Consider the following 57,536-nt stretch of genomic DNA (forward strand, 5'->3'; position numbering starts at 1 on the left):
AACTATCTAATAAGCAAATTTAGATTATGGAAAAAAGTTACATAAAATGTCTTAAGACTGGCTGAATTAAGACTTAGGTATACTGAGCAAAAATGAATACAGAAGAGATCATTCAAGGAGAAGAAGAAAACAGTAATTCAGCTAGTACAATAAAAACAAACTAACACAGATTTCTTACACCTGGAAAAAAAGTGAAAACACTTCAGATAAAAATTAGAAGTTTCTAAGGCATTTTCACCCTTTTGGGGGAAAACTATCACAATCCCACAAATTTCACTTGGTCAGGTTTGTCTTGTTCACAAAACAAAAAGTGACTCTTAGGCATGAAAAAACAAAGTGCAACCCTCAGGCTTCCTTGGTTTGCATGTTGTTATATAAATCAACCAATAGAGATAAAAAAAAAAGAACAGACAAGATATGATATTAAAGTAATGAAATAAAATAAAATAAATGTATGATCACAAGTGTTAACTTATGGAAGTAAGAGCTGAGTTTTGTTCCCTTGAAGAAAATTTGGGACAGGAGTGGATAATCATTAGAAAAATATGTAGGATGCTGTTATCTATAGTCCCAGCTACTCAGGAGGCTGAAGAAGGAAGGATTGCTTGAGCTGGGAAGTTTGAGAGTACAGTGTGCTATGACCATGCCAATGAATAGCCACAGTACTCCAGCCTAGACAACATAGCAAGACCCCATCTCTGAAAAAAAAGAAAGAAAACGAAAAATATGTGGAAACAAGCAGGAGTATTAGCAAAATGTCCAGAGGTAGCAAGCCTAAAATGTACACTGCACTTAGGATCGGTAAAGTATTTAACATGTTTTCCAATAAGCATATTGCTAGTTTTGTTTTACTTCTACAGAGAATATAACAATGGATTTGTGAATTTTTTATAAGTTAGGTTATGACAAATAGAATTGGAAAGTGATGTGAAACACAGATGGTAGCGTGGACTGCAGTGGTGAGTTCATTGTGCATACCAAGCCACAAAATGGGAGCATCTGTGGTATTTAATTTAGAAAAGAGGAATAAGATGCTGCAGTTGTTAAATTATCAGAATGGGAATCTTGGTTAGTTCTTCAGGCAGAGCCTCATAGGGTTGGGTCAAAGAGATCCGAAGTCTAAAACTCATCTATGCTCCTTAAACTCAGAGAATGGCTGTTCTGATCATCTTCACTAATTGCTGACATATTAATTTCAATAAGTAGAACTTTCAAGTTAGCCAGATACTTGGAGGAGACTGAACAGTTTCATATCAAAAATTGACAATGAGCAGCAAAGTGAATATCTGAAAGTTTGCTGTTTAAGGAGTTGGGTGATTTCAATGGTTAATGCCTAAAGTGATTATAATTCTGATACTGGCTGGGTGGTGGCACACTTAAGTCGACATTACAGGACATAACAGGACAAAGCTGTTATTTCTCTATTTTATTTTTTAAATTTTCTTTTTTCCTCAGCCTACCTTGACTAAGATATATCTCTATTTTAAAAATTTATTTATGACAGCAATAAATGAAAGTCTACTGTTAACAGTCTAGTTTTCTAAAAGGTATTCAATTTACCTTACCTTTACCTCTTCAATAAAATCTAGAAAGGTAGTTCTTTCTAGGTAGTGGATTGGTAATATATTGATAGCATGAAGCTTTACTCCAAGCTTATTGACCATACCATCTTTTACTTTGCTAAACGATCACAGTTTTATCAGTATTACTTATAAGCATGTTCACTTCCACTGTTATGTTACTATTGATATTATGTCCTTTATTAGTGGAAAAAGTCACAAAATACCACAAAGAGTCCTAACACTTAGGGTGTGGAGATCAAGCCTTGGGAAAAGATCTTATGAATATCTGCTAAAGAGTAATTTGACATCCTTGGGGTGGAAGTTTATTGAATCACTCCCTAACTTGAACCATCAAGTGCCAAGGGTCAGCAAATATCACTCTTAACTTCCAGTTGGAAATCTAGATACTTGAAGGACTTATAATTTGATTCTTTGAGTGTGTTACTATGATTAGGTGCTTAATAATTTCTGATTAATGAATGAGAGGGGTGATATACTCCTCTCTTAAGGGGTTGAAATAGCTAAAAGGCTTGGTCAAAAATTAAATATAATTTCTATTTTATGATAGGTATCATAAAGATTTTTTAAAACCTTTTTTCACATATTATAAAGTTAACACAGATGCTCAGTGAGTGCAACAAATATTTAGTGTTCTTTTTGGTGTTTAGAGACTATGAAATCTTTGCACTATTATTGCCTTTCTCCACCCCTTCTCCCCACTTCTGCTATTTAACTTCTGGAGTTCCTTGATCTGCATAAACCTTTTATCAATTTAATCCAAGGCACTTTTCAATTCTATGGTATTCTGGTAACAGTTATCTTTTTCTGAAAACTTTTAGACACAAACACATAAATACGTGAATAAGATTGCCAGTGTACTATTAATTTGAAGTGAAGGGGATCTGAGACCTGCCTGTCCATTATTCAGATTGTAGTAACCCTTGGATGAATTACTTATTTCTGAACTTCGTTGCTTTATTTATATAATGCAATAATTTACACCACTGAGTTGTAGAAAAGTTTACAGGATTAAAGAGATGATACATAATTCTATGGTTAGTACAGTACTCTGCACACTTAATAAATACCCCTACCCTCCTTTCTTGGAAGCCAGGTAAGCCATCAGAAGTTGATTTAGGCACAAAGTAAAAAACGGTGAGACCCCTGAATGATAATTCGTGTCTGCTCTGGCAAAGCCTCAATTGTTGGTCCCTCAAACCTTTTTGCTTAAGTTTATTCCTAGCAGCTAGATCAGGTATCTTTCTCTCGTGGTCCTGCTGAATAAATAGCTCTGTTGTCGCGCCTTTCTCTAAACTCTTTATGTCGGAAGAGACAGGCAGACCACGTATCTCTTCAGACATGTTTACACATAGCTTTATTTACTAACGTCCAGTCCTGGGCGGCCACCTGCTCTTTCTGCACTCATTTCTCGAACATCCGCGGCCTTGCCTGGACAGATCCTCCTAGTTGAGATTCATCTCCTCCAAACGAAAACTGTCCCACTGTGGCCCTTCATCTGTCCACCAGGGCTGTTGTCGGCTGCCAGTCGCAGTCTGTGTACTGCAGGCTGTGTCTCAGCTGTCCTTATAGTTCGGGGCTCCCAACTGGAGCCCAGCAAAACTTGTACCTCAGCTTTCCAGGCTTGTACAGCCCCCAAGAAAATAGTGCACAGAAAAGCCTTGCACTCCTTCGTGGATTAGACCAATCAGGAAGAATCGCTGGCCTAGAAAAGTTTTATGTTTGGCTTGGTCAAATAACCGTCCGGCAAAACGAGGACTTTTCGCGCCCCATAGCCTAGCGGCCCATGTGGCGGAGCCGGTCTAGTTGGCTGCCCAGTGCCAGGCGACTGCGACCGCGACGGCTGCGGCGGATCTGGGCCCGCCCGGAAGTGCCCGGCGCTGGAGGGAGGGAGAGGCTGGCGAGCCGCCGCGGCGCGCACGCGCCCTCGCGCGCTGGGCTGGGGCTGGAGCCGTAACTCGGAAGCCGGAGCCCGGACGGGCCTGGGGCGGGGGGGTGGGGGGCTGCGCGGGGGCGGGCGTGGTGGAGGTGGCCGCCCCTGGCGGCAGGTTTGTTTATCCCGGGGAAGAAGTTTAGGAGCCGGAGACAGGGAAGGAGGGCGGCCGGGGAGGAGGGATGCGGTTCGGCGGAGGCGGCCGCCACAGACTCGCCGCCATCAGCCCCACCGCCACAGCCTTGGGCTCCCGGGGCCGCTGCCTCAGCCTCCCAGGAGCCGCCGCCCGACTGCCCGCTGCCGCCCCGGACGTCCGGGTAGGTGTTCCTTCCCCTCCGGGGGTCCCAGTTGCAGTCCTGGTCGGTCGGAATTCACCCATCCGGCTCACCAGGGCCTGGCGGCCTCGTCCTTCCCCTGTCACGCGCCCTCTCCCCTCCCAGTCCCGGCTCCTGCGGCGCGCGTTCGGCCTGCTCGGGCTGCTTCCCCGCCCCCCGGACTCCCCGGCCCGCGCACGGCGTCTTTGCTTTCCTTGGAGATGCCCCCCGTTCCTCCGTAATTTCCCAGCCGCCGCCTGCCCGGATCCCGCTTAGTTTGCTCCACAGGCCTCTCGCTGTTGCTGGGCTCCCCCTATTTATAACCGTGCGCCTTCTCGCCTCCCTATCTCCTCATCCCCAATACATTCCAAACTGCCGTCTCGGTCAGACCATTTAGGGTGAGTTCTCCGTCCCCTAGACCCCCCAGGGCCTGCGGAGGCCACAGTGGGCATGCCCTCGGCCTCCCGCTCTCCGGCTCACACTTGGCTTGTCAGACGTCCTAGCTCCAACTTAACCCGCGTACCTCAAGCTAAGCTTGCGGTGCAGGATCCAAGTCTTGAAAGATCTCTTTTCCACGCTCTGCTCCTATCCTTTTTCCTAATCTGCCTCTTCTTGACTATGTGTATTTGTGTTCTCACACAAAGGAAAAATAATGGTAGGATTTTGTCTTTCACGGCAATCATAGAGCCCAGTACAAGTAAAATTTACCTTCTGTTTATCCTAACTTTGCGCCTCTTTATCGTCCATGACTGAATACTGGCCTTTAGCCATCCTTTCCAGGCTTCTGATGTTTTGTCTATATTTGAATAATCCTGGGTCTACTTTAGCCCATTATATCGCTTGTCTTCCTACCTCTTTCGTAATTGAATCCACTCTTCCTTGGACTGGAAGTTGAAGTAGTAAAAGGTTCATACCTTGGAAAATTACATCTCTCCTGACGTAATGGAAGTGGTGGAATATTTCAGAATAGTCCATCATTCTTGAGAAAAATGTTGCCTAGTGGTTAAGAGCTTATGCTAGTGGAACTGCCAAACCTTTGCCCTACCACCTACCAGGTCTACCTTTGGACAAGTTATTTAACCTCTGGGCCCCAGTATGGGGCAGCTCTGACAGCTGCAAAATGAGGATAATGATAAACTTTAAAGAATGGTGGTGATGATTACACAAGTACTCAGAACAGGGGCACATACATGATTTTGTCTTTCTCATTACTTCTTTGCTTGACTTCTTTTGGCTATTGATAAAGGTTAATTTAGAGAGAGAGAAAAGTGGGAATGGAAAACTGCCTCTTCCTCTTCTTTATGTAACATCCGTTTGATGTCATAGTTTTTGTATTTTGTTATTGTACAAATTAATTCCATCTAATTTGAAAAAAAGGTTTTTAACTATTTTTAAGTATATTACCAAGCTACAGATAGGTCAGTCAGTATTTCACATATTGATTTAAAATTCCTAAAAATGTTACCTTTGTTTTGAGAATAAGTGAATTTGAAGTATTATATGTATAGTTTTATCATAGTGGAAAATGAGACTTGAGAATTTTAGTAGTGCAAGTTAAATACTCAAAACTGTTGATATTCTTTATACTCATCAAACTACTGAAGATTGGGCTTTGGCTTCATTCAGAAGACTGGTAGCTTTTCCTCTTGACCTGTTATGCTCATTCGTATTCACATGCCTTTGCTTGGTCAATTTTTGCCTTTGCCAAAATTTGCTCACTTTCTAAAACCATGATAGTTTTTGCCATATTTGCTTACCTCTTATGTACTACTGTTTACTCAATACATTTTTATTTTTTTCATAGACATTGCATCTTTTGAAATAATACATTTTTAAATGGCTTGTTTTAAGAAACCTAAATAGGTATTACCTTACTGTTGTTATAAATAGTATAAATTTGAAATCATTATTTGCTGGCCTAATTACAGCTAAGAATACATACATGTAGATACATAACAACCAAAATAAAAATATTTTCCCCAGGCGGCACCTGTGGCTCAGTGAGTAGGGCGCCAGCCCCGTATAGCAAGGGTGGCAGGTTCAAACCTGGCCCTGCCAAACTGCAGCAAAAAAATAGCCAGGCCTGGTAGTGGGCACCTGTAGTCTCAGCTACTCAAGAGGCTGAGGCAAGAGAATTGCCTGGAGGTTGCTGTGAACTGTGATGCCACAGCACCTACTGAGACTGTCTCTAAAAAAAAGAAAGAAAAATAAATATTTTCCCATCTCTAGTCAAAAATTATTCTTCATGTCCCCGGTGTAGCATATTACATACAGTGGGTGCCACTGCCTTTGCTAATGCTGTTTACTGACCTAGAATAACCTTTGCTCTTTCTCACCTGTAATACTTCCACAAAGTTCATTCCAACATTGGTTTCTTTGTTTCTTGGCTTTCTTAAGTGTCGTAATTCTGCATTTTTGGCCTTGAATAGTATAGGCAGTGAGGGTTGAAGAGAAATGACTCCTCCAGAATCAGACTTTTAAAGCTTGTAAACACTTTGAAGAGGGTGGGATAAAATTGGCATTTAGTGTCTATTCTGTATGTGGCAGTATTCTTTTGGTTTTGTAAATATGGATTATTTCCAAAAATATTTAATTAGCACCTGTCACATGCCAGGCATTGGGGGATACATATGTGAAAATGTCCCTTCTCAAACATAGTTGCAGTGAAAATCAAGCTCTAATGCTAAGGCATCTAAGATATGCCATGAATTACCTCATCTGTGCACTTAAAGTGGTACTAGTTAGAAACCATTCTTGAAGGAACTAAGAAGTAGTTGCTTAAATCAGTTTTCTTAGGGCTTAATTCCTGCAGAGCCCTACTTAAGGAAAGCTATATTGGAATAATAATAATGCAGTATCTGCTTTCTTATAATTTATATTCTAGTTTGGCACTGACAATTTAGATATATTAACTGACTTAAATTCCATAATAATTCTAAAAAGGCTTTATTTTCTTCATTTTACAAATGAGGAACCTGAGAAACAGACTAAACTTCCATAAAATTCCACAGTTACAAGTTTTGCAGCCAGACAATGTAGTCTTTTTGTTATTATCTGAGACTACACTTTCTTGCTGATAAGGTAGGATTCTTCATCTTTCTAAAAGTGTTATTTATTTATTTTAAAAAATTTAGGCTCAGCAGTGGAGTTTCCCTGTCTTTTTAGGTTGTGTAGTAGAATAACTTGGGAGACTTAAGTTTTACAAAGCACTTGGTCTACAGTCTTATGTCAAGCCTTATATATGACCTGATATTGAAGGCATTTGCATTTGATGGTATTGTTCACTGTTCTGTTTCCTGACTTGGATTTGCTCACTTAGCAGAAATTTATTGAGTAATTCATCTGAACTAGGCACTAGGCTCTGGTGACATATTTAGGGAAAAGGGTGCTTGTATTCATGGAGGCAAAAGTCTGGGGAATAAAGAAATGAAAAAGAATTATAAAAATAATAGTTATGATAACTGCTACAAAGGAAAATTATTGTAAATGGTGAAAGCCCACTAATGAAGAAATGTCCCGAAACCTAAAAGATGAACTGTACTTACCTAGCTGCTGTTGGCAGTTTCAACTTTTCTAGAATTGTAAGATCCAGCTCTTATTGGACCTTAACACATGAGGTTGGTTGATGGGAAATAGACTGGAGCAGATCACTGTGGCCAAAATTCATGCTAAACATTTTATACTTAATCTTAAAAGCAATAGAAAGCCACCAGAGAATGTTAAACTGCTGAATAAATTACTCAGATTTTTGCTTTAAAAATATCTCCTGGTTGTTCTGTCCAGGACAGTTTGGAGAGAGGCACCTGTAAATACAGGGAGAGCAGCTAGGCCAGTGCTTCTTAATCTTATCTGTGGTGAAGGACCAATGTTTTAGTTTGTTTTAAATTTTCAATTCATACTACTACTCTAGTAATTCACAATAAAATGGATATATTGTGGCAGTGTCAAGTTGCTATAAAAGTTTGTAAATGCTTCCTCTCAGTTTTTATATTTACTTCATCTCGGACCAGTAACAAAAGATTGTGGACCAATATTAGTTCACAGATCATGATTGAGTAGAATAAGTTAGGCTACTGAAGTAATTTAGGCAGAAGATTGTAGAAGCTTGATTCAGAGTGATAGAAATATAGATAAAGTAGCCTGATTTGACAGGTAAAATTGGTAGAATTTGGGGATGGGTAGGATTTGGGAGCCTAGGAAGAGAAGAAGGCTGATTTCCAGGCTAATAGTTCTTAAGCCTATCTTAGGGAATATTGGGAAAGGAACAGTTTTTTGTTTGGTAGTTCCAGGGAAGGGAAAGTATTAATCATAATTCAGCTTGAGACTTATGCTTGAAAGGGAGATACGTGGGTCATTATGAAAGTTTTGAGATAGACAAAGATCAAGAATTGTAAAATCCACATGGATGGAAAGAAATGAAGCCTGTCCAGCAACAACAATAACGTGAGCAAATTGAAACTTGGAAAGGTGAATCAGAAAGGATGCTGTCAACTGTGTTTCTTGGAAGTAAAGTAATGGAGCATAAGAATAGTTGCCCCAAAACTTTTAGTGACCTCTGTATACAAGTGAAGATGTCTCATAGGAATTAGATATATAGGTCTGAAGCTCAGCAAATAGGTTTGGTCTGAAGATAAATTTGGAAATAGCATAGAGTTTATATGTGTAATTGATGTCTTGGGGTAGAGGCTGAGTTTGCCTAAGGAGAGTGTATAGAAAGAAGATAGGGGTTTAGGACTAAGTCCCATGAATCTTTAGCATTTAAACATAGGGAAAAATAAAGGGAGCAAGACAGTCTAAGAAGGGGTATCTAGAAGTTGGAGGAAATTTTCATTAGTATCACTAAAGCCTAGGAAATTATCTCTTTGAAAAAGTGGGGAGTGGTCAGTTGACAGTTTTGAATGCAGAAATCAATTAAGTGGAAAACTAAAAAGTACACATTGGGTTTAGCAACATATAGAAAATTTAATACTATTTCTTAGTAGTCAGTGCACCCAAAAACTATTTGATGATGAATTTTGTTTTAATCTGGCAAAGCTACAATCCTATATTTAGAATAAAATTATTGTATCTAGAGTATGAACCATATCTTCCTTCCTGAGCTCAGATCCATATCTCTATTTAGTACCATCTGGCTGTTCTATAAGTATCTTAAACTTTTTTCTTTTCATAGATCATTAATTCAGAATATAAGTGTCAAATACTATTTATTAGACTCTGAATACTACTGACTTTAAGGTATGTGATTAGAACTTAGAGACTAGGCAGGGGTCCTCAAACTACAGCCGATGGGCCACATGCAGCTTGCCTAGGACATTTATCTGGCCCGCCAGGTGTTTTTGCTGCAGCTGCCCGTCCTGCTTAGCTGACTCATCCAGGGGCCCACAGTCCGGCCCTCTGACGGTCTGAGGGACAGTGAACTGGCGCCCTGTTTAAAAAGTTTGAGGACCCCTGGACTAGAGAATGAACAATAACATAAATATTTATTCTAGTCTGGTTAGTACTGTCAAAGCAGTTTATTTAGGTTGCTTTGGAAGCATAGAGAAGGGGCATCAGGGAAGTCTTTCTAAGGAAAATGACACTTGGACAGAGTGTTTCTGAAAGGCAAGTTAAACATATGTGGAGGTGGTTGGGAGGAGAGTGTAAAGAATGATATTTTAAGTATTTTAAAAACCTCCAAAGGCAGGGATGGTGGCTAGAGGATATGGGTGGCAGATTATAGAGATGTTGGCTGTGTTTTGACATTGCATCTTTTTTTTTTGTAGTTTTGATTAATATCTTTACCATCCATGTAGTCACCAAATGTAGAGGTATCTTTTTAATATCTTCAAAAATGAAAAATTACCTTTGTTTTAGTATTTGTTATCCAAGATGATGTTCTCTTTTTATTGGCTAGTTGCATATTTTGGATATTAAGCCTGTATTTATGGAATCATATAATAACTGATAAGCATTAGTTATATATTTCATTATACTATAGTGATTTACTATGGGAAAACATTATACAAATATAATTTTTTCTCAAATTTAGGGAGTAGAGAATGAAAGCTTTGCTAAGGATTTACTACTAAACCTTAGTTTTATGGTCAGGCATGGTGTTTACTTAAGTATCTAGTCATGATTATTTAGATATGGTGCTAAGGATTTTATGCACTCTTTGTTTTAATCCGTATAACTACCCTGCTCCTGTCAGTCAGCTCAGTTGTCTCTGAGATAAATGGTATAAATGTCTCTGTGAGATAAATGGTAGAGAAAAGTGGATTCTCAGAGAATAAAAAGGAGGTGAAGATCAGAGTGTGTTCAGGGTGGTGGTAAAGGGGAAGAGCTTAGTTATTAAAATTGTTTTCAACTTAGTGCTTTCTTTTAAAAAGGATTTGACTTTTGCATTCTGTTATCTCAATATAGCCTTATTTTAATATAAAAATACTTGAAATTAGCATGGGGGAACATTTGAAAAAGTGTCCATTATAAACTTCAAGGCCTCTTGTGTATTTATTAAATATTCCTTTGCATTTTTATTTTAAGTAAACTTTTGAAGTATACATTAAAGGCGTGCACATATCATTATACAGCACTTGTAGTCTTGTGTCTGGCTTCTTACTGCAAATGTACATATTTATGTGAGCCAACCACGTGTATAGCAATAGTTTATTCATTTCCATTGCTTTATAGTATTCCATCATATGGCAATATTTATTGTAATTTGTCTATTTTACTATTGATGGACATCTAGATTGTTTCTAGTTTGGGGCCATAATGAATAGGGTCCCTATGGAATATTTTTGTATTCCTCTACATGTCTTTTGGTGTACATGCATATGTTTCTCTAGGGAATTTACCTTGTAGTATAACTATTGGGTCATATGTGTGCTTTTGTTCAGTTTCCAAGGTGGTTCAATAGTTCGTAATCTCATGGGTAGTGAATGAGAGTTTTAGTTGTCTCACATACTCTGCAACATTTGCTTGATATTGTCTTTCATTTAGTTAGCCATTCTGGTGGGTGTAAAGTGGTATTAAGTTGTAGGTAGATTTTTTTCCCAAAATAAACATGATTCCTTTCCTAACTCCTACCCATAGACCTCTTCTTTATGCACATCAAGGGAAAGTGGAATAGAGAGACCTGTGTATTTTCATAAAATCCCATCAGATAATTCTGGGTGCGTAGCCACTTGGCAAGATGTAGAATATGAAACAAATTTAAGTATAATTTATGGAAAATGAGACCATCATGAAAATTATAGATTCATAGTGTAGTTTACTGACTTTCTAACAAATGGTGCATTTCTAACTTGCTAAATGAGGGAAAACTTTTAAGATTTTGCAAGCTGGTAAAAAAGTTTTGTAGGCTTTTTATTTTATGAAGTGAGTCTGCAACATTGATCCAAAGCTCTAATTACATAATGCTGGAATGCACTTGTTCTTACTTGACTATCTACCCAGATTGTGGATTGTGTTCATTCAATATTTTGTGAGGTTTTGCTGCTTTTTAAAGAAAGGAAACACTATGTATGAGAGCTTGCTCAGTTTTCAGAACTTGAAAATATCATTGAGAAGATCAATTTTACTATGTGCCTATAGCATGCTATGTTCTATATTTAATTTCTTGTTATTTGTTGAAATTTTAAAAATAAATTCCATAGAAAAAAAGTGTTGCTAATCTTTATTTTTCATTATTGAATTGTGTGGTAAAAACTAAGGATGGAAAAAAGATTTCTGTCCATGTATCCTTTTTAGTGTTAGGATTGTAGTTAGTCTCCTCTTATGTCTTCATGAATGCAGATTATGTTAGAATCATCCTACGCCTTTTGAATATAATGATTAGTTGTTGACTTCTATTAAAACATGTGTAGACTCTTAACTTTAGATAAACCCACAGTTTTCCGTTTCTAACATTTCATATGCCTAAATTTTTATAGCTAGTATTTTTATGTCTGACTTCATTTCTTATTGCTGCAAAGTACTGATCCAAGGTATCAAGCATCTGTTTGATAAATGCTTGTGCTCTACATATTCATAAGTAGTTACTGAATATTACTAGTCAGAGGAATCTTGGAATTATTATCTCATCTTTAGAGGAACTGAGATGGCATTTATGTTCTTAAAGTGTTCCTATGCAACTTATTTTGTAAAGAATTTCCTTGTGAAGGAGATAATGCTAAGTGAATGGCATTAACCTCCTTTCATTAAGTCTAGTTTGGCCATATGTTACATTTTGGAAGAAAGTGGGTTAAAATCTAGGGGTATCCTAACATATTCCTCTTTAGGGATCATTTTTGTTTCATTTCTTTCCCTCTTTGTCTTCCTTTCAATTTCTTTCCTTCTCTCACCTCTCTCACCTCTCTCCCCTCTCTCCTCTCTCTCCTCTCTCTTCTCTCTCTTCTCTTTTCTGTAGACGAAGCAGCTACAATTCAGTGGTTCTCAACCTTCCTAATGCCATGCCCTTTGATACAGTTCCTGTGGGTCGTGAACCACAGGTTGAGAACCACTGAACTACATGGTAGAATGTTTTTCTTTAAGGAGAATTAAGCCTTTTTAATGGTTATGGACATGCAAAGTGTAATGGTAATCGAAGGATCTCTACTGCCCTTTACCCTAAGTCATGCTGTTTTGTTACTTCTTTTTCTAAAACTTTTACAAGTTATAGTTCAAAAACATATTTCTTCTTATCTTTCTTAGGGATGATAGTATATCCTACTTTTGCCTAGGACCAGTGCCAGTTTATGTCTTTTGCCTTAGCATCCTGTCCTATTTAGTATTTGTGTTAGGTATTTATTTATTTATTTTTTATTGTTGGGGATTCGTTGAAGGTACAGAGAACCAGGTTACACTGGTTGCATTTGTTAGGTAAAGTCCATCTTATAGTTATGTCCTGCCTCTAAGAGGTGACAGTTACATTAAAAGAAGTGTGAATAGGTTTGGTAGATTTTTTTACTCCTAGCTTTTGTCATGGGTTCGGTAGATTATTTTACTCTTAGCTTTTATCATGGTCAGATGTAGTAACATGACATATACTTGTACAGTGATAAAAAGTTCTGTTTCCGTAACTCTTCCCAGATGCAAGGTAAATAATAGCTTACTTCAATGGCAATACTGGGGGAGACGGGAACCTCAGTGATTGGAAGTGGGCTAGGATGCAAATGATTAGGGATATCTACCTCCTTTCTGTCCTGGGTGAGGATAAGAGACTTTTGATGCTGCTGCCCTTATTGACATTTTGGATACATGAACTTAGAACATGTCAATTGCTGCAGCCTGCGAGGTTCATGAAGTCATCAAGGATGGCAGTAGGTGGGGTTGGTGGGAAATTGCAGGTTATGTGAACTGAAATAGTGGCTAAGCAATTCTGTCATGGAACACGTAGAGTAGCACTATTTAGTAAAGCGTTGTGCTTTGATACATTTGGGCTTTGGGTTTGATAAGGAAGGAAGTGAAGCCATAATAGGGATAGTGACTTAAGAAAAATGGGTAAGAGTTAAGGAAGTTTTAGAAATGAGAGATGTTGGGGAATTAAAGTGATGACAGAACAGGAATAAGGTCTTTTATAAAAAGACACACTGAGGTTTATTTTCAGAGTTGGTCAAGCTGTTCTAAGTATAAGTGCATTTGGAAAAGACTCCTAAAATGTCAGGTGGGTGAGATAATTCAGGAAGGGTCAAAGAACTTTGATGCTGGTAGGTTGAAAGTCCAGAGGCATGAAATCGTCCGAGGTGGTAGTAGGAATAGTGAAGAAGGCTGTCAAGGGAGACAAGTACTGAAGTCCTCAATAAGGAGCCCAACTGGAAGATGAGTACATGATAGCAAGGGAAAAAAGGGTATAACATTTGTCTTATGCAGTTGCCAAAAAGGAAGATGAAGTGGTCTGGAAATAACCCTGGGGAGTTGGAAGATCTCTATCTGCCTCCAACGCCTTTTTCTAGACCCTTCACAGGTATAAGAAAGACATATTATTTTAGTGTTTCAAGTTTATCTGCTTTAAGTATATATTTACCTCTCTGACTTTATCTTTGTAATCTTTGTTTCACCAGTGCCTGACCTACTTAGGTATTTAATAAATATTTGTTCAGTAAATGCTAGATAAATGTGTATCCTGGAATTCTAGAACAAAGAGCATTGCTTAGATACTTTTAAAAGTGACTTGAATATAATTCCAGCTACTTGGGAGGCTAAGGTAGGAGGATGGCTTGAGCCAAGAGTTCAAAACCAGCCTGGGGAACATAGTTAGACGTCCCCACAAAAATAAAAATGGAAAACGAAAAGTGATTTGAAAAACTTTAACACAGGTTTTCAAAGTATGGAATTACTCTTAACTATAAAGACGCAGGTTTGTGTCTAATACAGGAAATAAATTAAGTACATTTTTACACAAATTGGTGGATGGCAGATTTTGGATGAGTTATTAAGGGGAGTTGGGGGGATACTTGATTTTTAGAGATTGGCAGGAGGATACTGTAAAATAGATGTATATCTTTGAGAACTTACAACAATTACTACAACTCTAATTCCTCTTATTGTTTTTCTGTGTTTCAGTTTTCCTACCTGTAAAATAGAAGTAACTACCTTAGAGTATTATTAGGATCAAGTGAAATAATAAATGTAAGGGTGAAGTTTTAATATGGGAAGCAAAATCTTATCGATTATTTTACTATTGACTGCAATAAATTTAATTAGTTCTTTGTGGGAGGAATTTTTTATGAATGTGCTCAGGTTGCTGAGAAAAGTGATACAGAGACCAAATGGTGGTTAGAAAAAGTTTTACGGAAGAGGTGACATTTAAGGTGGGCAGATTAAAGTACAATGTTGATGCTTAAAGAAAAGATGAGGTTAAATTTATTGATCACTTTTTAATTGAAATGACTCCCCTATGAGGTAGATAAAGGAAATATGTTATTGTAAGTTATAAATAGAGCTTGAATTAAATTGACTTAAAAAAATTTAAATTTTATAACAGATGTTTATAATATATTCTGTTATGTTTTACAAAAAACTGATTATGTATAGGTAATTTCCAGTTCTGTCTTTTAAGAGTTTTAAGCCATTACTGAAATTAGTAAAATTTTATAGCCCAAGTAAGTTCACTGTACTGTTTAGATATTATTACAAGTTAAAATTTTACCTCATGAGGTTTAATAACTGTAGCTATAAACTCTGGTGGTAATTAAAATAAAGCTGATTTTTATAAATCCTAATACTGTCTTTGTAAGATTTCTGGAAATAACTTAAAAGTGAAATATTTACTCCACATATTTTAAAGGGATATGCCTATTAGCATAGGTACAATGGGCTTAGAATTTTCTTTTTATACCTTGTGTATACCTTATTACACAATTTATAAGAAAACAGTTGAACTTGAAGCAACTAGCAGACTGACAAATGTAGCTGTTTACAAATGATGATTTAAAAAAATAGTTTCCAAACATCCAGAATATCTTCAATGTGTTTATGCTATAGGAAAATCAATTATGTTTTGGAATGACCTGTAGTTGATTTTTTAGAAGATAATTTCAGTTTGAGGAAATTACTGTGTGATGTTGAGTAAATTTTTGTTTACAGTTTGAGAAATTTTGCATATGAACTTTCAGTAGAACTGGTCAGGTCTTAGTGATTGTCTCTGATTTAATTCTTTGAATAGCTAAAAGATCAGTGATGTTTTCAAAGGGTATGTAACGTGAAACATAAATGGCTAGAAATAGAATTCAGGTATCTCAACACATAGACCCCAGGGCTTTTTTTCCATTTTTATCATTTAATGGAAAATAACATTATGACTATATTTTAAAATGTTAAATGATTTCTTTCTTCTCTTTAAAAATACATAAAAGCAACAGGATTGCATTGCTTTTTGTGAGGTTGTACTGTAGTACACAGAAGCTCACTTTTCATTTATAATTTTTGTTTTGATTTTAAAAAGGAGAGCTTGGTATTAAAGGACAGGCAGCAGTATTCAGAGAAGCTCTAAATCTCTGCTTGTATAGCAACCTGTGTTAATAGCTTTTAGCAATTAACAAATAGAAAAAGAGTTATTCTAAAAATACCTAGAGTCTTTTGCCTACCCTTATAAAGTGTTCACGTATATTTTATATTATGTAATTAAAACTTCTTCCTTACTTTGAGTAGTAGAGGATGTTGTGATTTCAAAAGAGATTCCATAACATTGGAATGAGACTCTGGAAAAAGGTAGTTGCATATAGCCCACAGTACCCAAATAAAATAGGAGGCTTAGTTAGAGGTGGAAGATGAATGAAGAACATCTGGGGTAGTGATGATAAGATTTTTGTATCAGTGATATTAATAGCTCTCAGTACCAGCCATTGGACCACATGGTGGTTCTCAGTGGGAGATCTCTGTCTCAGCCATATCAAGACCAGCTGAAACATAGTTAAATATACAGATTTGAACCTGGGACTGGTGGCTCACACCTGTTAATCTTAGCACTCTGGGAAGCTGAGGTGGGAGGATCTTTTGAGCTCAGGAGTTCAGAGACCAGCCTGAGTAATGCAAGACCCTGTCTCTACTAAACAGAAAAATTAGCCGGATGTGCCTGTAGTTTCAGGTGGGGAGGCTAGAGGTAGAAGGATTGCTTCAGCCCAGGAGTTTGAGGTTGCAGTGAGCTAGGCTGAGGCCATAGCCTGAGCAAAGGAAAACTCTGTCTCTTCAAAAAAAGAAAGGGCAAATTTAGTAGCCTGATCTAGACCTACCCAACGAATTCAACTCTGAAGTTGGACCTCAGCATTTTGCAGTTTTCTTTGGAGGAGGGGAGGCGCGCTGGGGCTGAGTTTGAACCCGCCACCTCCGGCATATGGGGCCTTTGAGCCACAGGCATGCCCAGGACCTCAGCATTTTGATTTAGCAAGCCCTCCAGGTAATTCTGATGCACACTTTGAGAATGACTGCCTTAGAGAAATATAAAGCAGTAAATCTAACACTAATCTCTTATAGAGTGGGCCTTTTGGGTTGGACCACATGAAATTACCTATATTCTCCTGCTTTAAACCTATAAAAGTATCAGTTTCAACCTGATAAAATTGAAAAACTTGTCAAACTGAAGGAAAGTCACCTTTTACTTGGGCAGAGAGCTCAAACAGTAGAACAGTGATTTTACTTATCCTCAAGGACTATAGGTACATGTAGGTAAGTACCTATGTGTAAGTAGGTGAGTAGACTATAAGGTACGTGAAGGTATTTGCTCAACCCTTACGCATTTTTTTAAGCTGAAGTTCCATACAAATTCGTTACCATCACCTATGACTTTTTGTGTGCCATTTCCTCCAACCCTTCTTCCTGCCGCCACCCCCCAGCTCGTTTACCTTTTTTCTTGTATAGAAATATACGTAACCAGGAAGAAAGAATATTATTCCTGTCCTTCATGAAAAATTTGTCAATTTTTTTATTGAAAGTTCTGCTATTGCCATTGCTGAATCCTCCAGCACCCCTTGTTCCTGCCGCTCTATTTGGTTTCCACATGTGCTGCCACTTAGTTTTATCCATCTGCTGTAAGTCACAGTTGTTTCTATTTCAGAGGAGATATTTTTTCCCTTTTAGTATACATTTTAGTCAACTTCAGGCAAACTAGTTTTAAATGATTAGAACTATAAAATGACCTTTCTGTTTTGTGTCTAAATCTGATTAGCCATTCCATTAATTCTTTCAGACCATATAGCCTTCTCCCTTTTTTATTTTTAAACAAACATTGAGCACTGTATTAGGCTTTGCCCTATAGAAATGAATAAAAATAGAGATTATATTTAGGTAAGACCACAAAATTGCACATAAAACTCTGTAGTAAAAGACATCTAATGAAGTAGGGTAGTAGTGGTAGAAATGTTTTGTGTGAGTTGGCTGTGGCAATCAGCATGTGATTTCAGTGGTCTAAATTGGCATGCTGTGTTATATACTGCTTTATTCTGCGAATTGTGCTTGCCTTTGGTTGTGTTAGTAGTTTCTGTTAATCTTCTTTTTAAAATTTTTATTTATTCTAAATAGTATTATCTCATGAATGATAGTCTTTTTTCTCCTTACTCTTTCAATCTCCCAATTATGAATTAATTTTACATCATCAAGGTGTTTGCATTTTGTTCTATAGGTATAATATTTTTCATATTTTGTTTTGAGCCCCTTCTAAGACAGATAGGCAGTCCCTAAGTTACAAATATCTGACTGACATTTGACTTGCACTTAGGAATGGAGGCTATTACAGGTAATAGGTATATGTACCTGTTCTAGCTTACATACATGTTCAATTTGAGAATAAACCTAGAGAACTTATCTCATTTGTAACCCAGAGACTGCCTATATTCAGCTGGAATCTTAAACTTCATGTTCTCTCTTTCTTGGATTTTTTTTTTCCCTTTGTTTAGAGCTGTGGTCTTTAAAAAGGAGCATCCACATTAAAAGAGTGCGCACACGAATTTTGGGGAGTGCCAGTATACTTTGAATATTTTCTGAATTAAACACCTGTTAAATTTTTATCAGATTTTTTTTTTATTTTATTATTATTATTATTATTTTTTTTTTTTTTGCAGTTTTCGACTGGGTCTGGGTCCTCTGGTATATGGGGCCAGCGCCCTACTCCTCTGAGCCACAGGTGCTGCCAGATTTTTTTTTATTTTAATTTTGGTATATTTTACAATATGCATAATTTATTATAGTAATATGTTTATAAATGTTTGCTGGAATATTTTCAAATGTGTTTTTACTCATAAGGGTGTGCTATATTAAAAAGTTTAGAGTTTATTGGGTTCATAAAAATACATTAAGTAATTTTCAGTATAGGATCACAAACTTTTCAAGTATTTGCTATCTAAAAATGTCCTTTATTTTGTACTCATTGTCAAATACATTGGAGTATGGAAGTCATAAGTTTAATTTTTTTTTCTCAAAAACCTTAAAAGCATTTATTACCTTAGTGGCATTCAGATTTCAATCTGACTTATTCCTTTGTAGATAACATAGGACATTTTAAGATTTTCTTTCTTTCTTTTTTTTTTTTTTTATGGAATTCTGAGATTTTACCAGGATATGTCTAGGTATAGATCTTTTTCAGTAGTCATTCTTTGTAGTTGGTGGGGCCTATGAAATCTTGTCTTCCTTCAGATTATGGAAATGATCTTTTTTTTTTCTTTATATATCGTTTTTACCTTTTTTATGAGTTCCTCTTGTTAGATGAATATTGGACTTCCTTGATCTGATTTGTAAGTTCCTAATTTCTCTTATTTCCTTTATTTTTTGTGTTTTGTCTCCTAAAAAGTAGTCTGTCTTTTGTTTTCAATTAAGAATTCTTGTTTTTGACCACTCTTTCTGATTCTTCTTACTTTATTCAAATATATTTTATGAGAATTTTTATAAATATATCATACTGTCTCCTGAATTGTCTCCATTTCTATGAGGGTTATTTTTATTCTCATTTTGGGTCTTTACTTTTATGCCATTAGTTTTCCCCAAATGTTTGTTATCTTTGTTTTTTTTTTTTTTATTACTATTTTAGGATGAAGGGCTGTATTATTAAGTGATAGCATCTGTCTGTCATGGTTTCCACTGCAGTTGTGTCGATTTGTTTCTCCAGCAGTCCTCTCCTTCAGTGAGAAGTTTGTGGACACATTCAGTGGAAGTGAAAAGGTGTCTCAACATGATGATTTTCCTAAAGAGTCTTAAATGAATTAGAAACCCTTACACCTGTCAAAATAAGGAGGGCTTTATTTTGTGTGGTAGAGTACTTTAATAACCATTTAATTTCTTTTAGGAATTATTGTTTCTCCCTTTCTCCCCCACCCCAATCTCATCCCTAATGTTTGTTGTGATACTCAAAGTTAGACCTATCTGTATTCTTTTTGTCTCTCAGGAGCCCACACTCTCGTAAGAAACATACCCAGACAGGTGGTCCACTTCCTTTGGCAAGATGGTAAAAGGCACAACTACCAGCCTTGGAAAAGAGGAAAACCACAATTGTCTCAACCTAAATACCATGTCTAAAATAATTATCCTGATGATTGCCACTTGGCCTTTTCCTGCTCTTTATATTCAATTGAAGGTTGGTTTTTCTTTGGGTCTCCTTGAAAGAAGCATGGCCTCCTCTAGTATCTTGGATTGTGATTTTTCTTCTGTTATTTGTCTGCTAATTTTTCCTCATCTAATTGATTTCGCTGCTAATTTGTTCCCATTTGTCTGCCTTGAATTTCTAGGAATTTCTAATCTACCAGTATTACCCTCTCTTATTTTCTAGCTCCTTGTGACTTCATTTTTTATTTTTGTAAAAATTTGTTATCTCATTGATATGTTGGGAAATAAAAGAGACAGATAAAGTGCTTACTTTACTGCCTTCAGCCATATACAGTATTTTTTTCAAAGTTCTGTCTTGGGTGCAATAGGTGATTCAGGTAACTAGAAATTGGAAAATTGATAAAAGGCTATATACCTTTGATACATGTGAATTAAGAAGAGAATATGAAGACCTTTGTTCTGAGCTTAGGCATTATTTCCTGTTACTGACATGCTGGAAAAGATAAGTCTTTAAGAATTTAGTGTAAGCTTGGATTCAAGTCCAAGCAGGTACTGCTGTATCTTAGTGCTTTGACCCTGGGTAAGTTACTTAGCTGTTTTGCTAAGTAACTGTAGTTTTCTCATCTGTAGTATTGGCAGAGGCAATTATTACCTTTCTTACAGAATTAATTTAAGAATCAAATTAGATAAATACTTGAGACTGGCATAGTGAGAGTCTTCTTGCTGTTCAGGAAAATGTTCGTTATACCTTTTAGATACCTCTTTTTTTCCAGAACAGTTAAGTTTCTGCAAAGCTATATATGAAGCAGATTATTATACATTTTCACAATGATTCTCTTTGTACTACTGAAGGTACATTTGCAGAGAAAAGTTCCTTCAATTATATGAGTTGAAAACTCTTGGTGAAGAAGTTTGGCCGTGGATTGCTGGAACCAGTAGCAAGCATACTTGCAGATGTTAGTTACCAGAGGTGATTGTTCTCTCTGCTAAAATAGTAGAGATTTTTGCATCATGGGGCTCATAGGAAGCCAATAAGTAGTATTTCTCGTATTGTATCCTTCTTCTGTGTGTGAACTTCTGTAAAGCTCCAATAAAAATGATGTATATTTTTGTGACCTTTTTGAATATGTTTGTAATTTTCCTCAAATTTCTGTTCAGTTGTTCCAAAACCCAACATACTGTTTCTACATTGAATCCCTTTTATTAGCGAATCAAGTCTCTGTTTTCTAAATTATAAACCTTGTTGTCATCCATAGTTCCTTAAAGTCTTGTCACTTCTACCTTTGCCGTTGTGGTATCTTATATCTGACATCTTACAGTATAAGTTAGTTTTTCCTGTTTTACAACTTAGTATGAATGGCATCATACAGCATATGCTCTTTTATGTCTGGCTTTTTTGGCTCAACATTGTCTCTGTGAGATTCATCCATTTTGGATATTGATTTCAGGTTATTCATTTTCATTACTGTAGTATTCCATTGTATAAATATACCGCAATTTATCCATTCTACTGTTGGTGGATTGTTTTTAGTTTTTGTTTATCAAAAATTCTTTATTACTTTTCTAATTAATTCTTAATTACTTTTCTTAATTATATCTAGAATTTATGAACATTTCTGTACTTACCTTTGGTGAACATATGAATGTAAGCTATTGGACATATACCCAGGAGTGCAATTAATGGGTTATTAGGTATTGATTTGTTCCACTTTAATAGAGATCACAAACAGTTTTTCAAAGTGGTTATACTAACTTATACTTTGATCATTATTGCAATTTTAGATTCAGTTCTTCATATGTCCCAACAATTTGTATTGTTTTTTTCATTTTAGCCATTCTGTTATAGTATCACATTGCTGATTTAGTATGTTTGATGTCTAAGGAAGTTTAACACCTTTTCATATGCTTATTAATAGTTTAATATCCTCTTTTTTCATTTTCTTATACAGTATTTAAGTCTTATACAGTATTTAAGGACATTTTTCTGTTGAATTGCCTGCATTAAGAATTTATAGGGATTCTCTGTATATTTTGGTTGTAAATCTTTATCAGATACTTATATTGATATGAGTATTGATGTAAGTATTGATATCAGATACCTTCTTTTAATTCCTGTCCTGTTTGAGAAATAATCTGTCTGTCTCAGTGTTTTAAAGACATTCTTCCATTCCCCCCTCCATCTTTGTTTCTCTATTTTGATATTTATATCTGGAATATATTTGGAACGATCATGTATGTGATGTGAATAGAAGTCAAAGTTTTTTCCCCATATAGCTTTTCATTTGTTTCAGCACCATTTGTTAAAAGATCGTTCTTTCTGTATTGTACTTCATTGTCGTTATTGTCATAAATGAACAGACTCTGTGTGTCTGTTTCTGGTTTCTTTCATTTGTCTTTCTTTCGTTGGTTTCTCAATTTTTATACTGGAAGTACTATACTTTCTTAATTTCAGTTGCTATACTTGAGGTGGAAGATAAATTTTTGTCTTCTCTAATGCTTTCATCTTTTTTATTAATGATTGTTTTGGTTATTTTTGACCGTTTTGGATTTCCATGTAAATTTTAGATCAACTTGTCAATTTCCACAAAAAGAAGCACTGGGATTTTTATTGTGATTGCATTGAATTTATATGTCAGTCTGGGGAAAACAGGTGTCTTTACAGTATTGAATTTTCCAATTTATGAACACAGTATATTTCTTCACTAATTCAGTTTAGTTTTACTTTCTCTCAAAATCATTTTGTAGTTTTCCATGTAGAGATTGCATCCTTCATTAGATTTATTTCTAGGTAGTAGATTTTTAAATTATACTATAAATGGGATATTTAAAAAAATTATTTTCTTGCATTAAGGTACTTGCCAGAGCCTCTAGTACATGTTTTAAATGGAAATAGAAATAGTAGTCTTCTTGTCTTCCCATCTCATAGGGTAATCTTACTATAGGGGGTGTGTGTGTGTGTGTGTGTAGACAATTTGTAAAGTTAAGCAAGTTTATTCAAAGTTTATAGAGGTTTTGTCCTGAAAGAGTATTGAATTTTATCAAGTGCATTTGTTACAACTGTTAAAGTGATCTTTTCTTTCCCCTATTTCTGATAATGGGATAAATTTGGTTAATAGATTCTGATGTTAATTGAGTCTGATCATTGGAATATGTAGCCTATTTACATATAAATGTGATTGTAACGATTCAGTCTATTTACTGGTTGTAAGTCTGTTCACATTTTCTTTTTCTTCTTGAGTTAGTTTTGGTATTTTGTGTGTTTCTAGGAATTTCTCCTTTCTTCTAGGAGAAATCGATATGTATTAATTTTTGGTATATGTTATTCATAGTAATTTCTTATACTTTTTATTTCTTTAAGATTTATTTCTGATTTTAGTTGTGTGTGTTTTTTCTCTTTTTTCCTTGGCCAGCTAAAGGTTCATCAGTTTTCTTCATTTTTTCAAAGAACCAACTTTAGTTTTGATACTTTCTATTGCTTTTCTTTTCTCTATTTCATTTGTTTTCCCTCTAAGTTTTGTAATTTCCTCCCTTGTATAAACTTTAGTTTTTTTAGTTTGTTCTTTTTTCCCCTTAAATGCTTGAAGTGTAAAATTAACTTACTGATTTTTGAGATCTTCTTTGCAAATACAGGTGTTTACAGCTATTCATTTTTCTCTAAGTACTGCTTTTGCTGCATCTCATAAATTTTGGCATGTTATGTTCTCATTTTCTTTTGCTTCAATGTATTTTCTAATTTTTCTTGTGATTTCTTTTTAGCCTATTGGTTGCTTAATTTCCACATATTTGTGAATTTTTAATTTTTTCTTCCATTATTGGTTTATAGTTTCATTCCACTGCCATTAGAGAAGACACGTTCTGTAATTTCAGTCTTCTAAACTTTTTGAGACTTGAGGCCTAGCATATCCTCTGTCCTGGAGAATGTTCCATGTGTACTGAAAACAATGTGTATTCTGCTGTTGATGGATGAAATGTCTATTAGGTTTAGTTGTTTTGTACTCTTGCTCAAGTCCTCTGTTTATTGATCTTCTTTGTTCTTCTATGAATTATTAATTATTGAGTATCAGTGCCTCTGGCTATTGTAGAATTGTCTAGTCTTTTCAGTTTTGTTAGTTTTTGCTTGATATAAGTTATAATGTGTATATATGTTTATAGTTGTTATATCTTCTTGATGAATTTACCTTTTTATCAATATATATTGTCCCTTGTTTTTTTGTAACAATTTTTGACTGAGTCTATTTTGTCTTGTAGCACTACACTATAGTCAAACAACTATTTTGGTTGTTGTTTGCATGAAATATCTTTTTTCTTCCTTTTACTTTCAAATTATTTTTGATTTCCATGAACATATGAGTATTTTTGCAGATTGGCTTTCTGTTATGACACTTCTTCAATGCTTAGCCAAGCCATTTGTAGCTCTGCCTTAGTCTTCACTTTCTGTTGCTCACCACTTGTCAGCCAGAGTTGAATGTTTAGGATCTTCTATCTTTTCAAGCATGTATTTGGCCCTCAGCATGCACATGGCTTTCTAGATTCCCTGGTACCTATAGGAATTTTTCAAAGCCCTTCTAACAATTATCTTCTTTCCTAGCTTCTTCCTACCCAACCTTTTCTGTCTGGCTGTTGCTTATGCCAAGTTTTATTCCTTTTCTAGATGGCTGGAGCTAGAAAACATTTATCTTTTTATGTTTTTGATTAATGCCAGAGACCAGGATGGTGTCTCCTACCTTGGAAAAACTCCAAGGCTGGAGCTCCCGGGATGGCTGGAGCTAGAAAACATTTATCTTTTTACGTTTTTGATTAATGCCAGAGACCAGGATGTTGTCTCCTACCTTGGAAAAGCTCCAAGGCTGGGGTCACTCATCCTTGACCAGTTCTTCAGGGAGCTACTACATGGGTTGAAGCACACAGCCATATTGCTCTCACAGATTCCAGCATTATATGGCAGGACTGCAGGCTGATGACTTCATAGTCACCACCAAATTGGGAAGGAGGCCATAATAAGCAGTTGTCTTAAAATGGCATAGCCCTTTTCACTGAAATTCAGTGATTTCTTTATTCATTAAGCATTTCCTGGCTATAAGTTTTTGATTGGGTTCTAGAATTCCAACAAACTGATTCTGTTTTTGTTCTTGAGGAGGGATGGAGTTTTGAAGTCATGTACACCACCATTTTGGTGATATCTGTGGACATGTACTTTATTACATATATGTGAAATTCTTCTTATATCTGCATCTATATCCACAGATCTTTAGAAAAAATATAAACAAATTCATTGGCATGATAATCAACAAATTCAGGATATAGGTTATTTCTGGTATGAAATTTGGTGGTAGTAGGATTCACCGGTATGATGGATACATGGTTGTTTGATGACTGGTTCTTTATATTTTTTCTATCTTTTTTTTTTCTTGAAGATCCTAAACATTCAACTCTGGCTGACAAGTGGTGAGCAACAGAAAGTGAAGACTAAGGCAGAGCTACAAATGGCTTGGCTAAGCATTGAAGAATGCTTACTTTGTCACTCTCAGTAAGATACCATGGCATCTTAGCTCACAGCAACCTCAAACTCTTGGGTTTAAATGATTCTCTTGTCTCAGTCTCTCAAATAGCTGGGACTGTAGGCACCTGTCATGATGCCCAGCTATTTTTAGAGACAGGGTCTCACTCTGGCTCAGGCTGGTCTCAAACTGGTAAGCTCAGGCAATCAACCCGCCTTGGTCTCCCAGAGTGCTAGGATTTCAGGCGTGAGCCACTGCACCCAGCCCTATATACTTTCTAAATATTTAAGATTTTTAATAATAAAATTAGGTAGTTGTATGTGTCTATATAACATATATATACACATATATATATATATATATACATACACATATATTCTGGCACATAAATATTTTGTTAAAGTAGAAAGTCTTGTATATGTTTATTCTAATAACAAGTCTTGCTTTTAATAAGTAGGAAACATCATACTTGAAATTTTAAAAATAAGTTTATATAACAACATGGAATAAGCCTTTTATTCATTTGTTGATATGAATGTACTTATTGTTCCATGTTATTCTTTAGGTCTTATTTTGACTGTACGCTCTCCTACTAATTTTTTCTGTAAGAACAAAATTAGGATGGTCTACTATTTTTTTCTTTTAAAGAGAAAGGGGGAAAATAGCGTTCTAGAACTAGCACTGAAATGGGCATTTGTAGATCTTTGTCTTTGTTCTTTGTTCCAATATTTATATAGCAGTATAAATTTGGACAGTTTATTTTTTTCTGTTTTAGTCTGTTTCTCTCATTGTGGTCCTTATCTTTAAAATAAGAATTGGATCAGGTTAGGTTAAGGGCTGCTACAGCTTTGTAATCAAAAGGGAAGCTTGATTCTACAGAAAGAGCATATAGACTTTGGAGGAAAGTAAATTTGTATTCATCCTCTGTCTTGTTACTTATAGCCTAAACTTTCAAACTATCCAAACCTGTTTTCTCATTATTGAGGTGGGATTATTACCACCCATCTCACAGAATTTCTGAGGAGTAAACAGGGTATGAAATATATAAATGTTGTTCACAAATACAGTCTGCTCACCAAAATTCTCCATACCCCTATCCAGTAATTGTATCATTTGAAGGAGTAGCTAGAGAGAAAACAAAAGTCTTTTGTTTCTATTTAGTTTACTTTTATATATGAGTTATATTGTGCATTATACTTCAGGAAGATAACAACTTTTATAGAGGTATTAAAGGACATTTTCCTCTTTCCTGTTTAGGTTTCTAAAACTTGTTTTTTATTTATGTATTTTGTTACTATTAAGTTACACTAATATCTTCTTATAAAAACTTAAGGTTAAAGTTTTCTTTGGCTTACTGTCTCCTTTTACCTACCACTGCAATATTTACTACTTTGACAGCAACACACACACAAGATACCTGTTTTTTGTGGGTCCCTGTGAGTTTAAAAATAACCATATTTCTCTGTTCTTTTAAAAAACATGATTTTTTATTTCTATACTAATTGAAGCAACCCATTTTGAAAATATTACTTAATAAAAATAAGAAAAAAATCTTGTCACCCAGAGATAGCCTCTTAATATTTAGATGTATTTGGCATTATCACTGCAATGACAAAGTGCAAATCAGGGTACCTATCTGCCACTTTTTTCTTTATGTTCCAATACCTCTGTTAACTCTATATGCCATTTATATTTATAAAGGTGAGGTCCTTTTAAACATGCTCTTTGTCTGAATTTTTTTTATTATGTATGCAACATATCTTGTACACTTTTCCTCATCATTAAGAAAATTTAATATATTCTTAAAGATTGTACAGTTTTCTATATGTAAATGTATTACAAAAACGTAGTAGATTTATAATTATCTTTTTTCACAGTTGTTATATATTTCCCGAGGTGAATTCCCAGGATAAATCTACAGAGAATTTATTTTGATACTAATTATAAAATTGTTCTATAAAGAAGCCTTATCTTCAATATAGTCATGTCTGCTTCTCTGCAATGTTTCTGGCTGTACGGGTTGGCAGTTTAAAATGAACTTTGAAGGTACTATAATGAAAAATGATATAGGTTCTTGTTTGTATTTCATTGATTACAAATGATGTTAAACTTTTTTTTTCCTTTGTAGTTATTCTGTGAATTGGCTTGTTCATCTCAGCCCCTTTTTCTGAATGTTTTAAAATCATTCTTAGTTGCCAGAAACCATATAAACAATTCTTGTGGATATCAAATAACACCATTTGCATTTTTATACTTGTAAAAATTAATAGCTTAGGCTCAGTGCCCATAGCACAGTGGTTGTGGTGCTGGCCACATGCACCAAGGCTGGTGGGTTCAGACCTGGCCTGGGCCAGCTAAACAACAATGACAACTACAACAATAAAAAAAAAAAAAAATTAATAGCTTATATTTTAGAATCATTTTCTTACCTTTTTTGGTGGACATTTCACCATAAAAAATAAGAAGGGAGATTATTAAACAACTTTATAATTTATGTTTCCACTGGGAATGTCATAGACTATTTTTATACTCTTGCTGATCTTTTGGAATGTTGCTAGTCCGATTAAGTAAAAAGTGGCTTCTCCACGTAGTTTTAATTTTTATTCTTCTAATTATGAGTAAATTTTCTTTCCTGTGAATTTTGTTTTTTACTTCTATTTGATTTTGTTTTGTTTTCATTTTTAAATTTTATTTTATTAATTTTCTAGAGACAGGATCTTGCTCTGTTGCAGGGAAGGAATGTAGTAAGCTCACTTCAGCCTCAAACTAGGTTCAAGCAGTCCTTCTGCCTCAGCCTCCCAGGTAGCTGGGACTATAGGCACGAGCTGCTGAGTCAGGGCCTTTTTCTTTCTACTTTGTAGAAATTCTTTACATATTAGGAAAGCTAGCTTTATGTGCTATGTTCATTGCAAATATTTTTCTTGTTTTATTGTTTTCATGATTGGTTATGATGGTCTATTTTATCAGCTGTCTTCAGGATCACTGGAAAAAAGTATTGATAGGGACAGGCCCTCTCCTATACTATTCCTAGAGATTTTCCTAACAGATAAATCTAATAACCATTACTTTTTAAGTACATTTATTTAATTAACTATGAATTTTCCTAAAAGAAATACTCAACTTGTATTTCTGTACCTCTTTCTGCTCAGTAGACAACAGTGGTAGTTTTGCTAGCCTGAGACTAGCTACAAAAGCCAGCACCTTTGCTGCCAGATAGGGTGGGCTTGATTTGGGAATGAGGGGAGGTAATGGCAAACCTATGGATTTATCAGCTAAAAGTAGCAAACTCAGTTTGAGGAGAAAGGGACAGCCTACAACTTTGCTAGCCAGGGTAAAAAAAGAAAAAAGAATAAAAAGCTAAATGGAGACAGTATCAGCTACACAATATGTAACACAGATAACTGCAGTTAACTTTAGGCAACTTACTAATAGCAAACAAACCATAGAAAAGTCAGAATCCAGAGTTGTTATAGTATATTAAAATGTCCAGCTTTCAACCAAAAATTGAGACATGCAAAGAAATAGGAAACAAACATATTCAGGAAAAAAGGCAGGAGGCATACGTAAGACTATTGTACAATTCTATTTTCATGAAATTTGTAGATAAGTTGTAACTAAAGAAAGAAGGTTAGTGGTTATCTGGGCTTGGAGATAGACATTTTTGGAATGATGGAAGTATGCTATAATGGCATTATGTTGATTGGTGCACCAGCTACCTGTATGAAGTCACTAAAAATCATTGATCTGGGTGAACTTTGCTGTATGTAAATTATACCTCAGTAAGTGTTAACTGCTCTTTCAGAGTTTGTCTAGATGGTTTTTGGTCCTCACTGGAAGACCAAAGGGAGAAAAAAAAAGATAAAACAACAATAACAGAAAATTATGCCTCAATAAAGCAGTTGAAAACTCATGGGGACAATATCTTCATTTTCTTAACCAACATCTTTTAAAATGGTGGTGGTACTCTTAGTGATCTCAACTTTTGTGACTACCTACATATTACTATTTTCAGATAAAAATACATTAATAACTATTTCTGGTTTATGAAAGTAATTGAATATAACAACTAGAGATACTTAAAAGAAATAGTTACTTTTTATGTAGAAATAAATAATTCTTGTTAACAATGTCACAGTATAATGTTCTTAAAGTGATTTGCATTACACTTTACTTTAAGGCAATGGTATTTTTTACATCGTGTGTTCCATTCTTGCTTATTTAAGCAGTATCCACTCTATTTCACTTATTTAAAGCTCATTGTTGACTTTTAAATGCTTCTAAGAATATTTGCAGTGTTGTCATCCTGGCTGCCTTGCTGATTCCTCAGTTCATAATGTTGTGCTGCAGCTACATCACAAGATAGGAACTCATTTTGTATGTGAGTTGTAAATACAGTTGTCTGTATACAACAATATAGATTCTGTCACTGAAAATGAAAGTTACATAAGCATTCTAATCGTAAAGGATTAGAAGTTCTGTTTGAAGTATTTTCTAATGTTTCGTGTATCACCTTATTGAAATTGAATCCCCTAAGTCCCCCAGATTACTATACAGTATAGTAGTCCCTGTCTTCTCTCTTACAGTATTACCATCTTCCCAGTTGTTCAAGCCCCAAACTAGAATTTATCCTTGATTGCTCTTCCTTTTAATTTTAATTTTGTGCAAATTCTGTTGATTCTAAAATATTTTCCCAAATCCATGGGCCATTTCCCCCATCTCCACTGCTGTACCATATTATTCTGTTGCCATTATCTCTACTCAAACTACTCTCAAGCCTTCTAATTTGTTTTCCTACTTTTGTTCTTCACCATCCTTTATTGCCAAATTAGTCCCTAAAAGCTGTCATTCTCATCTTTCTACTCTCTAAATTATACTGTTTTTCTCCTACTTAAAATTCTTCAGTGACATCAACCACATGGATGCCTTTCTTTATCTAAAGTTTTCTAGTTTCTTTCCTACATTTGTACTTGCTGTGCTCTCTCTACCCTTAAAGACAATCTTCCCTTGACTTGTTTCTGCTGTTTCTTAAAAAATCTTTTAGGTCTCACCTCAGTATTAACTCTTTAGAAATGCCTTAACTGATTACCCTGTTTTAAAGTAGCCTCCTTGCTATCTAATTAAAGAATTTTCAGTCACTGCATAGCAATTATTCTATCCTATATTTCTTTTTACTTACTTTGATTTTGTTTATTATGGTTTCTTCCCCTGATTATTTACCCATTGTGTGTTTTTTCACTAACATGTTTCCTGAGCTTGAAGAGTGTATTATAAATGACTACTTAATAATAATACCTGTCAACGAATTAATTATAACTAATTTGACAAATTTTCTTTTTTTGAACTAAATTTTAAATCATAGGAGGTGGAGTGGTTTTTCACCAAACCTGCCTTCTGATTTGAATCAGCTGTTTCTGAATTATTCAGATTAATGTCTTCCTTCATTTATATGTTTCAAAACTATGCCTTAGCCTCATTGACTTTGTGCCTTAAGAATAATTGTTATTTCATAGTTTTACTTAGTACTCAGTTAACTTGTTTTGTCACAGTCTCTTAAGAATTATATTTTTGATGTCCATTCAGTTTCAAAACATTATGAATTTGTTTTATGTGTTAAGGTATAAAAATTAGAACGTCTTCATTATGGGAGTTTTGTTTTTCCTTTTGATTCATCTGTCCTTAGCTAGAAAATAGTGAATTTATCTCTTCCTCCATAGCTGTGAGATTGGCATACATATTTCACACATCTGGAAATGAATAAAAACATGATACAGTATAAAATTCTTATGATGTATCTTCTTTGTCTTTAAAACAATGTTGTGGCTCTGCGCCTGTGACTCAAGCGGCTAAGGTGCCAGCCACATACACCTAAGGTGGCAGGTTCGAATCCCCAGCCCGGACCCGCCAAACAACAACAATGGCTGCAACCAAAAAATGGCCGGGTGTTGTGGCAGGCGCCTGTAGTCCCAGCTACTTGGGAGGCTGAGGCAGGAGACTCGCTTGAGCCCAGGAGTTGGAGGTTGCTGTGAGCGTGATGCCATGGCGCTCTACCCAGGGAGATAACTTGAGGCTCTGTCTCAAAAAAAAAAAAAAAAAAAAAAATGTTGTAATTATTTTGTTTTCCTTAGGTTTGATTTGTGTTCATGTCAAGAAACATATACTTTTAACTTTTTTTCTAGATTTGAATTTTATAGAACCATGTGTCAGTGATGGTTTTTTGTTCTGGTTATTATGGAGCTTATCTGTATGGAATAGTTCAAGTTCTTCATTCAGCTAAGGAGAGTCTGCTTCTAGGACAATTATCTGTTGAATATTTCTGATTTTATTTTCTGTCTTCAGTATCTGTCACCTTTTTTAAATCACTTTTCTCAGATTTGGGGAAATCTTTGCATTGATCAGACTCCTCCTCTTCCCCATTTAAATGTATTTATTATTTGTGGTACAGTCTTTTAGTGTATTTCTTTCGTAGCTCTTTTTGTTTCTTTGTGTCTTTCAGGCAGCTTTCTTCAATCTTTTTTTTCTCATTTTATAATATTGTTTTATGGAATAGAAAGATAGTACAAATGTTTTCCTTTCCATTTTGGGTAGAGCCCCCCTTTTTTTTCCTTAGTAATTTTATTCATAGGACTCATGTAATTTTCTTCCCTTATTATTAATGAAAAGAGAGTTCTCAGACTTGAATCTCTATGTTGTAATGTAATCTTGAAACCTTCTTGGCCTTGCAGAATATACATTGTGATTTTGCCTCTTTTATAGATTTTCCAAGTTGTGAAATAGCATCATGTTAGTCATTAATATTCTGGCTAGCTTATGAAGAGTTAATTATGCTTCTAAATGGATGTAGTATAAGAATAGCTAAATGGGAGAAAGTTTCATAATATAGTATGTCTCAGTAAGAAATACCTTAATAGGGATGCGGTCTTATCAGAGGGCCTATTTGAGATAGATATAAACTTTTGTGGAGATATATATAATTCTTACAAAGCATTACCTGTTATATGCTATTCTGTGTTTTACTTGTTGAAAACTTTTGGGGTCTGACAGATAAGTGACTAGTATCTATAGTTTTAACTTTTTAAACTTTAGATTTTCATAAATATGTCAATGAAAAGATGAAGGAAAATGAATCAGATATTGATGTCTTAAAGTTTTCATGATATTTTGTGATTTTATGATCTTACTCTTAAACAGTGTACATTATTTTTTGATTTGTGATATTTTGGGAAACTTGCCTTCATAAAATAATGTCTTATCTATAAAGTATGTTTAGATTTCAAGTGCTGTGTATTACCAAGGTATGATTTTATTTCTTAAGTATTATTTGAATTATTTGTAATTCTTTATGTTCCTTTATACCAGTCATTCTCAACTTTCCTAATGTTACAGCCCTTTAATACAGTTCCTGTGGGTCGTAACTCACAGGTTGAGAACCACTGCTTCATTTATTGTTGGGAATTCATTGAGGGTACAAAAACCAGGTTACACTGACAGCCGTTGTTAGGTAAAGTCCCTCTTAGAATCGTGTCTTGCTCCCAAAGAGAACTGCTGCTTTATAACCTGATTGTTTCAGGACTATTTAAATACATCTTGTATCTTGATTCTGTCAGACTTGTTGATCAGTAAATCAAATTTCTTTTCTTTATAGGTAAAGTACTCAACTGTGTAGGATACTGCATATCTTAAAAGACTGCAATAAAGTGGCAATGTCTCAAGAACCCACCCCGCCTGTACCTGGAGATATGTCTATTGGTCCTATAGCAGAAAGCTGGTGTTATACACAGGTATGCGCTGTTAAAAATGCCTTACTTTATGTCATTTATAAATTTTACAGCATTTTATTATGGCATAGTTAATAGAAGCATTAGAAAAATGATCATAGAATGTTTAACATGTAACAAGTTAAAACCATGAAAGTCATCATTATAAATGTGGTTTTCTGAATCTCTTAGGTAAAAGTAGTAAAATTTTCCTACATGTGGACCATTAATAACTTCAGTTTTTGTCGAGAGGAAATGGGTGAAGTATTAAAAAGTTCAACATTTTCATCTAGCCCAAATGACAAAATGAAATGGTAAGATTTGGAATTTTGGTTTTTGTTTTTGATGTGATCATCAGCTACTTACAGTTTGATTATTATTGTTGTTCCTGAAGGGGTTTTAGTCTAATTTTATATTAGATTGGTAACATATTCCTAATAGTATGGTGAATTGTAAAGAACTATCGGATATTGACAGGAATGCTGTTTGTGATAATGTTAACAAATGATTTTAGTATTGCCTCTCTCTTTTGAATGCTTCAAGTATTCCTCCATGTGAGCCTATTGTTTTATTTTAGGTGCCTGAGGGTAAACCCAAAGGGATTAGATGATGAAAGTAAGGACTACTTGTCCTTATATTTGCTTTTAGTCAGCTGCCCCAAAAGTGAAGTTCGAGCAAAATTCAAATTTTCCCTTCTGAATGCTAAAAGGGAAGAAACAAAAGCAATGGGTAAGTTATTTGAAAACTAAGTGGAGAAGTCTCTGTAATTACATACTGTGACTTCACCTTTACCTAGAAAAGTTGGGTTTTGTTTCTCTTTTCAAGTAAAATTTAATTAACCAAAATCATTTAATTTAGCCATTATTTAATTTCAAATTCCAGCATACAGCAATAACTGTTTTACTAAGTCTTAGACTTAATAAAAGTAGTTAATACTATTAAAATTTAACTTCTTGTTTTAAACTGACATCCATTTGTCACTTAGAAAAATAGTTGCTGTTTGGGCACGGTGCCTGGTTTGCCTATATCATAGGTGTTCAAGAAACATTTCTCTTCTCCCTTGTCCTCTTTGCCAGGTAATAAAATCCAAAGAAGCATGTGAAGGAAAGGGAATGAATGCCTTGATGTTAATATTTTGTCATTGGAATTTTTTGAGCCACGAACTGAACACGGACTAAAAGGGCCTGTTAAAGTCAAAAACTGTTTCTTAGTTTAGGATCTATTAAATTCAGTCCATGATTTACATATATAGGCAGAGGAAATAGTATAGCCTGGAGCTTCATAACAGAAAGGTATAGTGGGAAATGTACATTGTGCATAATAGGAAAATATCCCATGAACTGCCAAGTTAAATTTTAAATATTTTTAGAAGTGAATTATAGAAACAAGTAACTTGATTACAAAAATTCTAGTCCATGCACATTTTTAAATAATACCTTTACTGCCAAAATAATGCATATTTTCACATTGTCTCACCTTTAAGATGGTATAGCACTATTTAGATTTATTACTGGCTTTTCACCTCTTTTATTCTTTATATAATAGATAATGAATACTTTCTGTAGAGGCTCTTGTTTATTTTGTGGTATACAGTTTTTATATAGTACTTTTGATAGTTCAGATTTATTAAATCTTCTGCAGATTATAGTAAAAATATCTTTTGGGCTTCTGTGGAATTTTTTTTTTTTAATAGGAGAGGGGATTATGTTTAGAGACTTAGGAATTATAAGGATCTTTTGGGGAGTATAAAAGTGTAAGTTTATATTCGAAGTGGAGGAGAGAAGTGATGTGTGTGAGAGAGAAGAGAACATAGAGCCAGGAGTGAAGGAAGGGAAGATGGGATGTGGGAGAGAGAAAAGGAGCAAGAGGAGGGCATGGCATCCCAAAGAAAGAAAGGATGAATGCCAGCCAAGGATCTTATTTAGCTTTCACCAGTTAGATTTTTCTGCAGTTGAGTAAAACTTAAATCGGTGGGATTGATAGGCCAGCTTAAAAGATGCCTTATTTGACTTACAACATCCATTTTTATGGGGAAAAAACAGAAAATGATAAGTATATTCTAACCAGATTCTGATGTTAGATGATGAGTATTATACCTATACCAATATATTTTGATCCCATTTCATTGTCTTTGAGGCCTGGAGGTTGTTAAAAAGATCTCTTCCTTCTCCATGAGATTTGGTCTGGCTTTTCTACTTAGAGATCTAGAAGTCTGAAATTGAGCTCATTAACAGTGGCCAAAATTTAAGTAACCATGTGGAGTGATCTGTTTTATGTAACTTAACTGTTGTTAATATCTTGTTTATCAACACAAATATCTGTAAATTTTATGATGGATATATTGGTGAAGTTCTATTTCTGTACATTTTAACTGGGTTATCATGAAGAAAAATGATTTTTGGATACTGTTTTATTTAAATTCCTATTCTGTTTTCCACCAGAAAGCCAAAGAGCATATCGATTTGTGCAAGGGAAGGACTGGGGTTTTAAAAAATTCATTAGAAGGGATTTTTTGCTTGATGAAGCTAATGGTCTTTTACCAGATGACAAGCTTACATTATTTTGTGAGGTGGGTACATTTTTTACTCTAAGGAACTCCATGGTCATATTTAGTGTACTAAAATATGTGCAAAAGTATAAACTGGATTAATATTGGGTATACTTTAAAAATTAAATAATTAGTATAATTTGATTGGGCTTGATTTGTAAATTCTTGATTAGAAAAAGAGGACAAAAGTCTTTTATAAATCAATGTGGTGGCCCAGTCTGAAAAGATTTTGTCATGTCTCTAGCTATAAATTGTATGTACAATTATGCTACTACATATTAACTTTCATTCTCTTGAAAAGACTATAGATGTGCGTATTTTACACAAAAATTTCAAAGTATTAATCTTTAAAAAGTATATCTTTGATATAAATGGTCTTTTTTTATTTTTAGATTGATTATATGACATATGATTTCTTAGAGTTTATTACTTTTTTTTTTTTTTTTGAGTTTATCACTTTTAACCCAAAAGTACTAGAAAAAGACTGGGAAGCTTTCTGATTATTTAGGGAATTAGATTAATTTAATCAAATAGCGTTCTAAGAATAGTTCTAAAGTTTTTAAGATATGCCCATGTCTGTTGACAAACTTATTAGGTATGTTATATGCACAAAATGACATATTTTGAAAGTTGATAGCATTACCTCTGCCAGTAAGTTATGATTTGTCTTAATCTGAGGTTTGGATTTGCTTTTGTCATTGTTGCCAGTAATTAATTATGAAATTTTAAGAATAATCTTTAAAGTGCATTTACAGATGATTTTATGCTAGCGAAATGGTTTATAGAGAATATACATCAGAAACAGTTTTATTGAAATGCTTAAGGCAGTTGATAATTTTCATAAGAAAGGTAGTTGAAAAGGCTGTGATCAGGTAAACTCAATATTAAATATATTTCTACAGGTTATTGTGTCTTAGAAACATGATAACTACTTAAGTGTAATTAAATTAGTTTTAATCTCTTTATGGTAAATGTGTAAAATTTCTTGGAAATATTACAAACTAATTGTATAACATTATTTTATGTCAGAAGAATAATTGAAATATGGCCCCAGAGACTACATAGTGCATCTTATTTTCAGTTAGACAAGTTAAATGAACTGTATGATGAATTGTGAATACAATTATTTGGTTGATAAAACACATACCACAAGTCTCTTGAGCAGAGCTAATCATTAAATAATTCAGAAAAAAACAAAAAAACAAGAGCACTGGTTACCAATAAACAGATATTCTAAGTAGTATGTGCATAAATATGTTACACTATTTAACTTTTTTAATGCCCTTAACGTTCAGAATTTTTAACATGTTCATTTTTGAAAATGTTATCTTAGAATTTAAAGGATACACTGCAGCTAGTTTTTTTATGAGTAAACATTTTTAGAAAATACTACTTTAAGATTGAAATATTACAAATATTTTTTCTAAGTATACTTTCCTGGAACCTAGACAACCAAGAAATTCAGAATTAAGGCTGAAATTAAGTTTAAGACCTTCTTTTTGATAGGTATTTTTGAAGTGTGCTTAGTGTTCTTATGCTAGATTATAAACACTAGCAACCCTAAAAATAGAACTCACTATGACATACATTATTTTTTTAACATAGATTTTTAAATTGGCATTGATCAGATTCATTTTTAGATCCTGAAATATACCTTATTTTAACTAATGTAGACTTATACCTGGGCACCATATTTAGCATAGGTGGGCAAAAAGTACTTCAACCAGCATTCTTCATGCCCTCCATCATTTCTTCCACCCCTCTCATGGATGCCCTTCCTTCTACAGCATCTCCAGCACTGCTTGCAGAAGAGGAGGAAGCATTGCACTGCCCTACCTAAAGAACTGCCTCCTCCCCCTCCCCTGCAAGTGGTGCTGTAGACAGGTAAGGCAGTTGGGTGCTACTCTTTTTCTGTAAAACATAGTTTAATCTTAGACAAGTTTTATATACGGTGTTGAAGTAGCCAGAGATAGAGATGTCTACCAATGTAAACATCTCTATCCTCTCTCTTCCAAAGGAATCCAGAGAACAGAAATTGAAGAATAGGAAAAATAGAAAACTGGTTTTGAAATCCAACAGATTTTAAATATCCTAATAGTCTACAAACCCGTAATGTATAGAAAAATACATATGCACAGATAAAATACGAGTTTTTCATAAAGCTAAACTAATTTATTTTTAAAGACACATCTTTTTTCCATCCTATCTTTTGCTAAGTTACCATCTTATACCATTTTTTGTTGCTATAACAGAATGCATGAGTTTAGGTAATTAAAAAGAACAGACATTTATTAGCTCATGGTTCTGGAGACTGCAAAGTCCATGACTAACACTGCATCCAGTGAGGCCCTTTTTGTTGCATTATAGCATGGTAAAAGATATAGAAAATACCAGCATTTGATTTAACAGACCTACTCTCTGATTTAACAGACCTACTCTCTTAACAAAGGCATTAATCCATTTATGAGGGTGACCTAATCACCCTGGAAAGTATCACTTCTCAACACCATTGCATTGGATATTAAATTTGCAACACATGAACTTTGGGGGCTACATTCCAAGCATAGCAGATGCCCTTGTGTTTTTAAATAGTTGTTATAACATGGATTGAAGTAGGATTTTATTTTCTAAATAAAACCTTTTTGGCAAAATGAAAAGTTGACTACCCTATTTCTGTCACCAGACTTTTAAAAATGATACCTGTTTACAAAAGTTTAAAAAAAAAAATTCTAGGACCCTCTATTCTAAAAGGTAATGTGATAGTGGACTGTTATGAATTTTTCACTTTGGAAGGAGTAGATAAGCAGTTATTAGAGTGGCAAAATTGTAGAACTGTGTAGCTTTGGAAATTCCTAGCTATTAAAATTTTTCCTAGTTGGAAAAATCTTATTTTTAAAAATTGGAACCAGTAGTTACCTTAGTTTCACATTACAGGAGACCCAAGTTGTTGGGATAGTCACAAAATTGATTAGATCCTTCAAATATTCATCTTCAGTCTAGATTATGTTCTTAGAGTTGAGCCAAAAGCAAATTTGAAAAAGGGATGTTAAATGAGTTTGAGGTTTTTACTTGCAACATTTGACATTTTAGAGTACTGTGCATTTTTTCTTCTTTTAATTTTTAAAGAAGAAAACAAATTTGACCTTAGGAAAGAATCTCAGCCTTTTTCCTGAATTTTTCATTCTAGGTTCCATTCATTAAGAGTGTTTATTACCAATATTTGAATACATGATTAAAAAAACTAAATTTTTATCATTCTTTTTAATTACAGGTATCAAGAGAATAATCAGAATTCATTGCCTATTAATTTTTAATTAGATCATTAATTTCTGCTCTATAAATAGTCCCTTGAATACTCTTTGAAGTATGAAATGTTAATTATATGTCTTAGTGAAAATTAGTGATTGCTGTGATAATGCTATGTAGATAGGTATGCTAGTAATATAAATTATTCTGAATAATGGTTGCTTTATATAAAATATAAATGGGACATCAATAAATATGCCTGATATTAATGCATTTTTTAACTTTTACATTATATTATTTTGAAATAGCTTTAGACAATAAATAGAATATAAGAAATCTTTCCCCAAAGTAATTATTCCATTACATTTTTATAACTCTTGCACATACTTTCAGTCTTAGAACAGGTTTTTGGTTTCTATATCATAAGGTTATAATCATGTAAAGAGTAGTGAAGTTTTTCCTTTTTTTTCTTTTTATTTGTAGTTATTAAAATTTTAGAGATAATTTAAATTTGATGGGATGGAAGAACCTTTTTGGTAGGTAATATCTTGGTTCTTATGTTTAGAAAAACAGCTCAGAAAATTATTATGATAAATACTTTTTGATAATAATTTTGTTGAAGTAATTTAAATTTTAAATAATATCAAAAAAGTATTGTTTTGTACAAAGAGCCATAAAAGAGACAACTGGAAATTTAGATTTAGTTTTGCTTTCATAATAACTGGCAGTGTTCTATACCTTGTCTTGATCTCACTTTGAAATCTCTTTATAAAGTGTTATGAACGTCTCACCTAATGGGTATAGTGTAAGGGTATATGGCACACCTTCTGAGTAAGGGGCACAACTGCAACAGGGACCTTACCTAGCAAATGCAAATATTGTAATTAAATCATTTGTACGTTCATATTAATGTAAAATTTTAAAAAATAAGGTGATTTATGATTACTATGACACAAGTGATTTCAAGCATTAACATGCAAGTTGAGGGGGAAAATGTGATTAATAAAAATATCTTCTGAAAGACTGAAATTTTCTGGTTTTTCTGTAGAAGTATCTGTTCACAGGAGATTTATGTTTGTACTTCTGGGTGAATTGAGACTTCTGAGACTTAATACTCTAAACATTTTCCACTGGACCATTATTACACTGCATGTTTTGTACGTTAGTAGTTTGGTCTGACTTACCCATTTCTGATTAATATATTCTACATTGTTTACTGTATTTATATGTGTTCTTATTTATACTTATATTTTATAAAATCTTTATAAAATGTTTTTAAATGAATGCAGGTATCTGATTTCATAACAGAGGACACCAAAATTTAGCACCTCAAAACAATAGATAACCTGATGTAGTACTTTTTACTTTTTTTTAAAGAAAAGGTTTATTTACTCTGAAACATTTTTTACTAGTTGAATATTTACTCTGAAACATTTTTTACTAGTTGAAACATTTTTTACTAGTTGATGTTTTCTTTAATTTGTTAAATATAATATAAAATTTCCAATAATATAGTGAAATACCTTTTCTTAAAGCTGGTATACAAGCAAGACTTACCAATAGTGTTTTAGGATTTTATTTAGTATATAATTATCTTTAATGGGAGGTAATCCATGTATCTTTAATCCATATCACATTGGAATCTACATAAAAGTAGTGTAATAATACTTTATTGATTGGTTATTTCCTAGGTGAATAACAAGTGTGCAAACAGAATTAATTATATTTATATTGCTCTTGCTTTGATAGTTCATAAAATATTTTTGTGAACTTTTAGAATCGCAATTTTGTGGGAATACTTACAACTTAAAATTTAAATCAGCTTTGCCATATAGTTAACTAAATTTTATTAAAGTTGAAACGTGGAAATAATACTTTGAAAATTTTCAAATTTGCGTATGATAGGCTATAGTTTTATAACCTGTTTTTATACTGTAAAAAAATCATTATGAGCCTTTTGCTGTGTTTTTTGTTTGTTTGTTTCTTAGAATCTCACGTTGTCACCCTTGGTAGAGTGCTGTGTCATCATAGCTCACAGCAGCCTCAAACTCCTGAGCTCAAGTGTTCCTCCTGTCTCAGCCTTCCAAGTAGCTGGAACTATAGGCACCCACCACAATGCCCAGCTATTTTTTAGAGACAGGGTCTTGTTCTTGCTCAGGCTTGTCTTGAACTCCTGAGCGCAAGCAATATACCTATCTCTGCCTGCTAGAGTGCTAGGATTACAGGCATGAGTCACTTTGTCCATATGTGAGGAAAAAAGAAAGGAATTTCTTCCTTTACCATACAAAAACACTTTCTTCTTGTTGTAATTCACATCATATTGTAGCTTTTCAATTGCGAATTCTTTTTTGTAATTATCAAAATAATAGACATTCAATCAATTGATAACTCATTTATTTATGTAAAATGTCACTATGGAAACATACTTACATTGTATCTTTTTTAATATTTCTCCTTTAAATTGTACCCTTAAATTCATTTTCTGCACATTAGGATTTTTGATTAGGAATACATTGAATCATCCAAACAATCTTAAACATAAAAAGATTAAGTATAGACTTAGAAAGCAACTGTTTATATTACTTTGTGAAAGTGTCTCTTTTGCTGTTCCTTTTTTTATTAGGTGAGTGTGGTCCAAGATTCAGTTAATATATCAGGACATACTAATACAAATACTTTGAAGGTGCCTGAATGTCGACTAGCAGAAGATTTAGGTAATCTCTGGGAAAATACGAGATTCACAGATTGCAGTTTTTTTGTGAGAGGACATGAATTTCAAGCTCATAAATCTGTGCTTGCAGGTACTTTCCACTTCAGGGTGATGTGGTGTGTTCTCTAAGACAAGTTTATGTGTGAAATAATGATGCTTAATCTTATTACAGCACGATCCCCAGTTTTTAATGCAATGTTTGAACATGAAATGGAAGAAAGCAAAAAGGTAAACATGGCTTCAAGGCTAATATTTAATTTCTACAAATGTAAAATAGTGGAATTTATATTTTAAAAGCAGTGGTGCATGATCTCATGCTGTGATAATTGGGGAAACATTTTAGAACCAAATAAAAAGATGAGGAGAAAAAATGTGTTCTGTAATAGAACAATAGATGTAACTTAGTGTGGATGCTCAGTGAATATTCCAATAGAACAATAGATGTAACTTAGTGTGGATGCTCAGTGAATATTCCAAGTAACAGCTATTTTATACCTGTCTGGTAGGTAAATAAACGTGTAGTTGTTATCTAAAAGTACAATTCTGGTACATAACTATTTGAGAGGCCTCTCATTAAATTGTATTATTACATTCCCCCTTCGTAGACTTCATGGGTTGATTTTGGAATTTGTTTTCTGGCCACAAAAATAATGTCTACATTGTTGTCATCACTAAAATAAGTGGATATTTATTAGGCTTAAGACAAGGGACATAGATTACTCCAGTATTATTATACACTAACTGGAATCAAGATATTACCTGTTTGGTTCCCACAGATGATTCTCTTTAACCTGTTATCTTGAAATATATTAGAGATCAGAGGATGATTCTTTGCTGGTTGCATAACACGTGAGCCTTAGGGCTCCAGATAGACAGCTTCAGAGTTTATTTGTGTAGTTCAACTTCATTGTTTCTGCAAAACTAGAAGCTATAATAAAATAGCTGCTTTCTTCCTCTGATGGTTGGTCTGCGAAGCTGCTTTGATCAGCCTTCTGATAACTTCCAAGTGGGAAGATGTCAGTGATGTCAGACGTCATTGACAGCAAAGGGTGAGAAAAGTTGTCTCTTAAGAGTCAGACGTTTAGCTTCATTGATTTCAGGAGAAAAACCAAATGCAAAAATAAGAGACACTAGTCCTCTTTAGTCCTGACTGCTTTGAGTAAGCAAGGAAGTGATGATAAGTAATAATACATGCCATTTTTGCAAAAGGGAGAGTTCTGAAGTAGTTATTATCTGTTATTATCTCAAACACCTGGCCCTATCTTTTGCTTAATACTGGGAATAGAGCTGGTGGTTATAGGGTTGTAGGCATTATGTTAGGACCTAGGAATTCAACAAAGAAAAAGTTAATAGTCAATATCCTGTAGTATAGATGTCAGAAACTGAACACAGATGCATTTTGTTTGGCCTATGTTTTTGTTTATTTTCTTTTAAACTCTTTTTATTGAGAAATTGAGGCTTATATTCCCACATAGTGTTGGTTGGCATGGTCGAAGTGTCAGGGTCTGGGCTCTAGGGCTGGTGATGGACATCTTTCACATATTATGTGCTTTTCCTTTTAGACTTGCCCATTTCTCTTTGCCTAATTATCATAGTGAAGATTTACTTACTTAAATTTTAAAATAGACTTTAGAAATATCTGTATATGTCCATTTGAGTTATAAAGTACTTTAGTGTAGATTTGAGGCTTTTAAATTACTGTCAGATTCCCTTTGGTTGATTGGTATGTGTTGTGTATGTTCTCTAAGTTTAACTTTTTTGTTGTTTTCACTATCAGAATCGAGTGGAAATAAATGACTTAGACCCTGAGGTTTTTAAAGAAATGATGAGATTCATTTACACAGGGAAAGCACCAAACCTTGACAAAATGGCTGACAACTTGTTGGCAGCAGCAGACAAAGTAAGTAATTAGGTCTTAAAGAGCTGAAAAATATGCTCCAAATCAATGTATATGGAAGGTGACCAGCAAATGAAAACTCCAAATGACTTGAAATATTGAATTAATTTCTACTATTTGTAGATGGTTCTTGAGAGTTTTATGAAGTAGCATATAGTGGGATAATGTGGAATGAGATTTTTTTTAAAAAATCAACAAGATGTAAAAAGATCTTGAGCCAAAAGAAACAATTTTCCCCCATCTTTGGAGATTAAAGTGAAAACTCATTAGTTTTAAGTGTGTATTCTTTTTTATAAGGACACATAGTAGCATGTATAATTTATTGTAATTTTCAATATTGTTAGTTTTAATGTATAGTGCATGACCTTTTTAAAAAGTGAGAAAATACTGGATATTTTGTATAATATAATTCTCTATATTCATAGAATTCATTTTTTAATATGACAGCATAAGAGAAGACATGATGTTAATAATTTTATAATAATCTTTTGTAATAGTGACTTTTTTAGAGTTAGTGAAACTAAAAATATCAGAAAAATCTCAAAGCCAATAGTTCTCAATCCAAAAACCACATTTGATGTATAAAGTATACTTGTATATAGTATATGTGTATGTAGACAGATTAACACTTGGAAAATGTTAGCACTGGGGGAAACTGGGTCATGTATATATGGAATCTATTGTTTCTTAAAACTGTACTTGAAATTTACATCAAAAAATAACATTTACAGTAGCATCAAAAATATTAAATACATAGGCATAAGTGTGACAGATTTTCAATATTGAAAATTACAAAATAATGCTAAAAGAAATTCAGGAAAACCTAAATATATAAGATAAATCTTGCTCATGAATTGAAATTCTCAATGTTGTTAATATTTTGATTTTCTTTAAAATTGATAGTAGAATTAAAATGTCCATATCAGAATCCTAAAAGGTTTTTGTTTTAATTTAAAGAAGTTGACAGGCTGATTTAAAATGTATATGTAAGTGCAAGAATCTAGAATGATTAAACAAGTTTGAAAAAGAAGATTAAAGTAGAGGACTAACACTGCATGGTATCAGGACTTACTCTAAGACTACAGTAATGGGCTCAGCGCCTATAGCTCAACCGGCTAAGGCGCCAGCCACGTACACCTAAGGTGGCGGGTTCGAATCCCCAGCCCGGACCTGACAAACAACAATGACTGCAACCAAAAAATAGCCGGGCGTTGTGGCGGGCACCTGTGGTCCCAGCTACTTGGGAGGCGGAGGCAGGAGACTCGTTTGAGCCCAGGAGTTGGAGGTTGCTGTGAGCGTAATGCCACGACACTCTACCCAGGGGGACAGCTTGAGGCTTCGTCTCAAAAAAAAAGACTACAGTAATTAAGGCAGTGTTGTATTAGTGTCAAGACAGACAAATAGTGAACAATAGTACAAAATAGACTCGCATATATAGATATTTCATTTTTGACAAAAGTACAAAGGCAATTCACTGGAGAAAGAACAGTCTTTAACAGAATGTGCAGAAATAACAATACCCATACGTACGAAAAATGGACTTTGATACATAGCTCACACCATATATAAAAAGTAATGCAAAATGGATCATAAACCTAAAAATCTAAAACTTCTAAAAGAAAACATAGTAGGAAATCTCTGTGATGTTGGGTTAGGCAGAGATTTCTTAGCTTTGACACCAAAAACACTTGATCCATAAAAGAAAAAAATGATAAAATGAACTTCAAAAGACATAAGAGAATAAAAAGATTAGTCACAGACTGGGAGCAAATATTTGCATAGTGTAAATCTAAGAAACTTTTATCAAGAATATAAAAAACTCTGAAGGTTCAAATATAAGGGAAAAAATGTTATTTTTAAAAATGGATAGAATGTTTAGGCAGATACTTTATGAAATAATGTGAATGAAATACATTAAAAGCTACTTAATGTCATAGTCATTACAGAAATAGATACTTCTGTACACCAGTTTAACAGCTAAAACCACAAAGATGATGTTAACTGTTATCAAGGTTGTGGAAAAATTTGGACTCTCATACAGTGCTGATAGAAAATATAAAATGATACAACCACTTTTGAAACCTATTTGGCAGTTTCTTAAAAAATTAAACATAGACTTAGAAGCTGTGAGCCAGCAAGTCCACTTTTAGGTTTTTATCCAAGAGAAGAAAAAGCTTATGCCCATACAATGACTTGTATGTGAATATTCCTAGCAGCTTTATTTGTAATAGTTAAGAACTGGAAACAACCCAAATGTTCAACAACAGGTGAATGGATAAACAGATTGTGATATAACTATATATAATGGAATAAAAAGGCTTGAACTATTGGTATGTAAGCAATGATATGCATGTATCTCAAAATGAACATACTTAATGAGAAAGCAAGACAAAAATGATCATATATTGTGTGATTCCCTTTATAGAAAATTCCAGAAAATGCCAACTATTCTACAGTGATAGAAAGCATATTAGAATTATTGCCTGGGTTGGGTGAGAGGGACAAATTACAAAGGTATAGGAGTAAACTTTTGGGTAATGATTGCATTTTATCGTGCTATGAACTTTTCAAAAAGTGTGAACTTTAAGTGCACTTTATTGTATGTCAGTTATATCTCAGTAAAGCTGCTAAAGGATTGTATAACATATATACAAATATCTGTATGAACTTTTGGTGGTTATGAATATAATTTGTTTAGCTTTATCATGAATTCATATTTAAGACTGAGGTGGCAACATGCAGTGTACAGGGTAATATGCTCTAGTGTTTGAAAAAGTGAAGAAGAGAAATATACTCAATGAGAGTATTAATAAGGTAGATTTTTAGCATAAACCCTATTTTAAAAATACACTATTTTGAGGTTATGCAAATTGAAATTTCCTAAAGAAAACTAGTCTTTCTCTTTTTTTTTAATTTGATAATTGTTAAACATTTTGTAAATGTTTTTTTTTTTTTTATTGAATGGTAACTATGTACATTAATGCATTTCTGGGGTACAGTGTGGTGTTTTCACATACAATTTGAAACATTTCATCAAACTGATTAACATACCCTTCATGTCATTTACCTAGTTATTGTGCCAAAACGTTCATATTCTCTTAGAAAGGTTCACTTGTACCCTTGTAAGATAAACCACAGAAGTGATCCCTCCAGTCCCCCTCCCTCCACCCATTCCCTCCCTCCCTTTCCTCCCCCCTTCCTGTATTCTTAGGCTGTTATTAGGTTATAGCTTTCATATAAAAGGTATAAATTAATTTCATAATAGCAATGTGTACATTGGATACTTTAGTCTTTCTCTTAAACTCATATATAAAATATATTTTCTTTATATTAAGTTAAACCAATGACTTAAAGAAAAATAAAAAGAATAATCTGCTTTAACTTTTATTTTCTAAATTACAAATACATATTTGGAAACTTAGAGTAAATGTTTAATGGTTATGTTTTCTTTTTGGGTAGTATGCACTGGAACGGCTGAAGGTCATGTGTGAAGAAGCTTTGTGTAGTAACCTCTCAGTAGAAAATGTTGCTGATACCCTTGTCCTTGCAGATTTGCACAGTGCAGAACAGTTGAAAGCACAAGCCATAGATTTTATTAATAGGTAAGCTATGCTTACAATTTCAGTGCATATGACACCTTCAACATTTTTTCATTGTACTTTTTGTTAAGTATGTTTAAATCTTCAATGCAGGTGCAGTGTACTTCGACAACTTGGGTGTAAAGATGGGAAAAACTGGAACAGCAAGTAAGATGACTTCAGTTTCTGACTTAAAGTTGATCTGTTTAAATGAAATTGTTTGCATAGCCTTTTGTTCATCTACAATAAGTATGTATCTAGATGTTAATTTATGAAGCAAAATGCCAGTTATTTAAAAAGAAAAAAGACTACTTAGTGGATTCCTGAAGCTGTGCTCCCTTGTAGATCAGCTTCTTGGATCTTGTGCTAACTGGTACATAGTCTCATTTCTTAAGCACACATGCCACATGGTATATAGCTGAGTCCAAGTATTATATGATAAGGACTGCTAGAGATCCTGCCCTTGCTCCTTTAGAAAGCATTTCTGAAAATGTGGAGAAGTCAGTTGCAGTGGCACATGCTTTTAATCCCAGCTACTTGGAAAGCAAAAAGGAGAGGATTCTGTGAGCCCAGAAGTTTGAGAACAGTCTGGGCAACATAATCAGACCCTATTTCAAAAAACAAACAAACAAAAGACAATGTGGAAAATATTTATTTAATCTTATAAGGAATGTACCCATGTACCCGCTAGATTACCTTAGAAAGCCTTTACATTTGGATGCTAACTCATGGCTTCTTCTGTTAGCCCAAGTACCTTGTATCATACACTGTATTAGGCTAGCTGCTTAATATTCCAAAAGTGGTAGCAATTTGATCTTTTCTTGTCTCTGGTAAACTTGTAACAGTTGAGTAATACCTCTATCTTTTTAAGCCTTTAACTTCTGAATTTAAACTATTAGAATATATTGTTCTCTACTTTTTCCCTTTTCATTTCTAGTGACTTTCCTATTTTTTATAATTAAATCAAAAAGGGAAGAGTTGATAAGTTAAATATTTTGCATGCATTTTTGATTAGTATTGTTTATAAACCCTTAAATTCCATTTTCCCAAATTATCAAAAGTTGGTAAAAGAAAAGTGAAAAGAATAGTGTTAAAATAAAGTTAATTAGATGACTCAGTTATTTCCCATTGCTTTCACTTGTTTTGATACATGTGAAGTTGGTTAACTGAATTCCTATTAGTTTGTGAATTCTGTTTTCTGAAAGTAAAAAGTAATGACTATTTTTAAATTATTGTCCTATATATTAGTCAATGCATGTTATATGATATCATCATGGTATATGATCCTAAAAAAAATTATTTTGACTTTAAAATATGTTGTATTAGCAGCAAAGGACAATTTTGTGATCCTTTGTACTTAGCTACTTTCAAGCTGTAGGAAAACTTTACGTTGTAAAACTTTTTTACTGTCAAAAAATTAGCTTATTTTATACTACCTAAAGAAGGTGTGTTGTATGTATAGACATTTAGTAGATAATGAATTAATAAATGAAAAGTTTAGATATGTTAAGTATCTATGGAAGTATCTGTGTGATTTTAAACTAGAATCACATAAATTTTTAACATAAGGACACACTGGTAATTTGATGTTTGTTAAAATAAAATGTTTTATTGAGATCAGCTACTATTTAGTTCAACAAATATTTATCTACCATCTATTGCATCTCAAGTACAATGCTAAGGTGATGCATATACAAATTCTGAAGGGGGGAAATCTTGTTCTCCAGGAATTTAGCTATTGGAGACACATGAGTATATATCACCCCATTGTAATATAATAAGTAATATGTTTGACGATATATACAGGCACTGATTAAGACAAACCTAGAAATTTATAGATGGCTTCCTAGAGATGACTGAGCTGGTTCTTAAAAAATGAATAGGAGTTAGTAAAACTAACAAGAAAGTAGACAAAGTATAGCATAATCCAAAGTATAAAAGAATAAAGTAGTAGTTGATTATTCATCTAACAGATACTTATGTTTTATTATCCAATAAGTTCCCAAGACACTTTATTCCATATAGCCAACATAATGGTGAACAACACAGATGTTTTCCTTGCCTTCATGGAGTTAATGGCTTAGCAGTAGATTAAACAAGTAATTGCAATAAAGTATGAGAAAGAATGTGCAGCATACCCATAAGAGCATATAACAAAGGGACCTAATCTAATCTAGAGGTCAGAGAAATCATTTTCAAGAAACCGTGGTAAAATTTAAGACCAGAAGTATTGGTAGGAGTTGCCCTGGTGAAAAAATGGGAAGAGAGGAAGAAAAGTATATCCCAGAAAAAGGATATGCAAAATTTTGTTGATGAGAAAGAACAGAAAAGGAAGGAGCGTGAGGGAGAGGACATATAAATGAGAAGCACATGGAGAAAGCAGGAAAGGTCAGATCTTGGAAAACTATGTAAAATAACATTAGGATAACATTTCAATCCTTAAGCTAGGGTTTTGATGATTGGAAAGGACAGAGTGGAGCATGGTTTTTTAACTTGAATCACTGGGTGATTGTAGAAGCTTCAGCTAACTGGAAATGTGTGAGGAAGAATTTGGGGCTTGAGGTGAGAGAGAATAAGTTCTTGTCTAACAATACTAAATATATGGGTCTTGGGACATATCTAAGTAAAAAGAGCAGGTGGTTAGAAATGAACCTGTTAGGAGGCCTAGGATTTAATAAGGGAAGAAGTGGGTTGCTGGAGTTAAAATTATGAAGAATGGATAGATAGAATGAATAATGCATGTTAAAGGAGGAGAGTAGATGACAAAAATTTGAACTTGCCTTACTAGAGGTAGGTAAAAGAAGAGAAAGGGGCTCTTGAAAGAGCTGGTACAGAAATGGTTATAATGGGAGTGGAACTATGGAGACCAGTTTCACATACTTCAGGAGAGTAGAACTTCCAAAAAAATGTAATAGTTGCTACAGAAAATACCAGTGAGATAAAGATGATATTTCAATAAAGTCAAATGTTTTGAATACACAGTAGATAGTGTTCAAGCATTTTGAAATAGACAATTAAAAACAATGAAAAAATTAACAATTCTTTAGTAAACATCTCTTAATTTTATTTTTAAGCCAAGCAGCCGACATAATGGAAACATCAGGATGGAAGTCCATGATTCAGTCTCACCCTCACTTAGTAGCAGAAGCCTTCCGAGCACTAGCATCTGCACAGTGTCCACAGTTCGGCATTCCACGCAAACGACTAAAACAGTCTTGAATCTTCCATGAGTAGTAGAAAAGTGGAATTAACTTGTACTCCTCCAGGTCCAGAAGGATTCTAATACACAAACCATAAACAAGAGTTGTTTCTGTTATTTTATCCACAGAACAGAAACTGAAAAAGCATATTGCTTACATTTCAGGTGGATAATTTACAATTTATTCTTCAGCTTTAAATTAGACTGATTAATTCACTTCAAGGCCTTAAATTATCTTTGATGACTTCTCTTGTTCATATAATACTTTAATTTTTTTATTGTGCCTTGTCATTTTGACCAAGGCTATGCAGGATTGCACTAGCTCCATAATGTAGTAATACTGATGACTGAAGATAATACGTTTCAAAAGGATCTTCCATTATTTTGAAAAAGAAAAATGAGTTTTACGGGGTTTGTCCTATGCTATCTCAAAGTTTAAAACTAGGATCTCCTTAAAAGCACTTGTTGGAGATGACCAGTAATGTCTCCAGTCTAAGTATCTATAAACATAGGAGAACCTGCTTACCTACAAGGTAAGTTATGGCAATACACTGCTTCAATTCTAATTTATTTTCATTTCAGTGGGCAAATATGCAATGAATTGGCCCAGATTTTTAGTAAAATTTGTGATGTTTGTATGTATGTTAACTGTCTAACAAAGTGTGGGTTTACTCAAGTTTACAATGATTGAGAACTGATTGAGATTTTGATTTCATGACAAAAGCATGAATTGTATGGAAGTAATTTTTTTTAATTTATATTGACCTACATTTATATGAAGAATTCTGTTAAAAGTAGGATGACCAAATGTAAATTTAATGAGTGGGCCAATTAAGAAAGATATATATGCACTTTTAATGTGTAACTTTTGTATGTTGAATGGTACATATATTTTTTTGCTTTTGAGGGAATTAATAAGGTATAATTAATTGTGTCTTAACTTTTAAGAATTTTTTAAGACAGATGGAGGCAACTGAGATGATTGTGATAATTGATAAGAAAGATATCCTGGATTATAGGGGATTACAGATATTCATTATTGAATATATACCTGTTTTATCACACTTTGGAAAAGGCACCTGAACAGTAAATGAATCCTGGATAGTTTACTCTCCTTCAAAAAATGAACTGATACCATTTGCCTGTGGGAGATGCATACTAAAGGAGAGAACTCCTAGACTATGTCAGGCCACACTATGAAACCGCCCCCTCTTGTTTTCTCCTTTGTGTTTTAGTTACTGTAGTAACATTGTGGATGATATTGAAATTCTGCATAATGTGAACAGGATAAACTATTTATAAACTGCTTTTCATGGGCCAGTTCTTTATTATAAATGAATTTTAGCTTTAAACACGTACACATATTCAGTGTTTGATTGTTGTTTCTCATGGAAGTGTGTTCTGGTGCATTGTCCCCGAGAAGCAGGAGTGATCATTGTTAGGGCACTACATCAGACTTAGTGTGATAGGGACAACATGCTTCTTAGGCAACATTTATATTTGACCACAAGGGAAGAAGTGGGTCGCTGGAGAAAAATTCATATACTTGTAAGCTTGAATGCATAACTTTATTCTCCAGACTAAAACTTATATAGTTTGTTAATTTAATTTTGGAATTCAGGACAAAGGAAAAAAAATGAAGCTTGAGGTTTTCAAACAGATTTTATTTTTGCTACTTTTTCTAGGTGTTAACTGAAGCAATCCTAATATATCAAGAGTGATTCATATTTGCATTGAACAAACACTGTCAGATAAACATCCCCAGCAAACTGGAAATTGAAAAATGATATTTTCAGATATCTTAATTTGTTTCTGTGTAGTTTTGAGTCACTGTTATGGTAACTTAAATTTGAAAAAGGAGGAATCCCTTAGGGTAGAAGAAAGATTCTTACCAGATCATGAACTTCATCTTATGTAAGAGTGTTATGGAAAGGAGAAATTTGACTTCTTTAACTCCACCATGAGATTGAGCCTGTTGAGTTTACAATGTACAATTTAAAAAAATACACATACATGTATATACACTTTTAAGATTTTGCCAGGGTCTTACATGGAAACAAAAATTCCCTCAGGCTATATAATTATGTATGTCAAATGTCAAAAAGGTATTATTGTATCCATGTATATCAAATGCACACCATACCGGCACATTGTGAATTAATTCACTGCTTGAATCTACATTTCTAACACAGTGACTGCAGTAATACCATATAATAAGCATTTCAGCTTGGTCTTATTTACTGTAGTGTTTATTGCAGTTCTTAAAGATTTTATTAGAAAAAAAAATTTTTTTTTTTAGTTCGGTAGCACATTTTGTACCAAAAATGTCCAACACTGTGCTATAAGAATATCCATGTTTGTAGAAATGTCCCCTTCTCAGATAATATAATGCCTACCATTATACTAACAAAATCATATGGTAGTTGATTTATTTTTTTATTTATTATGTATATTTTTGGTTGTGGGTTCTTGAAGCAATGATAAAAAACTGTTAAAATGTTTTGACATTAATGCTGTAATAGCCCCTCTTCCTGCCATTTTTAAACTACATACATTGTTTTCAAAATGGACACAGATTCTGTTCAGACTTTTGAACTATCACCTTGTTCCTATTTCCCCTTTGTCACCTAAACAGTTCTTTTCCATAGAAAGTAGATAGAGAGTAGTGAATGGTTTTAAACATTAAATATTCTAAAAATAATCATTGGATAACTTTTCTTTAGATTAAGATTTAGAAACACTGTATTTGTGCCTTTTTCATTTTTAAATTTTAATATTGAGCACAAATATGAAAGTGCCATAATATGGCTTGCCAATGTTACCTCCTTGAATAGTCACGTGTCATTGTCTGGAACTGGTAATTGAAGAACCTTGCATGAATTACGTGGTCATTGTGTGTGTGTGTGTGTGTGTGTGTGTGTATTTGTATACCAGTATTCACTTGGGCTTTGCGTTATGTTCAAAAGAGTGAATTTCTGCAAATAGGAACCAGTTAAATGTTGAAAATTTAGGTTAGTTGAAATATTTCATTTTAATGTGCTTTATTATGCAGGATAATTGACAGATGAAATAATTCTCAAAACTGATTACTGCACAATGAAATGTGAAAACAGTGCCTTTTTTGGACATCAGTTATAATAAAATTAAATTTAAAATATTAACAAAAATCTTGTAAAAAGTTGTCATAAACACTATTGGTTGTTTTTAAAAGTAGTAGATCTAACTAAAAGCTTAAATAGCCAAAAGTATAATTGTTACATTTACCCATTTAAATTTTAGGTATAAATTTAAAATCTACACAGACATTCTTTATAAAATTGTGGATCATAAATATTACCCAGTGTTACTAAAATGGAATGGGTACTTTGGTAAGTTAAGGTTTATGAAAATTCAACTCAACAAGCTTCAATCATAGCCAACTATACTTGAAGAGGTGAATTATTCTGACTTGGACAAGCATGTTCTTTGATGGAAAAAATATTCAATGTATTCTTGCAAAAGAAGGTGGGTGGGTGAGTGGATTTGTTTTGGTGTGCTCAGATTATAAATATAGCACTTTCAGCACACATGAGAGTATTTTACAAACCTTTTTAATAGAGATTACAAGCTCTACTTTATTTAAGTGTTCATGGAATGATGTATATTTTAGGTCCAGTTGAAAAATATCGAGTGCCTACCATATGCAAGACTTCCTCTTCACTAGGAATGAAATCACAGTGTCTTCTGTTTGCAGTATGTGAACTTTGTGTTTGAAAAGGCATTCTTATATTTAAATCTTTTTATGTTGTTAATCATTGTATATTGTAACCTAAGAAATTTTGAATTAAGTTTTTAAAGAATGAAAAATAAAGTCCCATTTTTGAAAATCTGCAAAAATTATTTAAAAATTAAATCTGGGGGAAATTGATTTTCAAGATTCAAATGTATAAAAACTTATACTGAACTTTACAGCCTCATTTCTAAGCAGCTGATGTTAATGATGAGATACATACTACTTGGATCTTGTTGCTGAAAATATTTTTTGCATTTCACACATTGAGTTAAAATAAAGTTGTTACTACTTATTCAGAATTTATTGGCTTATTTTGTGTTTATTTGAAAAATATAAACTTTTTTTAGATTATCTCTGATGCTTTGCAAAATAGTCATGTATTTGATATGATAGATTTGCATGGTAGTTATCTTTTCTACTTAAAGAATCTAAGACATTTTGTAACCTACTAAATAAAGGCTTATTTTTTTTTTATATTATTGTTTCAGGTTAATTTGAGTGTACAAAGAATTAGGTTACAAATTTGCATTTGTTAGGTAGAGTCCCTTTTGTAATTGTGTCCCACTCCTAAGAGGTTGTCATATACCCTAACATTTTGTCCATTAAGTGGGAGTACCTCCATCCCCCCTCCTCCCTTTCCCCCACTCCCTTGTTCCCTCACCCCCCACTTTGAATTAATTTGAGTTTTTCTCTTATGTGGGTGTATATTAGATTGTCTACTGGCTTCATGTTACTATTGAGTTCATTAGATTCTTCTCCATTCTTGTGATACTTTACTAAGAAGGATATCTTTCAACTCCATGCAGATTAATACAAAAGATGTAAAGTCTCCATCTTTTTCAGTGGCTGAATAGTATTCCATGGTATACATATACCACAGCTTGTTAATCCATTCTTGAGTTGATAGGCATTTAGATTGTTTCCAGTTTTTGGTGATTGTTAATTGAGCTGCAGTAAAAAGTCTAGTGCAAATGTCTTTATGACAAAATGAGTCTCTTTTTTCTGGGTAGATACCCAGTAGTGGAATTGTGGGATCATATAGTAGGTCTAATCTGAGTTCCTTAAGAATTCTCCATAAATCCTTCCAAAGAGGTTCTATTAGTTTGCAGTCCCACCAACAGTGTATAAGCGTTCCCTTCTCTCTACAACCACACCTGCATCTGCAGTTTTGAAACATTGTGATGTGGGCTGTTCTCACTGGGCTTAGGTGATATCTCAGAGTGATTTTGATTTGCATTTCTCTGATGATCATGGATAATGAGCATTTTTTCAAATGTTTGTTAGCCATTCTTCTGTCTTCATCAGAGAATATTCTGTTCCTATCTCTTGTCCAGTGGTAGATGGGATTGTTTGCTCTTTTTTGTTGACTAATTTGAGTTCTCTGTAGATTCTAGTTATCAACCCTTTGTCAGACTCATACTCTGCAAATATCTTTTCCCATTTTGAAGGTTTTCTTTTTGCTTTAATTGTTATGTCCTTAGCTGTGCAGAAGCTTTTCAGCTTAAGTCCCATTTGTTAATTTTTGTTGTTGTTGCTATAGCTGCTAAAATCTTTGTCATAAGATATTTCCCCACTCTGACATCAGTTTTTCCCACACTTTTTCTCTAAGATTTTTATTGTTTCATATCTTAGATTTAAATCTTTTATCCCTCTTTAGTCAATTTTTGTAAGTAGTGAAAGATGTGGGTCCAGTTTCAGTCTTATACAAGTGATTAACCAATTCTCCCAGCACCATTTGTTGAATAGGGATTTTTCCCCTACTGTATGCTTTTGTTTGGTTTATCAAAGATCAGGTGGCAAGTAGAGGCTGATTTCATCTCTTGGTTTAATATTTTGCTCCATATGTCTATGTCTCAATTTTTGCACCGATACCATGCTGTTTTTATTATTGTATACTTGTAATATAGCCTGAAGTCTGGTAGGGTGATGGCTCCCACTTTGTTTTTATTACTAAGCCTTAGCTACACTGGGTTCTTTTGATTCTGTAGAAAACAAAGTACTATTTTTTGTAGTTCTTCAAAATACGATGTTGGTATTTTAATGGAGATTGCATTGAGTCTGTAGATTGCTTTAGGTAGAATAGACATTTTGACAATGTTGATTATTCTCAGCCAAAAGCATGGTATGTTCTTCCATATGTTACTGTCTCCTGCAATTTCTTTTCATAAGGTTTCATAATTCTCTTTGTAAAGATACTTCACCTGTTTTGTTAGGTATATTCCATTTTCTTTGAAGCTACTGTGAAGGGAATAGTGTCCTTGATTTGCTTCTCAACTTGGCTGTTATTGTCTTATACAAAGGCTACTGATTTGGGGACATTGATTTTACACCCTGAGACATTATTGTATTTCTTGACCACTTTAGGAGTTTTGTGGTTGAGTCTTTGGGGTATTCTAAGTATAAGATCATATCATCAGCAAAGAGGGAGAGTTTGACCTCCTCTGTCCCCATTTGGATGCCGTTTATATCCTTCCCTTGCCTGATTGCATTGGCTAGAACTTCCAGAGCTATGTTGCATAATGGTGGTGATAGTGGACATCCTTGTCTGGTTCCAGTTAAAAATTGAAAAGCTTTCAGTTTTATTCCACTCAGTATGATATTAGCTGTGGGTTTGTCATAGATGCTTCAGTCAGCTTAAGAAATGTGCCACCTATGCCTATTTTCTTAAGTGTTCTTGTTAGAAAAGGATGCTGATTTTCTCAAATGCTTTTTCTGCCATCTGTTGAGAGGATTATATGCTCTTTGTTTTTGCTTCTATTGATATGAATTACATTTATGGATTTGCATGTGTTAAACCAGCCTTGCATTCCTTGCATGAAGCCTACTTGATCATGGTGTATAATTTTTTTTTAATGAGTAGCTGCAGTCTATTAGCTAAGATTTTATTGAGTATTTTTACATCAATATTCGTTAGTGAAATTGAATAGTCTGTAATTCTCCCTTTTAGTTGGATCCTTTCCCAGTTTTGAAATCAAGGTGATGTTTGCTTCATAGAATGTGTTGGGGAAGGTTCCTTCTCAATTTTTTGGAATACGTCTACAGTCTGGGTAGAAGCTCTTCTTTCAAGATGTGATGGCATTCTGATGTGAAGCCATCTCATCCCAGGCATTTTTTGGTTGAAAGCTTTATTATTATTTTTTTTCAATCTCATTACTTGATGTGGGTCTGCTCAGGAGATCTATTTCTTCCTAGTTAAGTCTAGAGAGATAACGTGATTTCAGGTATTAGTCCATTTTCTCCATATTGTCAAAGTTCTGGGCACAGAGTTTTTTATAGTAGTCAGAAATAATTTCTTATTACATAAGAAATGAATTATTTTTTAAATTCTTTTTTTAAATTAATGATGGCTGTGTACATTAATGCAATCATGGGGTACAGTGTGGTGTTTTCATATACAATTTGAAATACTTTCATCAAACTGGTTAACACAGCCTTTATGTCATTTTCTTAGTTATTGAGACGTTTATATTCTACTTTTAGAAAGTTTCACTTGTACCCTTGTAAGGTAAACCATAGA

At 33.9% G+C, this 57,536-nt stretch overlaps 1 protein-coding gene and 1 non-coding gene across 3 annotated transcripts; both read left to right on the forward strand.

The window, feature by feature from the left end:
• Nucleotides 1-3,509: 3,509 nt before the first annotated feature.
• Nucleotides 3,510-54,320, forward strand: SPOPL (speckle type BTB/POZ protein like). 2 transcript variants are annotated; one of them, XM_003794386.3, is made up of 11 exons: nucleotides 3,510-3,830; nucleotides 32,958-33,093; nucleotides 33,262-33,383; nucleotides 33,647-33,798; nucleotides 35,511-35,638; nucleotides 41,487-41,664; nucleotides 41,746-41,801; nucleotides 43,351-43,473; nucleotides 46,930-47,072; nucleotides 47,163-47,216; nucleotides 50,123-54,320. In XM_003794386.3, exons 2-11 carry the CDS (start codon nucleotides 33,016-33,018, stop codon nucleotides 50,265-50,267), a joined length of 1,179 nt encoding a protein of 392 aa, XP_003794434.1. In that variant the 5' UTR covers nucleotides 3,510-3,830; nucleotides 32,958-33,015; the 3' UTR covers nucleotides 50,268-54,320. The 2 variants fall into 2 exon arrangements, with proteins under 2 accessions (XP_003794434.1, XP_023371614.1); XM_023515846.1 differs by having other exon boundaries at nucleotides 3,609-3,830; nucleotides 41,487-41,577; nucleotides 50,123-50,634.
• On the forward strand, nucleotides 29,097-29,158 carry LOC111726795. The gene has a single exon (XR_002774491.1). It is a non-coding gene; the product is annotated as a U7 small nuclear RNA (small nuclear RNA).
• Nucleotides 54,321-57,536: the final 3,216 nt, after the last annotated feature.

This window comes from Otolemur garnettii, unplaced genomic scaffold, assembly GCF_000181295.1.
Source record: "Otolemur garnettii isolate 467f Iridium unplaced genomic scaffold, OtoGar3 scaffold00080, whole genome shotgun sequence".
Classification (NCBI taxonomy): Eukaryota; Metazoa; Chordata; class Mammalia; order Primates; family Galagidae; genus Otolemur; species Otolemur garnettii.

Excerpts from the sequence above, each read along its gene's own strand:
- SPOPL (XM_003794386.3), top strand. The coding sequence starts at position 33,016 with ATGTCTCAAGAACCCACCCCGCCTGTACCTGGAGATATGTCTATTGGT. Across the intron at positions 33,094-33,261 it reads AAAGCTGGTGTTATACACAG|GTAAAAGTAGTAAAATTTTC; the intron begins GTATGCGCTGTT and ends TGAATCTCTTAG. Across the intron at positions 33,384-33,646 it reads CCAAATGACAAAATGAAATG|GTGCCTGAGGGTAAACCCAA; the intron begins GTAAGATTTGGA and ends GTTTTATTTTAG.